Source organism: Chenopodium quinoa, unplaced genomic scaffold (genome assembly GCF_001683475.1).
Source record: "Chenopodium quinoa cultivar QQ74 unplaced genomic scaffold, ASM168347v1, whole genome shotgun sequence".
NCBI lineage: Eukaryota > Viridiplantae > Streptophyta > Magnoliopsida > Caryophyllales > Amaranthaceae > Chenopodium > Chenopodium quinoa.
This window is the reverse complement of record NW_018743574.1, coordinates 1,633,522-1,686,935: the sequence shown is the minus strand read 5'-3', so window position 1 is coordinate 1,686,935 and position 53,414 is coordinate 1,633,522. Positions and strand designations below refer to the sequence as shown.

Sequence of the window (53,414 nt, the reverse complement as noted above, 5' to 3'; positions counted from 1 at the left end):
TGTGTTTTTTTTCAAGGCTACTATATTTTGTTTTTCTTTTGCTTCATTTGATTAGTATTATTGTTTGGGTGTAATTGTTTCTACTTTTTTTTTTTTTTTTTTTTGAGGAAGTAATTGTTTCTACTTTAATCAAAGAATATGCATATTTTTAATTTTTTAAAAAAAACTTTTATACTTTTTGTTTGACTATTTTGTCTTTACTTCACAATTTATATACTAGCCTATTAATTTCTAAAAACAATTTCTTCATTTCATTTTTATGACTGTATATTTTTTTTCATTTTGATTTTTATTACATGTATTTAATAAATTCTTATGCAATGTTCTATAACTCCGAAAATCTGAACCCATAATGTATATTTTTTAATTCGTCGCCACTGCTTTTATCTATTTAATCCTAGCTATGTAGTCCATAATAGTAACCTACTCCGTATATTATACGAGTAATATCAATTAATCTCATTGAAATTGTAACTTGATTTTTAGAATGAAAGGAAAAATACATGTGATATATCAAGTTTTATTAGTCTTAAAATTTATCCTCTTCCTCCACAAAATCGCCCTTCATAAAATCCATTTTTTGGATCGATGGATAACAGTGACCTAGCACCCATAAAATCCTGGATCCGCCACTGATGACGAAAAAGGGGAAGTGCAGTGTGGGTTGGCTAATGGGCGGTGGAGATGGAGTGGTCGGGGAAGAAGAGGGTGGGGCTGGGTTGTCTGAATTTTTTTGTTTTTTTTTTTAATTTTTTTTTTGTTTTTTTAATAATTAAAAAAAATAATGGACCTATTAATAATAGACACGTGACGTATGACTTACAAAAACCGGTCAACAACATATAATGGATCTTTAGATGAAGGTGGAGTATAAAGGTTGGATTTTTGTGAGATTAATGGAATGTTGGATTTTTAATGTCAGACCGCCCAAAGGTTGGATTTGTAATTTTCATTTTTCCTATTAAAAAATTAAAGATTTAACAAAGCCACAACTCAAACACTAATAGGAAGAAAATCATCGTATGGAAAAAAGTCAACTGGACTGGCCTTCTATTAAAAGTAATGTTGAATTGGTGATAGAAGATAAATTCAGCAAGCCTATACGCATGAATGCAAAATTTTGCAGATATTAAAAGAAATTCCAGTAATTCAACCAAGGTCTTAAGAATTAAATGGTACTAATTTATGTCCCTTGATTTTGCACATACTAACTAATCGCTTCACAATCAATAATCCAAGCACTTAAACAAGGTCACATACACTACCTAATCCAAACCATCAAAGATTCTAGTCACGATACATGACATTGGGTTGAAATTTGTAACCTTAATTTGGGTTCAGGTTGGGTTACCTTTACAAGCCCTACTTTTACATAGAATCTTAAACAAGAAATCAAAGTTATTTTTCACCATCAAATATAATACAAAAAATAATTTCAATGAGCAAGATAAGAAAAATGTACCTTTGCAGAAACTTCCAAGGATTTCCTATACAAATCATTATTAGGATCCTAACAAAAAGAAAACATAATCTTTAGTGAAAGAATCTCACAACCAAAATCCAAATTCATAGAAACAAACCCATATCGAGTCAACGATAGTACAATGCTATACCTCATCAACAGCTTGTTGAAAGAAGTCAGCAGCCTTCTCAAAGTAAGGTCGAGCCTCATCAATGTCAGGAACCATAAAAGCATGTGTTGTATGAGCATTTGCCAAACACCACATTGTATCATGTTTTTTAGGATTAATCTCCAAAGCTTCCTCTAACCTCGACACCGCATCTACAATTCACCCAAAATCATCATAAAATTTTTACCCTTTTTTAGGAAAAGACAAAATTTAATCCTTCACAAGAGCTCAAAAAATAAAAATAAATACCAATTAATTCAATAAACTATACAATAAGTTAAAATTCATATTATTTCAAACTGAATTCATAGCTGCATCCTAAATACTCACGAAAAAAGCCCCCAAAATCCCTCAGAAATTAATGAAAAACTGAATTAATTATTTTTTATATATAAAAAAATTCTGAAGTTTAAAAATCAGAAAGAAAATCAAAAAACCTGAAAGCATCTGCTTGGAGTCATCGGGAGTTTGAAATTGAGACAACTCAATCAAAGCTCCACCCCATCTCGTCAAATTCTGTAACAAAAAAATCAAAAACAAAAAACATAAACAAATTCAGCAAAGAATAAAGATCTCAAAAATAAATTACTCGAATAAAATAAAATAAAATAAAAATAAATTGATTGAGATGGGAACAATTGAATACATCAGCATCGAGAGGATTTTTAGTGTAGGCGGCTTCAGCGGATTTGCGAGCATGCTCGAAGAAGAGAAGACGGTCGAAATCACTACCCATATCCATGATTTTGTCTGGTAATGGAGGTTTATTTTCTCTCTCCTGTTTTAGGGTTTGCGACTTTGAAGATTGGAATAAACGAGAAGAGAGAAGAAGAAAGAGGGAAAAACTTTAGGCGTAACTCGCAAAGGGTTTTGTTGAGGGTTTTGGGTTTGGGAATTGGGACTTTGCTTTTGTTTATTTGGACTTGGTTCGTTTGTTACGGTGTATAAAATTGCCTAAATTAGGTTAGTTCCCGTGTACGGTAATCTTTAATAATCTTTATTAAACCATCATTATAATTAGTTTTTATAAATATATATATATATATATATATATATATATATATATATATTTGTGTTAAAGATATGTCAAACCTTTTTTTTATTTTAAGTAATTAAATTTAATTACGAAATATAATTTTGGATAACGATTGGGAGTAGCTTGTATCAATACAACTCGATGCGATTATATTTATCTTTAAAAATATCTTATTAGAGTCATGGCATGCATGTCATACTCCAAATTATGTTCATGTCAATAGTAAAGATGTAATTTGCAATTGTATAAGCAAACATATTTCTCTACATGAGAGTCAACTCTTTTTCTCCTCGAGTCTTGGCATTTAGTCTTCGTTTGCTCAAGGTAGAAAATATTTACCTACAGAAGTGTTTTCTTGAATTTCCATTGTTTAGTTTGGTGTAGAGTAAGAACACAAACATCGGGTTGAAAATCACAATTTCCATATGTCAAAAAAATAATTTCCTTCGGTAAAAATTACCAAAACTACTTATTTATTCTACGCATACCCGAGTTTTAAGAGAGATACTTAACATAAGGATGGTGAGAAACAGAGAAAGATTCAAACAGTCATTACACAATGCAACCAATCATTTAAACAATAACTGATGTTCGACATACAACAATGAGTATGTATGTGACCGCATTTCCAACAACAGGACAGATCTGCATTTCTTCTATATGCATAATTTTCTGAAACTGAAGATAACATGAGTAAATAAGAACTTTTTTTATAACTTTGGGATTCGATTACAATCTGATACAAGACTATTTGTTGAGGCCAAACTGAACTACAGCTGAAACAAGATCAGTTTTAAAATACTTTAACTGTTAAATACAAGACTTGTAACAATGAACTATCTCATCTTTTAACAACTGTGCTAATAGTCAGGAGAATTTACATTCAACAAGTATAACTACTGCTGATGAAGGGTAGGTCTTTTCTCTATTAAGTCGTACTGAAGAACAAAGTTGTCCTGTAAATTGCAAGAAAACACATTAATACTCATTGTTATAACCAAAAATAGATTGTGATTATAAGACAGTACCTTTTTCTTTGTTTCCCATGTACTTGGATCGAAGGAGAGGTAAGACCCTCTCTCGTATGTAGGTGTCTTGACAAGAGGTTCCACACTGGAAAACCTTGATAACCACATCCGGAGCTCTTTATGATAGAACCATCCTCTTCTGCAACTGCAAACACAAGTAGAATTACCTTTCAGCAAAATCAGAAATTCAGGAAACATTGGATGAAAATTTGAAAAGGATACATAGCTTAAAACATGGAAGGGCTAAAGATTAAATGATGTGACACAAGGTCAGTCATTCGGTCAAAGAGCTTACAGTTCATTCGCTGCATATAACTGTGCTTCATCCTTCGGCATGCTGTGAAAAAAAATTGGAAGAAAAAAAAAAAGGCACCATGGAGCAATGAGTTCAAGATGTAAAATCATAACAAAGGCATGACAAAAATAAGACAGCTCCACCTGTAAAAGATGTAGAACAAAGTCTCCATCTGAAACTTCATGAAGTAGAGATGCTGCACCAAAGCAAAAACTCACAATAAGTGAGTAAGTGACATGAGAAGTAGCAGGAATTACGTAATCATAGATTAAAAAATTAAAACCACATATACAACAACAAAAAATAATTTTTTTTGAAAAATCTAAAATATATTTATCAGACGAAACAGATTAATTCATCAGTAAACAAGAATAGCCCATCTCAAATAGCAGCTCACATTTAGGGATGGAGTGGATTCCACATTATAACAATCAGGAGTAACAAACTCTGGATCTCCCTTTACAGGTTTGTCAGACCAAGGGGAGCCAAACGTTTTGTGAAGGTCTTCAGAAGAGTTCAGATTCAAACCCAGCATTGTCAGGTCCATTCCCAGAGCAAGGGACGACAGATCAAGATCAGTCATCCTTACGATTTTCAACAAACCCAGCAATCCATATTTATCAGCCGCAGCTTGTGTAGCCTGATTAGACTTGATTCCCTGATCTCGAAACGTCGTGTCTGTCGTTGACATCTGCCGTAGATGGAACTGGGATGGACTTTGCTGTTGATATTGCTGCATTTTTTGGTCATATGAAGGCACACCGGACATTGCAGCTAAGTTGTTCATAGATCTCATACTATTATCTGGAGGCCCGTTGCCCTGACAGAAATATTGAGACAAAGCACATTTGTCACTTTGTCAGATTGGGTGGAAAATCTCATCTGCAAAATCATTGAGTAAATTCTTTTCCCACTAGAACTTTTCCTTACAAAAATAAAATCATTGAGTGTATTCTTTTCCCACTAGATCTTTTCCTTACCCAAAAAAAAAAAAAAAAAAAAAAAAAAAAACTATTCCCTCCGTTTTGAAAATCTTGCTCCACTTTCCTTTTTCGTCCGTTTTTAAATACTTGCTTCATTTCCTTATTTGAAAAGTTTTTACAATATTAACTAATTTCTATTACTTAATAGACCCACCATGATAATTTTTTTATTATTTTCATATTTTATCTCCTCTAATTCTCTCCACTACTTTAGCTTTTTACAATTTTTTATTCTTTCACCTAACCTACTACCTTCATATTTTATTACTTTCTCCAATTTCTCCTAAAACTCCGCGCATGGAGAAATGGAGCAAGTATTTTAAAAACGGAGGGAGTAATACGTATTATAACATTTATACAAGTTTCTCCTACACCCTTTGTACCCCTCAAATAAAGCAATCCTCTAAAACAAACACGCCCATAGTTTTAAAAAGGAAATCATCAAGACTTATTTTCCATGATACTACTAGGTGAATCAACAATAACATCCCACGTTTTGCTTCAAATCATTGACTATCCCATCTACTATTCTAGTGTTCTTATGGTACCAACCTATAAATCTGTAACCATAACCACTATTGGCAATATGTTATCTACCTCATTAAATTTCACTAATATTTCTTTTTTTTTTTTGAGGGAAAAAATTTAGCAATAATTAACAATACGTGTCTTGATCAGAGAAGATAAATGTTCCCTCCATTATTATTATTATTAATTTTCCATAATGATTTTCTCGTCTCGCATAATTTGACTATCAATATCTCTAAGTAAAAATTATAAAAAGTTGACATAAAAATTATATATTGACATTTGAGACAAATCACATAACAACATTTGAATTAGTAAGACTGTAAGAGAGTATGGTTAAAGTGAGAACTGTAAGTAGTACAGAAGTCTGTGGAAATACTAAGGGAAAACATTTGAGGGAATACAAATCTTAAAATCATTAAATCTGCAATCTGAATTAACTTATGAAATCTAAGCAAGTGCCTTCAAGTACCTTCCAAGACACTTTAATGAGGTACAAGATGAAACAATAAGAACAGTAAGGAAATAATTTAGTATCTGACAACTTTGTGAGCAAGATACAGATTCTAGGGTGAAAACTAGTCTAGCAATGAAGTCTTTAATGCAACCAACAAGCAAACCTGTATATGATATGTCGAATTTGAAGATGAAAACATATCTGATCCGTGCAAATGCTGAAGGCCTTGATTATTTACAGTCACAAAAGAGTCGCTGCCACCACTGACTGACGGCATATGTTGTTGATGCTGCTGTGGGCGAGGTGATGGGTATGAACCACCCACGGTGAACCCAGAAGATCTTCCCATCTGGATATTACACCTTATGAGTGCAAGAAAAACTTATTAGGCAAAAAAAAGAGCCATTAAATCGTTCACAAGATACATACTGAGAAATGCTGATTTTGCATCATAGACACACTGCTATCACGAAGTTGATCTTTTTGATGAAAGTCCATGCCGTACTCAGAATTTTTTCCTGAAAAGAGTATTACCTTAATAAGATGTACAAAAAAGAGGTAATAATAATAATAATAATATTGGATTACAGACAACAGTTGCCAACACAATCACAGTTTCTGATAGCCTATAAACAAGCTTATCCTTTTTTTTTTTTTTCTTTGAGGAAAAGCTTATCTTTAGCTTCCAGGTAATAATAATAGTATTGGACTCGTTTCTTTGAATAAGGCATGATTCAACTTTGACTTTTGGAGGACTGGGTGCGGTGGCAGTGACATTATTCAACAAGGAACTAAAAATTTACACCAAATAAATGATTTTTAACTTCTATAGTTCGACGCTTTGTTTGTTTCAAAACCCAATACAACAAATTAACTTTTTGTACAAAACTGGCATTCCAAGAAACGAGTCCAATACTACTAATTGCATTCTCCAGCTCTAGGCTATGTCAACTCTTTAAAATGACAAAGATGCTAAAGAACACTTTTTAAGTGGACAAGGAAAAGAAACGGACAAAGGATACAATCCTTTTCAGTCCTTTCAGCACAAATAAAATTAAATACTAACCTTTTTGTCCCGGTAAAGCAGGAAAATCTTCACTCTGGATGCTAAATTCATGGTTCTGTTGACTTGCCGGACCACCAATACCTTGTTTTCTAATCGATCCTGTAATTATTTCTTGCAAGTCAAGCCAAATACCAAGCAAGAGCCAGAAATAACTTTCAAGACTCTCAGATTACCTATTTGTCCATGAGCCCCTCCAGCAGAATTAGGTCGACTTGTTAGCAGAGGAAAATCTTCCACGCCAAAAGGCGAGTTACTATTGTTGTTCACTTCATTCAGCATTCCCATCGAGCTCAAATTATTAACAGCTTGGGCATGATTTTGAGATAAAGGACCTCCACCAGAAGCATAGGAGTTTCCAAGCATGGACATTACATGTGGCGATGCTGAAAGCAGATATGACTATTTTAATACCAATGCCAAATATACACAGCACTTAATGTAGATCCATTAACTATGATCCCCTAACTAAAGGAAAAATATTAGGGCTTGGAAGTGTTCGTGTTGATCTTATACTGCATTATATTGCATTAGAGTTTTGGACCCAAAATAATTGAGGCTCTAATGAGACTCCATCACAAAACCAATGTCAAAGAATATAGTATATAATAACTCACCAGCTTCAGCAAGTGTCAGCTAGAGGCCATCTATAACATCTATACCAGACATTCTTGTTTATATTACAAATGTATACAGCCAACAGAGCTCATCAATGTGTTTGCTTTTGTGACAACAAAAATATCATTAATACATTGGTAAGATCAATGCCCTCGATTTTTCATTAGTTCAAAAGGTATTTAAATTATCTCAATGGTTCAAAAACCAAAACTTTCCTCGAGCCTCTAAAAACCATGCAAATATTTGTTCAATCGTTTCAAAAAGGTACTATAGTTTGCCTCTATGATCAAAACGTAGATCTAATGGTGAAGCACATTATCATAAACAACTTTACAAAAATATCATCAGTAAGGACAAAACTTATTAACTAATAGAACTGAGAGCCCTTTTTCAAGAGATGTCACTGTCACCAAAGTAACCTATATTCCAATGATACTAAGGATACATGACAGAATGTGACCAAGAAGACTAAAGCAAAAAGTGAGCTTGACTAAATATCAACTGGCAGTGTTGTGAATGCTTTCTTGATAAATCAGAACTTTAAATATTTATTATACCTTGTTGTTGAAGTCCACTATTCATTAATCTATTTGATCCTTGTAAACCTAAACTTCCAGAGCCGCTATTGGAACTCAAATTTAGACGAGATGCAAGACCAGGCATAGATAAAGTCCCACCAGAACTCCTACCAATGTAGCCAGATCCAGAGCCAGCCACATTTCCCATTGAAGTTGTTATTTGAGAACCTGCATTTCCCAGAAAAGGTGATACCCCAATGCCTGGAACACCACCACGGTTACCAATGGAAGCAGATGTTGGAAGTACCCCAGGAATCGAACCACCAACAGCATTTGTGCTACTATTATACACAGGACTTCCGATAACATTCATACCTCCTCTATTTGTAACTCCAGAATGGCCATGTGAGCTAACATGAGGAATCTGCATTGAGTAGTGACCATTACATTTCAAAACTCTCACTTCTAAGTTAAAGCAATCTTTTAGTTGGTTCGAATAACAGATGGTTCAGCTTTAAAAAAAATATAAGAATACCTGAGAAAGACCCATAGGTAGATTATTAGACCCAAACCGTCCAGTAAGGAGGTTTCCAGTAGATTGTTGCATACTGCCTGGAGGTACATTTATTGTTTGATTCCTTGATGGAAGCGTACCAGCCATGTTAGGAACATTGTAGCTACCATGCATGTTGTGAAGCCCTTGAAGTGTTCCTGCAAGAAAAAACAATCCAATTGAACACATGAAGGCATGAACTGGGAAGAAACTCAAAAGCAAGAAACTCGAAAGCTTTATTTACCAGTGTGATGAAAACCAGGGGAGCCAGCACCAGACTGGACAGAATAAGGTGAAGGAAAAGATCTTCCAGTGATATCTGGAATGTTTGAAGGTGATCCGTTCATAGATGACTGCAAATAGAACAATGCTACATTTTAACACCCCCGTAAATCAGGAAGAAGCTCACCAGGATAAGCAACAATACCAATCACCCAAATAACAAACTTCCTTGCCCACTGAGTGGGGTTGGACACAATCTACAGGGATTTATCGGCATTATTGCCATAAAAAGGGATTCAACAGAGAATGCTCCACTTAATCACAAACTCAAATTTCATGCTGGAAATAGACATCCTAAAACATAAACATCTTAAAATAAACCTACTAAGGACGGGTATATCTATGTTATGATAAACATAATCTACATGAAATTAATTAAATCATGAGATGCCCTTCTTGTACAAAAAAAGGAAATACAAAATGCATGCGACCCCATTGTCTAATTACTCTCGTGCATCATTCATCTCCCTTTCCCTTAATCAAAAATTTTAAGTTTCTTATAGCTCAGTACCTATGATGCCAGGTCCCAGGGCCTACAATCAAACTAAGCAATTCCAGTGCAAAGAAAAATTAAAGACAATCTACATACAATTTAAGAGGCAAGTCACCATAACCTAAATTTTTTTAAGCACAGCACAATGTCAAACAATAAATTTTATTTAATACATACATTCAGCAAACCTGACACTGTGAAATTTTATGTCATACAGGAAGCATTCCCAGCCTAGCAGCAATATCTCCTCGTTCAGTCTATTGCCAGTGAGAAAAAACTGGTTTCCACTTTCCAGATGCCTTTTCCCACAGTAAGATCTATGATGTCATAAAGGAAATAAACTAATGTATAATAGCCCATAGATCAGAGAAAGATAGATTAAAACAAAAGAGCAACCATGTTTAAGCAATCACATATTTTACAACATCAGAATCTTATTGCGCAGATGGTCTCAAGACTCTCAACAGTTTAAAATGTCTATAACTCTAAACCAGAAAACTTGAACATTCCAAAAAAAAAAAAAAAAAAAAATCACAACAACCCAACATGAATCCCATTGCGCAGATGGTCTCAAAATCTTAGTATGTCCACAACCCAGCTCCCAATCACTTGTATCGAATAATACATTGATAAGTGACATAGAAAAGAAAGACAGCAGCAACAACAACAATCACAACAACCCAACATGAATCCTAATGTAACTTTGCAAGTAGTCTCAAATGTTCAAATACTCCACAACTGTACCTCTTAAAATTTCAACAATAAGCAAACCAAACAACCATGTATCAATGAAGTTACATTGGTATTAAAACATTACATCTAGACTATAAAAAAAACTAATAAAATTCAACATTCTAGCGCAAATGTGAGCAAAATTCTAGATAGAAAACACAGTCCCATACTACATAACCACATCTGTAGCCCAACTATTACAAAACAAAAAACTAGTTGAGGAAAAAATTCCCATTTCTAGTGCTTCATGATCCATAAATAACATTAAGTTTGAAATTCCACAACCCCATTAATATTCATATCATAAAATTCTTATAAAATACTAAAAGATCATTTAGCTACCAACGAATTGTATGATAAAGAACGAATAATCGAACCAAAAAAAAAACCCAGTTGAAGAATAACGACCTAAAATTTAAGAACAAAGGGAAAATCGAAAATTTTCAAAAACCCAGAAATCAAAACACCAAAACAACAAGTATAAATGCAATAAAACCCCAGAAAATCCAATACAAATTACAGAACAAAAATACAAGAATTATGCAAAATTTAGGTAAATAAACAAAGAATTAGAGCGTTGATGTAAACCTGGAAATCGGAGGAGAGAGAATCGAAAAATGGTGGAGGAGTTGGGAGAGTTGCGAGAGAAGCAGAAGGGTGGTTTTGGGAGGGAGGGTCAAAGAACATTTGACTAGAACAGTTTGTGAATGTATGAAGAAGGTGTGGGCCTATTGGTATAATTGTGTAGATAGTGATGACCGGTAGATGGAACTTGGAATATGAACCTACTCTCTATATCAAGGTTTCTATGAGAGATGCATTGAGGTGGGATGGGGTTGGTTTTTTGGACGCATTCACGGCTCGATAAGAATGGAGGGATCGAGTATCAACTGGTTTTGTGTGCGACATGTCACATGATATTTAGATGTGGTCACTTTTGAATAACTTTATATTTGCTCATTTGAATAAGATAACTCCATTTGTTTCAAGTAACCTCAATTTTATAATTCCGTACATTATATAGAATTAATCCTCCGTTCAAGTAACTCTATTTGAACGTAAGCTTAGTCTACATTGGCCATTAATCAATTGATTGTCTTATATGTGAAGTGATCACACCGTCAACTAATGATGTGGTTGACCACATATAAGAATTTGTGATCGTTTGTCTATAGTGATTGAGTACATTGAATTCCTAAATTAAAGATTTTTGGTATGTTGTTGATGAATCTTAAATGTGTTGGTTGTTTAAGACCATTATATTAAAGAATAATGGGTATTTAAGAATTTTAAATGGTTTGAAGTTGGGCAACATAGATCAAAATGACAAATATATGCGTATAAATCAAGAACTTTGGGGTTTGGACTCAGAGAGTTATTGCGTGATAAGAATGTGCCGTTATCACGTATTGTTGTGTCATTTCGATTACACTTTTTTTTGTAAGAATTTTGGTGTGAAATTCATGTTTTATGTGGATGTCAATATTTGACTTTTGTGTCGTTGTAAGAATGTAAGTATAACTATGACTTTTACTATAACTTTTAAAAGAAAATAGATAATTCATATTTTCATAGATTGAAGAGGCACAAAGATAAGGCAAAATAATCACAACTGATTTATAAAGTTCAATGTATGATTCTACTAAAAATGATAGTGTACGAATTGATGGTAACACCTTCACCTCCTAATTAAAGGTGCAAGGTATTGTTATCATTAGGGGTCAAGGGGTAATATTGATGATACCTTGTAGCTAGACTTTTGTAGGTTGAGCCTTGAGAGCGGACGACCAAGAGAACCTTGGTTTCTCATTCAACCATCTGATTAAAATAATAAAAAAAAATGCACCCTATAAGAAAGAAATGAGCAAGCTCTCGAAAACAAGATAAGTGTGCAGATATATCCATTTGTTCAAGCACTAAGATTAAAATATCAAAGATGGGTGGACTAATAGAACTTGTTCATTTCTTCCATGGATTACACCATATATATACCCTTTTTTTTAACATAACTAGTAGATATATAGATTAAAAGGCTATAGCCTTAATATTTACAATGAACATCCCATAATAAGTACAATGAAGATCGATATTGCAGCAAAAAAACGCCTATGCAACAGGCTATAATTACATCCGAGTTAAAGCTAAAACAAGGAGCTATATGTACAACAGTAGTGAACCCAAAAACATCCAGCCACCAAGAAATTAAACTAACAGTTATTTTCAACCATACTTCCAACCCAAAAGCTATAGACATCCAAGACTAAGAGAAGAACACCCACATGACTAGTGATCAGCTGCTGCCTTTGCAACACGCTCCTTTTCTGATTCATACAATTCAGAAACGCAATCAGGAACCAAGTAGTGAGTTTTGTATCCAACCGCCATCTCTCTTCCAAAAACAGCAAGGCGATGAGCTAATTCATTAGCCTCTCTTGGGATATGAGTCACCACAGCCACTTTAAACTTGGAAAGAACAGTAGCAACATCACATATTGCTGCAGCTAACTCGTGGTGAGGATTAGGTCCTGCTGACATGAGCATATCCCTAAGCACCTTGGTGTCAGTTTCCACGATCACTTTCTTAACCCTTAGATCTTCAGCAATCGAGAGACTGTCATTCAAGGCATACAACTCAGTAAGAAGGGGACAGATAGCATCGTATTTGCAGGAAAAGCCCACATACCAAGAACCATCAGACCTTCTAATGACACCCCCTCCAGAAGAGACAACTGAGTTGAGCCAAGAACCATCAGTATTTATTTTAAAATAGCCATCCCTAGGCGCTTCCCAAATTATGGCAGAGGAACTTGACTCATTGTTTTTCCTTTTGCTATTCACCTGTAACAAGGAGCTAGAAATCTTATAATCAAAATAGAACATAGTAAAAAGAGAAATCGGACCAATTTGTTTATTCTCAAAAATGGTATTGTTTCTATGTAACCAAAGGTGCCACAAAGCAGTACCAAAAATCAGTTTCCATTTCCTATCCAAACTTAGATTATAATTAATCCAAATCTTCCAAGTCGAATTTTTAAAAATATTAAAATCAAAATTTTTTGGAAGATAAACTTTTCCAAAGATATCATTCCATAAGATAGAAGAAGCAAAACAATCTCTACAGATATGCATGTGAGATTCTGAGAAAAGATTGCATCTTAAACATATAGGAGAAATTAGAGGCATATAACTCGCCAAAGTTTCAGCCACTGGCAAAATCGAATGAGCACAATTCCACAAAAACATTCTATATTTAAAAGGAATCTGAATTTTCCATAAACTTTCCCAGTAATTTAAATTAGAAGAAGCTAAACACTTCCCTTTTAGAAGAAAATGGTAAGTTGATCTAATATTAAAAATATCATCCTTGCTCAAATCCCATGTGATGAAATCCTCTAGGTTTGCAAACCTTGATAAAGGAGTGGCCTTGATCATATTGAGAATATGTTGTGGAAGAAGATGTTCTATATCATTCAAGTACCAAGCTTTATCCCTGATTATATTAGACACCTTCCAATTGATCATGTGAGGAGGGATATCACAAATCATGATATCTTTCAAGGGAGCATTACCTAACCAATGATGGTGCCATAGAGAGGTAGAAGACCCATTACCAATCCCCACCCTTAAACCCGAAGCAAGTAATTCCTTCCCTTTCAAAATGTCTTTCCAAATTTGAGAATTAGAAGAACTAACATGACAATCAAATAAACCTGCTTTCTTGAGATATTTTTCATTGAAAATCCTAACCCAAAGTTTTTCAGGTTTTGTAAGTATAGTCCATCCTAATTTAGCCATAAAAGCTATATTCCACAATTTTAATCTCCTCATCCCTAAACCCCCTATTTCCATAGGCTTAGTAACATGATTCCAGGCTATTCTTGTTGAATATCTAGTTTTATCAACCTTATTTCACAAAAATTTTCGACAATTCCTTTCAATATCATCACAAATAGCAATCGGAAGAATACTAGTTTGCATTAAATAGATAGGAAAAGAGGAGAGAACAGATTTAACCAAGGTACATCTCCCTGCCATATTCAATAATCTGGATTGCCATCCTTTAATCTGATTAAAAGTTTTATCAAGCAAACCAAAATAATCACTTTTTTTTTTTAATTTGTTAGGGTGAATTTCAACTCCTAAATATTTACCAAAAGAAGTAGTGGAGGTGAAACTAAATTCAGTGATCAAATCCTTTCTTATATTATGATTCATTTTCCTTGGAAATATAACAGTTGATTTATTCTGATTAACTCTTAAACCAGATATATCTCTAAAATCCTGCAAAACTTGCATAATTAGTTGAATATTACTTTTTGAGGCTTGTCCAAAAAGGAAAACATCATCCGCATAAAAAATATGAGACAAAGAAATTGATTTTGTAACCTTTAATGGCTTCAAAAGTTTCTGTTTAACTTTGTTTTCTATCATCAAAGAAATCCTTTCAAGGCATAAAACAAAAATGTAAGAAGACATGGGATCACCTTGTCTAATACCTCGCGAAGGAGTAAACTCCCTAGTTATTTCTCCATTCCAAAGGACTGAAATTTGAAGAGAAGTGATACAGTACATGATCAAATTGACAAAATTCATGGGAAAATTAAAACCAATTAGGGTTTCTTCAATAAAATTCCATTCCAAGCTATCATAAGCCTTTGTTAGGTCAAGCTTAAGAGCCATAATATTTTTCCCAATTTTAGCCTTATGAAAAATATGAGACATTTCTTTAATTATGATCACATTATCCTCATTTCCCCTACCTTGAATGAAACTGGATTGTAAGGGACTAATCAAATTATCCAAAAAAGATCGAAGTTTACAAGAAATTAACTTAGTTATCAACTTATAAACTGTATTACACAATCATATTGGTCTAAATTGAGTCAAATTAATCGGATTATCAGTCTTAGGGATTAAAGAAATATAATATTTATTGATATCCGGATTAAAAGAACCCTTAGTAAAACTATCAACACATAATTTGTGAAGAATATGACTCAAAGAATCCCAATTTGCTTGAAAAAATCTCGGTTGAACTCCATCAGGACCCGGACATTTCATGGGTTCCATGCTAAATAAACAATTTTTAACCTCAACCATACATGGGATATAATTAGCTAAAGACCTATTATCATCAACAGATATACGATTAGAGGGATGAAAAGAACCAGAACCACCTCTATTCCTAATTTTAGATTGAAAAATATTTTTATAAAAGTCAGTAGCCATATCTTTTAAAATTGAATCATTAGTGATCCAATTATCATTCGAATCCTTAAGACACAAAATCTTTCCTCTACTTTTTTTAATTTTGGCCAAAATATGGAAGTATTTAGTATTTAAATCACCATGTTTTCGCCAATTAATCCCTGCTTTTTGAGCCCATATTATTCTCTCTTTATCATATATATCTTTTAATTCCTTTAATAAATCTTTCTCCAAATTCATAAAAAAAACCGAGTTTTTAGTTGCCAAAAATTTCTGGATACCTCCTATTCTAGCCAAAAGTCTATCTTTTTTGTATTTAAGATTTCCAAAAAATATTATGATTCCAATTTTTTATCTTACTGTGAAAATTCGACATACCTAAAACATAATCATCACAAGGTTCCATCCAATTACTAATAATCATCACAAGGTTCCATCCATATATATACCTTTGAACACAAAATATATTACTTTTTACATAATGAATTTGTTTTGTTGTTCACTGTTGGAAATAAAGAAAGGGAATTCAAAGGTTAGATATGAGTGGCATTGCCCAACTCGCCCGACTGGGCGCGAGAAGATTCGTAAAGTCCGGAGTTCTGCTGCTCAACCGGGCGCGAGAAGATGCCTGCAAAAAGGGAGTGTCTACCCGACCGGGCGCAAGAGCAACCTAAGTTATAGCTGGGTGCTCGTCCGATCAGGTGAGCTCCGCCCGATCGGGCGCGAATTTGTCGGTTGGACTCCAACGGTTCCCTTGGATTCCTTTTCTTGATTAATTTCTTGTAACCCCCCATTTAAGAGGTTGATTATAGTGTTTTAATCACCATGATTATTCTGATATTATTTTCCTATTGATTAAAAAGATTCCTCCTTGGTCTTCCATGTTCTTCAATCCTCATAATAAATTGGAGGTCAATTTTCTGATTATACAAACAAGAAATGCATATCGAACACAAGCTAACGCACATACTCAATATTGGACATAAGTTACTTGACTCTAACCTTCCACCCAAAAGTGCCTTTGAGTAGAAGTGGTGTGTAAAGTTTAGGGATCGTGTCGACGAATACATGCAATTGAGCACCCCGGCTGCGTCAGAATTTCGTTTTTAAGCCAGTGAAATTGCTTCACAACACAACCTACTCTTCCTATTTTGTAGGATCATCTTTTCGATTTTACGTGTTACTTTTTATACTACTTGCTCTAGATTTCTCATTTATTTACAACATCCATGATAGATTCGTCTGAATCATGCAAATTTATGTACTTTTAGTTCTTGTTTCTTTGTATATAGCAATGTTTATGAAAATATTAAAAAGTAGATTACACTATATCAGCAAGATTGATGCAATTTTAGGGTCTGTTCTTTTCAGCTTACTTTCAGTTCACTCAACTCCAATCAGTTTAGTTCAATTTCTAATTTTCTTCTCTCATAAATAATTCACTTCACTTTAGTTCATTTCAGTTCCAATTAGTTCAGTTCAGTGAATCACAACAGGCCCTTAGTAAGTTCTTCAAACATATTCAATTTACATGATGTGTGACAATGTGAGTATAATAGTTTATACACTAGATCTCCAAGATTGATGCCATCTTAGTAAGTTAATATAAGACCATTTTTTAAATGGATATTAATAAAATTGTATAATAGCTAGACACCAAAAATTTCGGCTAAGGGCCTGTTATGATTATTTAATTGAATTGTTTATGAGAGAAGAAAATTAAAAACTGAATTGAAATTAAGCTAAAAAGAACAGGCCCTAAGTTGTTTAAAAAAAAAATGCTAATAGAATAAATTTTTCCCTTTGAAGATAATGAATTTGTACTTTGTACAACATTTACAAAAAGAATTTATTCGTGATAGGTCGTGATCTATTTTTATGTGAGATCATCTAACCGAACACTTGTATTGTTCGTTGACAAGGGTTAAATCGGTCGCTACAATCTAACTCTCAATCAAACAATACTTATACGAACACCCTATAACCAAGTACAATGGCAAATAAAGGTTCGGTCCACGAGGAACGAGAGTAATTGCAAATCAATCTTAAACCTAAGCTAGTTCGAAATCAAAAATGGTGTTCTAAAATAATACTAATAAGACGGAATAAATCAATAAACTAAGACACTAGGGAGAACGGGAATCCGCCTAACCATTGGCAACTAAGCAACAAGGAATCACAAAGACAAACGGGATATGCAAAGACTATAAGTCTGATCAATATCATGTGATAGGAAGACAACGAGCAATACTAAGCTTGGATTTCTCATGCACTTAACATTACTCGACACATAATCAAACCACATTCAATAATGAAATACTCAATTCACAATCTCTTGTTCAAATCAAGAATATCATGCAATCAAATTCAAGATTCTAGGTTAGCTACTCCTATTATAATGAATTAACATGCAATCGCATATAATCAATTTAATCACAATCCGTTTATCAAAATCAATCCTCAATTACATAGATTACCTAGGCCGGGTTTCATCCCGAAACCCTAGCTAGGAGACTACTCACACATATTCATAATCAAAGCAATAATGAATTCCAAAAGCATAATAGATATAAACATGAATTCTGATTAAGGAATAATAAAGCTTGATTAATAAACAAGAATGAATAATACCAATTGTATTGATGCGAATCAATGGAAAAGTTCAGAACTTTGATATCCGTCGTCAATGAATAATACAAAGAATCTTCGCAAATCTTGCTTCAAATCAATCCAAGAAAACTAAAATCTCTAGAACTTGGTAGGCCGGATCGGTCGGTGGGATAATCCTACAAATTTGTCCAAAAAGGACGGGTTATTAAAAACAATACCCATGGTGTCCACCGTGGGTGGAACCATGGATGAGGATGCATCGTCCCGACCCGGTCTCCTAGTCGATGTCTTTGTTCTAGGCATGTTTGATTCAAGAAATTAAGCACAATATACCAATTAACAAGCAAGAAACTATCCTAGCATGCAATGTACTACCCTAACACTACTAGTTCACCCAAACTTGCAACAATAAAGCACAATTCAACAACAAATATTCAATAAAACGAATGAAATTGGACAAAAATTGCGAAAATTAATGAGTTTAAGAACGAATTCACCGAGGACTCCATGAAGTGGAGTTGTGGCGAGCTCAAAGAGGGCCGAATTTTGCGTCCAATCACTTGAAAAATGCTCCAATGCAAGGAGGGTGCCGAGATCTTGAAAGAAGAATATGGGGAATTAGGGTTTGATTTGAGGAATTGAGGGAGGAGGTTGGGGGTTTGGGTTAGTTTAGAGAGAAAAAGGGTAGGAAAGAGTGTTAGAGAGTTGGGGAATAATGAGAGAGTTTGAGTGAAATCGTGTTTAAAAAAATACGAAAAACTATCCGGAACCCGCGCTGCACGGCCGTGCTATAACTGGCACGGCCGTGCTGAGGTTTGGCACGACCGTGCCGAATTTGGCACGGCCGTGTTGGCTTGGCAGGCTTTTTGCGAAATTGAATTTCAGATGGCACGGCCGTGCTAAAATTAGCACGGCCGTGCTAGTACTTGACACGGTCGTGCTGAAAATGGCACGACCGTGCTAGAATGTCAGTGGGCTTTTGAGGTTTGGCACGGCCGTGCAGATTTTGGCACGGTCGTGCTGGATTCTGGCACGGCCGTGCTGTCTGCTGCAGTCTGCAGGTTTTCTTTTCCTTCAAGGCACGCATCACTCTCTTCATTCCAACTTCTAACCAATCTTCTACCTGCACAAAAACACACAAGAGCACACAAAACTCACACAAATTAGGAGCTAAACCAACTACAAAACAAAAGAAACTACTCTAGTAAAAACAAGAAAATCGGGTTGCCTCCCGGAAGCGCTAAGTTTAACGTCGATAGCTTGACGTGGTCACATTCAACTCTTGTGACCGCATTCGAACACATCTATCACACCAACATGGGCTCCCTCATAGTATGTCTTCAACCTTTGCCCATTAACCACGAAGGATTGCAACCCACTAGAATCATAAAGCTCAACCGCACCGGAAGGGAAAACATCTTTGACAGTGAATGGACCCCTCCATCTTGACATCAACTTACCGGGGAAGAGCTTCATCCTAGAGTTATATAAGAGGACTTTGTCACCAACATTGAACACCTTCCGCTCTATCTTCCGGTCATGGAACTCCTTAGATCGGGACTTGTATAGGTTCGCACTGTCATATGCGTCCATCCGAAGCTCCTCCAATTCATGAAGGTCCAACATCCGTTGCTCTCCCGCGCTTGCTAGATCAAAATTTATCTTCTTGATAGCCCATTGAGCGCGGTGCTTTAGTTCGACCGGGAGGTGACATGCTTTCCCGTAGATCAAGCGGTATGGGGTGGTGCCTATTGGGGTCTTGAAAGCAGTCCGGTATGCCCAAAGTGCATCATCAAGCTTATCGGACCAATCTTTCCTATTCTTCGCCACTGTCTTCTCAAGGATGGACTTTATCTGTCGATTGGAGACTTCCGCTTGCCCACTAGATTGAGGGTGATAGGTTTTCCCGAACCTTTGATGTACTCCATTCTTTTGAAGCATCCTTTGAAAGGCCCCATGCACAAAGTGTGACCCGTTGTCACTTATAACCGCCCTAGGAACCCCGAACCTTGGAAATATAATCTTCTTGAAGAGTTTCACCACCACCCTAGGCAATTGCTTCCACCCACTTAGACACGTAATCCACAGCCACAAGTATGTATTGGTTCCCACGGGAGGAAGGGAAGGGTCCCATAAAGTCAATGCCCCACACATCAAAGATCTCAAGTTCAAGTATGGGTTTTTGAGGCATTTCATTCTTCTTGGAAATGTTTCCACTCCGTTGGCAAGCATCGCAAGTCTTCACAAATGCCCACGCGTCCCTAAAGATATGGGGCCACCATAGCCCACATTGCAAAACCTTTTGGGTTGTCTTATTAGCCCCCATGTGACCTCCGCAAGGGTCGGAGTGGCACATTTTCAGCACACTATGAACTTCTTCCTCCGGAACGCACCTTCTTAGGAGACCATCTACACCTCTCTTGAACAAAATTGGATCATCCCATATGTAATGCCTTGCATCTCTCCTAATCTTCTTCCGTTGGTTCTTGGAGTAATCGGGGGGAAACTCCTCACAAGCCAAGTAGTTTACCAAATCCGCAAACCATGGTAGAATCTTCTCCTTGAGGAGGTATAAAACATCATCCTTCAACTCATCACAAATGGGCAGCCCATCATCTTCTTGTTGCTCCCTCTCCATGCGCGAAAGGTGATCCGCAACCACATTCTCGGCTCCCTTCTTGTCCCGGATCTCCACATGAAATTGTTGTAAAGAGAGGACCCATCGGAGGAGGCGTGGTTTGGATTCCTTCTTCGAAATTAGGTACTTGATGTCAGCATGGTCGGTATAAACAATCGTTTTGGAACCAATGAGGTAGTCCCAAAATTTCTCAAATGCATGAACAATGGCTAGGAACTCTTTCTCTGTAGTGGTGTAGTTCCTTTGTGCTTCATTTAAGGTCTTGGACATGTAATAGATCACGTGAACCCTCTTCTCAACTCGTTGCCCAAGAACACCTCCAATTAGCCGTATCACTAGCATCGCACATCAACTCAAAAGGTAGATCCCACCGTGGTCCTTGCACAATCGGTGCCGAAATCAAAGCTTTCTTAAGTGTGTTAAAAGCTTGTAGGCACTCTTTGTCGAACTTGAAGTCGACTTCCTTTTGCAATAAGGAAGTCAAAGGCTTGGCTATAAGAGAGAAATCTTTTATGAATCGCCGGTAGAACCCCGCATGCCCTAGGAATTGTCTTACCCCTTTTGCATTGACCGGTGGTGGTAGCTTTGCTATAACTTCAACCTTTGCTTTGTCCACCTCTATGCCTGCATTTGAGATATTGTGACCGAGGACAATACCTTCTTCAACCATGAAGTGACACTTCTCCCAGTTCAGGACTAAATTCACTCTCTCACACCGTTGTAGGCACTTCCCCAAGTTCACTAGGCAATCATCAAAGGAGGCTCCCCCAACAGAAAAATCGTCCATGAAAACCTCCATCTCGGCCTCCAACATGTCCCCAAAAATGCTCATCATACACCGTTGAAAGGTGCCCGGTGCATTGCAAAGTCCAAAAGGCATTCTCCTGTAGGCAAAAGTACCATATGGACAAGTAAAAGTCGTCTTCTCTTGGTCATCCGGGTTTATAGGTATTTGGAAAAACCCCGAATAACCGTCAAGAAAGCAATAATACTTGTGCCTAGTTAGTCTTTCGAGCATTTGATCAATAAAAGGGAGGGGAAAATGGTCCTTTTTGGTAGATGCGTTTAGACGTCTATAGTCTATGCACATCCGCCAGCCGGTCACCGTTCTAGTTGAGATGAGCTCATCATTCTCATTCTCAACTACAGTCATTCCCCCCCTTCTTAGGGATAACATGCACAGGGGAAACCCATCTAGAGCTTGAAATGGGGAAGATGATACCTGCATCAAGAAGTTTGGTGATCTCTTTCTTCACCACCTCCCCCATTTGAGGATTGAGTTTCCTCTGCCTCTCAATAGAAGGCCTCGCACCATCCTCGAGAGTTATGTGATGCATACATATAGCGGGGCTAATACCCTTGAGGTTATCAATGGTATAGCCTATGGCACTTTGATGCTCTCTCAATACATCACACAACTTCCGAGTTTGATCCGCATCTAAAGAAGAATTCACAATGACAGGATAAGTTGAATCAGGGCCAAGAAATTCGTACCTTAGATGTGATGGTAGAGGTTTCAATTCTACCTTAGGGGCCTCGTTTACCTCTTTTGTGGTGGCCTTAGCAAGTGCATACATGGGTGTAATTTCCTTGAAACCGTTATCACCATCATCTTCCTCTAGCATTTGCTCCTCTATGTACCTGCTCTCATCGGTATCACTTGGCTCAAGATCATGGTTAGTAGAAAGCAATAGTGTATGCATACTAGAGACAATCGAATCAATAGTGTCAATCATCATGCAGTTTTCGGAAGTAGACAAAGGATATTGCATGCTTTTGTTCAGATCAAATTCAAGGACCTCCTCTCCTACCTTTAAAGAAATCTTGGCACTCTTCACATCAATGAGAGCACCAGAGGTAGCTAGGAAAGGTCGCCCAAGAATAATAGGTATATGATTATCTTCATCCATTTCCAAAACTACAAAATCCACAGGTATCACAAATTTCCCAACTCGTAGGGGAACATCTTCTACCTTACCCTTAGGAAATTTGATCGAACAATCAGCTAACTGTAGGGTAATGTTGGTAGGAAGAAGTTCTCCTACCCCTAATCTTTGATATACAGAATATGGCATAAGACTAACACTAGCCCCAAGATCACATAATGCATTATCAATTTTCATTTTATTAATAGCACAAGGGATTGAGAAATTACCTGGGTCTCCCAATTTGGGAGGCATCTTGTTCATGATGATTGCACTACAATTCGCGGTGAGGTTAACAGTTTCCACCCCATCACAATTCCTCCTGCCACTCAAAATATCTTTCAAAAACCTAGCATAGTTAGGCATTTGTTTTATAGCGTCGGTGAATGGTATGGAAAGGTGAATTTGCTTCAAAGTATCTAAAAACTTACCGAATTGAACATCCAACTTATGTCTCACAAACTTATGGGGGTAAGGAAGTTTTTGCAATAGATTGGGTTCTTTGACTTGTGTTACTTCCTTTTCATTTAAGACCTCTACAGTTTTATCATTCTCTCCGGTCCTCTCCTCCTCACTCTCTATAACAGTATCAGTGGTAGGTGTAGTCACAGATTGACTCCTAGGGGGTACTACTTCATCGCTCCCCCTCAATGTCTTTCCACTCCTAGTGGTGATAGCATTTACAGAGTTTTTAGGGTCAAAACCTTGAGGTGGGAGTTTTGACACTCCAACCACATCCTTTATAGCACTATCCAACTGAGAAATCTGGGTTTCAAGCATTTTATTATGTGTCATCACTTCATTAAACTTTTTGTCACTGGTGGCCATGAAAGTGTTGAACATTTTGGTCTGTGCTTCCATCATCTCCTCCAAACTAGTCCTTTGCGATGGTCCTTGAGCATTGTAGTTGTCATTAGAGGCTCGGGAGCCACGCGCATTAGACTGTTGGGGATTTTGATTTTGGAAGTTGTTCCTGTTACCATTGTTATTCCAATTTCCCCTGTTATTGGCATTCATGTTCTGATTGTATTGCCCTTGATTACCTGCATTTTGTTGGTAATTATTCTGATTACCAAAATTACCATGTTGATTATAAGACCCTTGGGGATTTTGGTCCCTTTGGTTCCTGTTTCCCCACTGGTTTTGCTGTTGGTAGTCAGAATTATTACCCTGTTGATTATAATTGTTCCCTCTTTGATTAGGTGGTAAATATCTGTTATTGTCATTCCTAGGTCTATTATCATAAGACAAGGCATTGACTTGTTCATTATCACACTCATTACCATCATTATAGTTGGATTGAAATTGGGAATCTACGTTACAGGCAGAGGTATCATGGTCATAAGACCTACAGTTTTCACAGAATATACATCCAGCAGGCATATTATTAGAGTTAGAGTGCATACCTGCTCCCTTAGAATAGGATGGAAGATTTTGATGCGGTGGAGCGTTGAGCTTCTCTTTGATAATTGACATTTCCTTACCTAGATTTACAATTTGCGATGTCAAATTCCCGATTACATTAAGATGGTCTACCGAATAGACCGCTCCTCCACTCTTGCTCATGGCCTCTCGCTCTCCATCTTGCCAATCCATGTGGTGTCGTACCACATCTTCTATGATATCAATGACTTCTTCTTCGGTTTTGTTCATAATGGGGCCACCTGCTCCCGCATCCAAACTGGTCTTCCCTTGAGGACTCAATCCTCCATAGAAAATCTGTAAAACTTGATATGTTGGGATTCCGTGGTGTGGGAACTCTCTTTGATACTCCTTGTACCTTTCCCATGCTTCGTAGATTGACTCCCCACTCCTTTGCCGAAATCCCTGGATCAAAGCTCTAGCATCGGTCGTCTTCTTTTGGGAATAAAATCTTCCCAAGAATGTTGTCGTGACATCATCCCAAGTGTGTAGAGAGTTCGGCTTCACCTCCTTCTCTAACCATTCGAGAGCTCTCCCAATAAGTGAAAAGGGGAAAAGCTTCAATCTCACGAACTCTTGATTCACCCCATTAACCTTGATGGTATTGCAGTACTTCTCAAATTCGTTCAAATGAGCCAAAGGGCTCTCATGCTTGGCACCACTAAACTGCCTTCTCTCGATGAGGGTGATCATAGCCGGCCGGATCTCGAAATCATTGGCCTCAGTAGTGGGTGGAGCAATCCCACTTGAAGCTCTATACGCCCCAGGAGTTCCCAACTCCTTAAGGGGTCGTGGTGCTGGCCGATTGGGTTGGCGCGGTATGTCTGCCATTGGAACCTGTTGTGTGTTGTGTTCCTTTCCTTGAGAGTTTGATGACGTCAATCGAGATTTACGATTGCTCTTCAAAGTTCTTTCGATTTCTGGATCGAAGGGTATTAATTCTCTCTGTTTAGACCTGCGCATACACACTAACCAAACCAATTAAATAGCAGGGCTACAAGTGTAGCCAAAAGGGAAAAATCTTTTTTGTGCTTTTTTATGATGTACTAGACTCAAGAAATCAAAAAGCAATTAACAAACACCGTTCCCCGGCAACGGCGCCATTTTTGACAAGGGTTAAATCGGTCGCTACAATCTAACTCTCAATCAAACAATACTTATACGAACACCCTATAACCAAGTACAATGGCAAATAAAGGTTCGGTCCACGAGGAACAAGAGTAATTGCAAATCAATCTTAAACCTAAGCTAGTTCGAAATCAATGGAAAATGGTGTTCTAAAATAATACTAATAAGATGGAATAAATCAATAAACTAAGACACTAGGGAGAACGGGAATCCGCCTAACCATTGGCAACTAAGCAACAAGGAATCACAGAGACAAACGGGATATGCAAAGACTATAAGTCTGATCAATATCATGTGATAGGAAGACAACGAGCAATACTAAGCTTGGATTTCTCATGCACTTAACATTACTCGACACATAATCAAACCACATTCAATAATGAAATACTCAATTCACAATCTCTTGTTCAAATCAAGAATATCATGCAATCAAATTCAAGATTCTAGGTTAGCTACTCCTATTATAATGAATTAACATGCAATCGCATTTAATCAATTTAATCACAATCCGTTTATCAAAATCAATCCTCAATTACATAGATTACCTAGGCCGGGTTTCATCCCGAAACCCTAGCTAGGAGACTACTCACACATATTCATAATCAAAGCAATAATGAATTCCAAAAGCATAATAGATATAAACATGAATTCTGATTAAGGAATAATAAAGCTTGATTAATAAACAAGAATGAATAATACCAATTGTATTGATGCGAATCAATGGAAAAGTTCAGAACTTTGATATCCGTCGTCAATGAATAATACAAAGAATCTTCGCAAATCTTGCTTCAAATCAATCCAAGAAAACTAAAATCTCTAGAAATATCTCTAAGAAAACTAATGAATCTCTAATACTAAGAACGTTCTCCAATAACTCTCTACAAAGGCTCTCAAAACTATCTCTAAAACTGTCTGAGGAATCCTCTTAAAGTTGGGTCTTATATACGTCTTCTAATGCGAAGAAGTCAAGCGCGCAGTTAACCCTGGATCAGCACGGCCGTGCTGTATTTGGCACGACCGTGCTAGCTTGTCAGTAAGTAAACCGGATTTCTTCTTCAAATTGGCACGGCCGTGCTATATATGGCACGGCCGTGCAGCTTCCTGGCACGACCGTGCTAAAAATGGCACGACCGTGCTGAATATGCTCTAGCACGGGGCTCATACTGAAGCTGACACGGGCACGTGCAACATCTGGCACGGCCGTGCTAATGGCCTGCACGGCCGTGCGGGTGCGTGGATACTGACACGGCCGTGCTATTGGCTTGCACGGCCGTGCTGCCTTGCCTGGGGTTGCTTGCTTATAGGCCAGCACGGGTGTGCCTATGGTAACACGGTCGTGCTGCCTGTGCTATGTAATCAATGCACGGCACTTGAACTTCCTTAACTCCTCGGACTCCGGTCAAGGCTAGCTCGGTTACGCATCAAGGGCTCGGGATCCGATTAAACTCGGTTGATATTACCTGAAAACACATCAAAAACAAACCGAAAATCCGTGAAGCACGTAATATGGGGAACGTAAGCATAACAAGGTAATAATCGGCCAAAGCGGCCCCAAATACATCCAAAATCATCCTAAAATATGCTCTAAAGCGCGCCCTAAAATGCGCTTGTCATTCGTCATACTAATTAATTTTTTTTACCTAAATCTCTAAACTCTCTAATTAATTGACCTGTAACCATCAAATTAAAACTCTTTAATTTGTTTCAGATTAATTTCCCCTTACATTATTAACATCGACACCTTAATTCAAGACTTACTTATACGGGGTACTTTCTAACAACACCTAATGTTGCTAGCTATGAATGCAAATACATAAGAACCTTTAAGCTTTAATTTAATTATGAAGAATACGCTGTAAAAAAAATTTCATACATATTACATACGAGTACTAGTTTGTCAATTTATATTTTTCTGGTACATAATATGGTAAAATAAAATTTGTCTGACAAACGTTTATCAAAATTAGTCGTAACCATAGTTGTTGAGACCAAAATTTATCACCACCAAAGATCTAAATGACCACCTCTATTTTGTTTTCTTGTTAGTTCATTAATATGAAACAAGCATTTAATGTAATTTGTACCCTTTGATTTCAATTGTCTTAACTTGTCATGGAGTGTTTCACGACATGGGCGTGAGAGCAATCCAAGTATCCAACAATAAGCTTACATGTATGCTTTTTTTTGGAGAAACATTTTTTGTTGCTTTGAATTAATTTCCACCACCTATCATGCACTTAACTTATCGATTTTCACGTGTATTCAAAACATTGCAATTACTTTCACCATTTAAGCAGTGAATCTACTTGGAGGTGAAAGGTATTGCACATCCCTTTTTAACCGTATACCCATGTTGACCATGAATTATCTCCATTGACCATTGTAATAGGAAGACTGTGGATATGTGAGATATTGCTATATACTCCGTATAATATATATCTCATTAGTTTGTATCAAGCCAACTTTGGTCTAGTGAAAAAAAGAGTACCTTTCCATTATGAGGTTAGGGGTTCAATCTCTACTAGTGATAATTTGGAGGGAGTGAGATTCCCTTATCTTTCCCCAGTTCTTCCTAATTGTCTAGTTCGCTAACCCGGGCTGGGAGGACCCGTGAGTCGTTTCGCAATATTATCACATCGAAAAATTCATGTAGACATAATATTTAGGGCGTATTTGTAGCTTTTAGGACAATCACCTCTATAGTTACATTTTGTCGAACACGCCCTAAACCAAACATATACATATGAATCTAATCTAATCTAATCATGACCAAACATATACATATGAATCTAATCTATTCCATGATTAGATCTAAGTTGTAGTACATCTATTACATTATATAAAGATCACTTGATCAAATTATCATATCTGAACACAAAGGTCAAAATCAGAGGTAATTAATAACATCATTCAAAATGTAGAGAGGGTTTAAAGGACAATAATGTGGATAAGATTCGACTCATATTATTGCTTGTACAAATATACCAACATTCTAGATGATGAGAGATTCAAAAACATTAATGTGGATAAAGTTCAACCCAATCCCATATTTTGAATATTACCCAAAAAAATCAACCAATTAAACCACATTTTAATAAAGTTTTTTTTTTTTTTTTTTTTTTTTTTTTTTTTTTTTTTTTAAGTGAAAAAAAAAAGTAAAAGTAGTGGGGTTTGGGTAATAAAAATTCGATTAGTAACACTCTGTCACGTCTTCCGATTTCAGCTGCGGAGAAAGAGGGATAAAGCTTCACAGGTACTCTCTTTCTCTTCTCTCTCCTCTTCCTATTCATCCTTTTCTCCCCTTTCCCTCTCAATTTCGGGGATCCCAATTATCTAGGGCTCTTTTGATTTTCTGGGTATGTTCTATTTTCTCCCGATCTATTTAATCATTCCTTCATTTTCACTCTTTTTTTTTTGAATTTTTACTTCTTCTGTTTGATGCTTATTTTAGCTTATGTTCAGTTATGATTAAACTTCTGTTAACTACTATATTAGGGTTTAATTTATGTTTTCTTAGGTTATGATTGTTTAATTTGTTCTGGGGTTTGTTTAATTTTTGGTTTGATGTTGATATTATTTGATTGTCGGTGTGTTTGAATTATTTGGTCAATGAGATTTTTTTTGTTAGTTTGAAATATGTATGAAATAATTTCTGGGTTCTACTGTATTGTAAATGGGTAATGCTGGGTTGGGGTGTTTTTGTTGCGTGATTGTGAAAATTGAAGAGTAATTAATTAATTATACATTCAGTATTCGTCTCGTTCGGATTTAATTGTCACGTTGCTAGTTCGAATTACACTATCCGCTTGAATTATTACTTTCGGATGGAGAAAGGGAGTATAATCAATATGTAGGAGATAATATATACAACTATACAAGTAGAAGATATTGTTGAAAATATTGATTGTTGTAGTACTTTTTTCTTTATGTATTGTTGTTTGGGTTCAAATCTTTAAAATAATAGCAACGATTAAAGTATGAAGTAGGTCTAGCTAAGCTTTTGTCATAGCATTAGTAGATACAAAAGTTATGCTGGTAGGATTTTTTCCTGCTTATTTTACAACATAGTGCTCCGCAAGGAAGATTTCGAGTCTGTAAATTAGATTAAGAAAGATAACAGCATTTTATAGGTTTTTAGTATGATCTATTAACTTAAAATCGGGTTGATTTGTATGTTCTTTCTGATCATAAATGTTTGACTTGAAGATTGTAATTAATCAACATTGATTTGGTTAGTCGTGTATTTTGACATAGAGAGTAAACATAATAGTAGAATTACTCGAGCATTTGCTATCAATCTTTGTTGCAATGCTTGTTCTTTTAGTAGGTAATCACGTGCTATTTGAACACTTAAACCACGTTATTGGAAAAGTGTTATAACCTTCTCATCACATATTTACAGCTTTAACTGTACACAAATTTCACTTCCTCAGTCTTCTCCTATATTCTTTGTTGGCTTTTAGATTCGCTGTAAGTTGTTAAGCTTCCGAAATTTAGGGTTTTCTTTTATTAGGTTTCTATGTGATAGATTTTCACTTGATAGATCTCTTTATCACCATCTCATTTGCTGAGAAGTTACATATCAAAAGTCATAACACTAAGCTGTATAATGTGTTAACAGGATTGCAGGATGGACGGTTTGAACAGCTTTTGGCAACTAGGTGATGAGCTTCGTGGACAATCAAGAGTGTCAGAAGATCACAAATGGCTGATGGCAGCTTCAAAGTTAGCTGAGAAGACAAGATCCAAGGGGGAGCGCATGAATAATATTGATTTTTCCAAGGGAGCGGCGGATGTGAGGCCAAGGGGATTTGGGTTCCAAGAAGATAACAAATTTGAAAGTCTCAACTTTAACATGTTGAGCCTAGACTCTAAGGGGCCTGAAAATTTGAGCAAAAGCTCCTTTAGGAACAATGTTTACAATATGAATGCTGTTTATCAGAAGAGCAACACTAACATTGTTGAAAACATACCCATTAACAAGTCTATCATCAACAATAACAGCAACAAGGAGCCCAGCAACAACAACAATAACAACAACAACAATGAAAGTGCAAACGATAAAAGGTTCAAGACCTTGCCTGCTGCAGAGACACTTCCTAGGAACGAGGTGCTTGGTGGATACATCTTTGTGTGTAACAATGATACCATGCAAGAGAATCTCAAGCGACAGCTATTTGGTATGATTTCTTTTTAACTCATGCTTGTGAATTTAGGATTTCAATTTAATCCTGGAATTTCAGTCAACTAGAAGTAGATATGGCTGGAAATAGTATGTCTACCTGCATTCAAATTTCATCATGACCAGTTGATTTCAATTTACAGTGATGAATGATTGCTGATTGTAGCTCCTTCATTCAGGTTTACCCCCAAGATACAGGGACTCTGTTCGCGCAATAACACCTGGTTTACCTCTATTTCTGTACAACTATACAACTCACCAGCTTCATGGCATATTTGAGGTTTATATTAAACCTTACTCTACTTCCTTTATTGTCCTTGACCTATATGAGCCACTAGATTTTAAAATTCGAGTTCTTTTCCCCCTGATAACAGTTAATTAAAATTATTAACAGACTACCTATGAGTTTGATATGGTAATTTGTGCAAAAACCATAGTTCCTTAATTGTGCAATGAATTTACAGGCATCTACTTTCGGGGGCTCAAATATAGATCCAACTGCATGGGAGGATAAGAAATGCAAAGGTGAATCAAGGTTTCCTGCGCAGGTAAAATGAAGATCATAATGCTTAGATTTCTCTTTCGTTTTTTTTTTTTTTTTTTGAAGTGCATAATGTTTCCTAACATTTGCATTAACATTTGCATTATGGTTACCTGTTCCCTCCAAATTTCAGGTGAGGATTCGTATTAGAAAGCTTTGCACAGCCCTGGAGGAAGATTCCTTTAGGCCTGTCCTGCACCACTATGATGGTCCCAAGTTCCGCCTCGAACTTTCAGTGTCAGAGGTAACATTACTCATTACTCATTTCATTGAGACATTATCCTAAAATTATTGGCTCTTAATTTCTTATCCTCTGTGTGGTTACTTATTCTTGCCATTTTGCAAGTCAAAATAAATTCACTTTATCACCTTTTTATAGGTGATAAATCAAAGTATTTTAAAGGCTTGACACCTTAGCACATCAACCTTGTCAGAAAGTTCCTGATCTCTTAATCCCTCTAAGTAAAAGGCATGTGTCAGTATTAATTCAATAAGGTAGTTTTACAGTATCAAGTGAAATGGGTGCTGTATTGTTAAGTTGTTTAGAAGTTATGTTTGTGGCCCAGGTGGTGGTTGTCTGAACACTGAAATAAACAGCATGTAAAATCGTTGGTGGTTGGTTGTTTAGACGACCCGTTTTTTTGACCCTTATATCTATTTGTCATTGTCTTGCAGACCCTGGAGCTGCTCGACCTTTGTGAACAAGCCGGAATGTAATCTGCTTTCTGCATGAACTGTTGTCTGTAGATTGCGCCAGCATATTGTAGATTTCACGTTGTATCTGTAATATGGTGAGCCAAATTTTCCGCAAAGCGCAAGCTTGGAAGATGTGTTCTGGCTTGGGTTTATTTATCAAAATGTAGGGAAGGTGTTTGAGTAAAATAAATGTATTTTAAGAGTTCGTGATCATATATTGTATGTTATTGCAGAGGAGTGATTCTTGCTTGTATGATCTGATGGCTGAATTTCAATGAAAATGAAAAATGAGACGAGAAAATCCATGTATCTGTATTTTGTGACTATAAATACTTAATCTACTATTCAGTGTGTTAAATGGAATATTGCAATGGGTGACTGACTGGCTGATGTCTTTTTCCATTTCTTCCTTCGGATCAACATATCCAAGCAAATTGGGAAGTACTATGTTTGTTCGGGTTGATTTGAAGATTATGTATGTAATATCATGTTATATTCTCAATAATAAGAACAAAATAAACTAGTAATTGTCTAGCTTTCACTTGCAAAATAAATCTTTGTAAAACAAGCAAACTTTTGAGACTTCTAAAATTAGCTATTGTCTAGTTCTCATTTAGGTAAAAGTAGGATTTTTTTGTAGCAAACAAAATTTGAGACTTCTATAATTAGCTCTCTCTAAAATAAGTAATTTTGTGATTTCTTGGTTGACAAAACTTTTGGACTTTGCAATATTTGGATTGGTAACTTTCTAATCCAATTGAAGGATCATGGCATGTTTGCTAATTAGGTAAATGTCATGACAAATTAGAAGTGCGGGTTCTTAAGAAATGCATACATGACAAATTGTTTGATTGCCATAAAATAAACGTAATGGGTGAGTGGAAATTCCTCATGAAAAATGGTTCAGTTATTCATCCCTTGGCAGTTCATAATTCTCAAGAAATACTTCAAAGTAATGCTAAGTGCCATCCAAACATTATCAAGCTATATCCTAGAATGTTGACGAGGAAATAGCCTCCCTTAAAATGATTAATACCCATGTGAATTAGTGGTTTCTCCCTAATTTCACTTCCCTAATAATGCAAAATTGTGAATTAGTGGTTTCTCCCTAATTTCCACTCCCAAATAATGCAAAATATTGTTTGATTGAACATTAGAAATTTTGAATTTTACTTGTTTCCAAAAAAAAAAATAAAAAAATAAAAAAATAAAATTAAATTTACAGATAGTTTCCCTACATAGAGTGATAGAGCAACTGATTTCCTCTAATTAGTGGTAAGTTAAAAATTTCATCTCCCTACATAGAAAAACCTAACTAATTTCCTCTAATTAGTGTTAAGTTAAAAGGTTCATTTTTTGCCAACCCAAACAAATCCGCTTATTTCTCTTTTCAAATGATTTTCAATTGCCATGTTTTTTTTTATGTCAACACAAGCATCAAGTATGGTTCTCAAATATTACAGAGACAATGGACGTTCATTGCAGTTGGTAAGACTTACGAACGCCCTTTTTCATTACACCAAGCATGTAGATTATCCCTTGCAAAACTTGGTAGGCAGAGAGCAAAAGGAGCACAAATTCTTTAATTCACAAGATATAACTATATAAGTTCTACAATTACAAGCATATAGATTGTCCCTTGCAAAATCTAACCCCTGATACAAATTCCGCGCATGTCCTTGCCCACATGAGGTAAGTACAGTCAGACAGGTAGCAATGCATTACTAACCTAGGTAGGTTGAAGCATTATAAAACACAGGAGTGACTCTCCCACCAAACTCTGTAGCTTTTGCTACACTAAGACTTGGTCAAGCAACATATTCTGAACCTCTTCTTTATCCTGATGGTAACAATCCCTCGCATCAAAGTGAAGCTGCATTTAGAAAAGCCCAAATTCGCTGCAACAACTCAGCTTTCACGGGATCAGGAATAGATGCTGCATGACAAGATCACAACACATTAAGTAAAAATGTTAGCAACTATGAGTAATGATTACAAACAAAATGCAGGTGTTGAACTACAGCAAATAAAATCGCTACAGGTGGAGAATCCGTCTGTTTAAAATTTCCAATCACTTTCTCAGATGTAAAAATACAAAATGTCAGATTGTCAGAAATATTAAATCACTACACATCATGATTACAGGTTCTGCAACACAAAGACCAAAGAACAGTTCAAGTATTTAGGCTCTAATTGCTAATCATTCATCAATATGATGCACATGACTTGTCATTTATTAAGACCAAAAACAAAGTTAAGGTGGTGAACATCCTAGTATTACATAATATACACAGCTAAATATCATTTTCGCTGATTCTAGTTTAGGTTAGTGACAAAACAGAACTGTTACTTAAGTTATACTTCTGTTCCATAAACTTCATAGCACAGCTCATTTTGATTCTCCCTTTCAAAAAACATATAAATAAATCGTTGTTCCCCCTGACAGCCTTGGAGTTGGAGGCACTCCTTCATTGTCTGATCTACTCCCCATTTTGTACAATAAAGATTTCTAAGTAGCAGGGCTTGAAAAAGGGAATCACCTTGTTTTCTTGTTCCCTTTATAGTTACTCTGTAGATCACTTATCAACACCAATTTTCCCAACAACTCCCCACCACCCCAAACCCTTCCAAATAAAAAGAGACGAGAGATTAGTGTGAAGATGATGCAATTCATTAAATTGCCAAAAGCTTCTTACTTGTTCTGATTTGAAAACATCTCATTTGTAATTAGATTGATAACAACCTCTATCTTAACAAAGTGCTGCTGCACATATCTGTCCCTCATCTACCCCACTCAATTTGCAAGTCTCTTTGGAGGCATTGGGGTAATGTTCATCTATGTAGAGAATAACTGCAAGCTAGAAATCCTCTACGGCTCTAACCCTGGCTCCACATACTACCAGTAGCTAAAAACCCATTAACACATTAGAGCTAAAACACCACATGCCTCACAACCCGCAAGACAGCCATGCTAATCATTTACCAATTCAAACCATTCTACAACATGCTGTCAACTAAAATTCTTCCAACAGTAGCAGGACTATGGAGTTTATTTAGTAGTATTACATGTCAAGAGTTAGCTTTGACATAAGAAAACACATACACAGCAAGAGAAGCAACACATGAAGCAAGATATGAGTGATATAATCATCAATACCTCTTCCTTTTGGAGTTATTAAATGTACTAGATCATCAACAGTTACATTATTCCTCCCTTTCTTCTTATAAATGCCCTGAAAATAGAAGCAAATCTTAGAAACTCAAGCATGGCAAATCACAAGATTACAAGACATTTGAATCAAAAGCTTCATAGTCAAACTGTACTATAAAGAACAACCTTGATCAAAACAAGATAGCTATAATTTTTGTCTCTCAACTTCAATTTTGGAAATAACACATAATTTCCTAACAAAAATACTACAATATGTCAATATTGACATGAATACACATAATATCCTCTTTCCCTTACAAAAAACTACAATATTGACAGAATTAAAGTATTCCCTCCGCCCAAAATTTAGTTGTCATGTTGCGGGTTCAAATTACACTATCAACGTGACTAATAATCCCGAAAACAGGAGTAGAGGATATGAACATCTATACTATAGAGGGTTCAAAGTCTTCAAACCTGCAGTTCGATTTCATTTCATCCTTCCATCCACACTCAATGAGCCTTTGTTGAATTGACTACCTTAATATTTTGATGATTGACTTACATAAAACAAACTCTGACTAATGATGTTTATGAGTCTTGGTTGAACAGAAAGATTCAGGTACACAAATACATGTTCCGGAGTAGGAACAACAGAGTTTGGAAGACTTGATGATGAATGCAAGCTTTCAAGATGTCCTCACAACTCTATATACTTAGTTACTCAGTGTACGAGCTTAAGAAACAAAAGTGTTGGAAGGAATGGAAGGAATTAAGAAGAAACTCGAAGTTCTTGAAGGAACCTGTAGTTCCCGAAGGAACTTGACGATTGACTCAGAAAGTTTTAAACGAAAGTTTTAAAACAGTTTTCATATCCCTTAATTTAAGGAAGTGATAAAAATCAGTTTTGAAAAAGATTTAAAAAGATTTTATAAATAAATAAATAATTCATTAATTTAAAAAGATAAGTTTTAAATTAATTAATTATTTATCTTTTCATTAATAAATAAATAATTATCTTTTTTATTAAATAATTATCTTTTTGAATAACTGATTTTTTTGACTTGGTAAATACTGGCTCCTAGTATTAAGGAGAACGTTGAACTTGGGAGTCAAGCTAAGGAAATCATGTTCCTAAATTTCCTCTGCCTACATCCCAACTTCTCAGCCAAAGAGAACGTGGGATTAAGGGGGAAGTGGGAATTTGATGGAAGCTTGAATATTCTCCTTATAAAAACAGATCAACGTTAAGTTTTGAAAGCGTGGAAAAACAATCTTAAGTATTCTGAGCATAGAGTTTCAAAGTGTTTAAAAGAGAAGTTCCTTCCATCCTTAGTCTCTTAAGTTCTTTAGGAAATACTTGTAATCATTGTGTAATTGGGTTTGGGTTGTGAGAGTTGTAAAGTGTGAGACTAGAGAAAGTTGTTTACACTGTACAAGTGATTCGGAGTAGAATCACAAAGTGTGAGAAATTGTGATTGAGGGATCACAGTTGGGTAACTTGAGTTCCTCACGGAACTTGAGTCTAGGCAACGTATTAGTGATTGTAAATCATTTTTACATAGTGAATTTATTCATTGCTTGTCGAGTCAAGGTGGAGGAACAATGTCGAAGGACGAGAGACTAGCTGAAGGTTATTCTACACAAAGACCTCCACTCTTCAATGGGAAGTACTACGCCTATTGGAAGACGAGGATGGAGATGTTCATACAGTCCGAGAATTATCAAGTCTGGCGAGCTATCGAGGTAGGAGATTACGAGGTAACAAAGACCAATGCAGAAAACGAGGTAATTCCTAAACTTATTTCTGAATACGATAGAAGCGACTTTGAGAAGAAAGAGATTAATGCTACTGCTAAAAAACTCCTAGTTTGGGGTTTAGGGCCAGATGAACACACTCGTGTTATGGGATGTAAAACAGCAAAAGAAATATGGGATTTACTAGAAATAACCCACGAAGGAACTCATGAAGTTAAACGTTCTAAAATTGATATACTGCTTTCTAAATATGAACGTTTTGAAATGGGTTCAAAAGAAACTATTCAAGAAATGTTTACTCGTTTTAAAAATATTACTAATGAATTAGTTTCTCTTGGTAGAGTTATTCCTATGGATGAACAGAATTCTAAGGAGTCTTCTTGAAGATGAACGGTGGAGATCCAAAGTGGCAGCTTTGCAGGAATCAAAGGACTTTACAACTTTCAACCTTGAACAACTTGCAGGTTCCTTAATAACTCATGAGCTTCACCTATCAAACAAAAGCCAAGAAAGTTCAAAGAGCCGAGGAATTGCTCTAAAGGAATTGCTCTAAAGGTTGTCCAACCAAGTGAAGAGGATTCCGAATCTGGAGAGGAAGAAGCTGCCATGCTAGTCAGGAAGCCAAAAAAGCTGTATCGCAACAAAAGGTTTGGTGACCAAAAGAAAAGGAACTTCAAGAAAAACCAATATTCCAAGGAAACTGGAGGATGCCACAAATGTGGGAACACAGATCACTTCATCATGCCCTCTCTGGGAATCAGAAAAAGGAAAAGGCGAAATGAAGGAACACGGAAAATCTAATACTCCAAACTTTTCAAAATCTGATTACAGGAAAGCCATGATAGCTGCGTGGGGAGACACAAGTTCCGAGGATGAAGAAGAATCCACGGAAGAAGAGACGACAAACCTGTGTTTGATGGCTAAACACAGTGAGTCTGCTAAAAAGTCAGAGGAGGTAAATCTCAAACCTAAATTTCTGAAATCCCTGTCAAAAGACAAATTAATTTCTTTGCTCATAGAAACTTTGGATGAATATAAAGAAATATGTCTTAAACTTGGACAAAATGAAAAAGCTCTAGAAATCTATAAGGATCATATGAAATATTTGAATAGTTCAAGAACAGATGTTCAGGGAAGATTCTTTGATTTGCTAGATAGAAACTCTATGCTAAAGGAAACATTGGAAAGAGTCAAAAATGAAAATATCATGTTAAATGTTGAATTGACTCAGTATAAATTGTTATGCACTAACATTGATTCTAATAATGCTCTTTAATTGCCTTTAGTAACCTTTAATGATGATCTTGAAAATTTGAAAAAAGAATTGCAGGTTAGTAGGTTACTAAAGACAAAAATGAATCCCTTGAAAAGGATTTAGAAAGAGCTAGAAACAACAAAAGTGCAATCCACATGGGAGTTCCAAAGTGGATATCTGAAGCTCAAACCAGAAGGACAGAGGGTTTGGGTTTCAACCACAAAAAGAAGAACAGTGGTAAAAAGAAAAAGTACGTGGAACTCCCTAGTGAGACTGTGTGTTCCTTCTGTGGCAAGTCAGGACACAAAGATACTGATTGCAAAAGAAAGGAACTTAAGTCCACTAAAAATATAGCTTATGTATGGCAAAAGAAAAATGAGTTTGCTGTATCAACAAAGGAACCTATGAAAGATGGGGTTCCTGAATTTAACCCTTAGTTTCTTTTGCAGGTCGAAGTGAGGGGGAACAACCAATGGTACCTCGATAGTGGTTGTTCTAAGCACATGACAGGAGACAAAACTAGATTTCTCTCACTGACGGCCTATACAGGAGGAACTGTGACCTTTGGTGATAACAAGAAAGGCAGCATTGTTGCCGTAGGAAAGGTTGGAAGGTCAAGTTCCCAAGCTATTGATAACGTTTTTTTAGTCGAGGGCCTCAAACACAGCTTATTAAGCATATCACAATTTTGTGATAAAGGAAACTCTGTAAGTTTTGATTCTGAAAAATGTAGCATCATTCAGAATGACACTGGGAAAGTTTTGCTGGAAGGAACTCGGAAAGGAAACACTTATACAGTGGATCTCAATACAGTTCCGAGGAACAACTTAACTTGCCTCAGTGTCATTGAGGATGATCCTTTACTGTGGCATAAACGTTTTGGTCATGCAAGTTTCTCTTTGATTGATAAGTTAAGAACAAGGAACTTGGTAGAGGGACTTCCTTCAATCAAGTTCCTATGTGACAAAATTTGTGACGCTTGTGTGAAAGGAAAGCAGGTGAGGACATCCTTTAAATCCAAGAAGATGGTGAGTTCCACGAAACCCTTAGAGTTAATTCATATGGATTTATGTGGTCCTATGAGAATTCAAAGTAGAAGTGGAAAGAAGTACGTCTTAGTAATTGTTGATGATTATTCTAGATTTACATGGGTTATTTTTATGTCTAGTAAGGATGAGACTTTTGATGAGTTTGTTACATTTTCCAGGAGAATTCAAAAGTCCACACCTTAGATCCGATCATGGCACTGAATTTGAGAATTTTAAATTTGATGATTTATGCAGGGAACAAGGCTTAAGTCATAATTTCTCAGCTCCAAGAACTCCACAGCAAAATGGAGTTGTGGAAAGGAAGAACAGAACCTTAGAAGACATGGCTCGAACCATGTTAATAGCCAGCGATCTTCCAAGGAACTTCTGGGCAGAAGCCTTGAATACAGCCTGTTATATTATAAATCGTGTCATGCTAAGCCCTATATTAAATAAGACACCCTATGAACTGATAAAAGGCAGAAAACCGAACATATCTCATCTTAGAGCATTCGGTTGTAAATGTTTTGTGCATAATAATGGTAAAAGAAACATAGGGAAAATTGATGAAAGAAGTGATGAAGCCGTATTTCTTGGATATGCTACTAACAGTAAAGCGTATAGAGTTTACAATGTGTTGAGGAAAGTGCGCATGTTATATTTGATGAAACTAATCCACTTCCATGTACACAGGAACATGAGGACTATGATTTTGAAATTGGTCTAGTACGTTCTCAAGAACAAGAAGAAGATGCAATAATTCCAAATAAGCAGCCAACTCGAGTAAATGAAAATCATGAAAATCCGGAGAAGGAACTCGACATACTAACTAAAGTTCCTTCGACAGAACAACCTCAGATTGAAGAACCTGTCGAGGAACCAATAACACAAGAGGAAATCACTGAAGAAGAAGCAACTGGCTCAGAAAATAAGAATAGTCGAGTTACTATCCAAACCTTCCAGCCCAAACCTTGGAAGCACCAAAAGTCACACCCACTAGAAAAAATTATTAGTGACTTATGCAAAGGAAGTCAGACTAGATCGCAAATGAGGAACTTCTGTGCCTTCAATGCTTTTCTATCTACTTTGGAACCTCGCAACCATAAAGAAGCCTTAGAAGACCCTGACTGGATTATAGCCATGCAAGAGGAACTTAATGAATTCAAAAGAAATCAGGTATGGCATCTTGAACCTAAGCCACTAGATAAAAAGGTCATAAGGTTTAAAATGGGTCTTTCGAAACAAACTTGATGAATATGGTACAATTGTAAGAAATAAGGCTAGGTTGGTTGTAAAGGGATATAACCAACAGAAAGGTATTGATTTTGAGGAAACATTTGCTCCTGTTGCTAGACTTGAGGCTATTAGAATTTTAATATCTTTTGCTGCTTTTATGGGTTTTAAACTGTATCAGATGGACGTAAAGTGTGCGTTTTTGAATGGTTTATTAAAAGAAACAGTTTACGTCGATCAACCCCCTGGATTCGAGAATCCAAACTTTCCAAACCATGTTTTTAAACTTGATAAGGCTCTCTACGGGCTAAAACAGGCTCCAAGAGCATGGTACGAAAGATTGTCCAAGTTCCTTTTGGAAAATGATTTTAAACGAGGAAAAATTGATAAAACTTTGTTTTTAAAATCTAAAGGAACTCATCTCTTAGTTGTGCAGATCTATGTTGATGATATTATATTTGGTGCAACTAACGAATCTTTGTGCAAGTACTTTGCTGACTTGATGTGCAGTGAGTTCCAAATGAGCATGATGGGGGAACTCAATTTCTTTTTAGGACTGCAGATCAAACAAACAGAATCAGGAATATTTATACATCAGCAAAAATATGTCAAGGAACTCCTGAAAAAGTATAACCTTGACAGCGCAAAGACTAACCACACTCCTATGGGAACTAACTCTAGGTTAGACGAAGATCTCTGAGGAACTTGTGTGGACCAGACAAAGTACAGAGGTATGATTGGTTCCTTACTATACTTAACTGCAAGTAGACCTGACATTTCTTTTAGTGTTGGTCTGTGTGCTAGGTTCCAATCAAACCCCAAAGAATCGCATCTAACAGCCGTCAAGAGAATACTGAGATATCTCAAAGGAACTAACGACTTGAGTTTATTCTACCCAAGAAGTGACACATATGATCTTACTGGATTTGCCGATGCCGACTATGTTGGGGATTTGGTGAATAGAAAATGTACATCAGGTATGGTCCAATTCCTAGGATCTTGTTTAGTTTCTTGGAGTTCCAAGAAACAGAATACAGTTGCTCTATCCACAGCAGAAGCAGAATACACAACTGTTGTGGATAAAACAACAATTACGTGATTTTGGCATAGTTCTTGAATGTGTTCTAATATACTGTGATAATACAAGTGCTATTTGCTATCAAAAGATCCAGTACATCATTCACGTGTAAAGCATATTCATGTTAGGCATCATTTTCTAAAAGACAATGTGGAAAAAGGTTCTATTAAACTAGAATTTGTACAAATTGAATATCAAATTGCTGACATTCTAACAAAGCCTTTGAGTAGAGAAAAATTCGAAAAGATGCGATTGGAACTCGGAATGATAAAGCTGAATTGAGCAGTTCTTCTTGGAACCCCAAGGTATGTCTTAGTGAAACGACTGAGCAATTGCTATATATAACCTTGGTGTGAAAAACATAATCTCGAATTTTGCAATGAAAGAGTGTGTAATTCTAATGAGTATGTGATCATGTGATTATGTTGATGAAGAAGACAAATTAAGCCATATTATTTTCCAAGTTCCTTTTTGTAAAGCTTTGTACATGTTAACCAGTATTTTACTTTGAAGTAACTTACTGGAAATTTTTTTTCTTTCGTAATTTTTATTTTTCTTTATTTTTCAATTTTTATTTTTATCTTTTTATTATTTTTGTTATCTTATAAATTTAAAAACAACAAAAAGATTTTTTTCTCAATTAGATTTTATCTTATGTTTTTTAATTTTTATCATTGTCAAAATAAATCACAACCTTTTCTCTATCCCACTAAACTCTCAACCGTCACCTATCTTCTCACCTCACTTACCACACGCACCCACTCACCTCAAAAAACCCCAAAACACCAACCGCCACTTCCAACCTTCAAAGTTCCTCTAACCAATGAAGAAACCCACCCCTTGAAACCAGAAAACATACTCCATGAAAAATCCCTCTCAAAATTAAGCCTTAAAGTTGTTCGTGGAAAAATTTGTTTTATTACCGATGTACACTCGGAATCTGAGGAAGAGGGAGATCAACGTGAGGGGGAACTGAATGAGAGGGAAAGCATTGATGAGGAGGAAGACAGTGAGAAGGAAGAAGTAAAAGAGGAAGACAGTGAGAAGGAAGAAGTAAAAGAGGAAGAAAACATTGAGAAAGAAAAAGAAAAGAAAGAGAAAGACAGTGAGAAAAATGATGAAAAAGAAGAGGAAACAGAGAGTGAAAAAGAAGAGGAAAAAGAGAGTGAAAAAGAGAGAAAAAGTGCAGTAGAGAGGGAAACAGAAGAAGAGAAAGAAATATAGAGTGAGAAGGAGGAAAAAGATGACAAAGAGGAGTTAGTGAAAGAGCTACTCAAGGAAATTGGAGGCTCTGTTAAACAAATTGTCCCTGTAACAGGTAGAAAAAGGAGAAGCGTTAGACTTGCTTCTTCTAAACCCAGAACACTGAGATCTCAGCCTGTTATTATTGTTGAATTGGATGATGATACATCTAAAGTTTATGAAGGAACTTCCACCCAACAAGTTCCTTAGGGTTCGTCTTCCCTTGTTTCTGAAGGAACTCCATCACCACCCCCCTATTCCTTCCTCTGTTCACCAAACCACACCTTCTCCACCTGCTTCACAGCCTCGTACTTCTGGTTTCGGCTTCAGTGCTTTTAGCTCTGGTCCAAGTTCCTTGCAAATCCAGGAGGAACTTCAGCTTTTGTCCACTACACTTACACAGAGTATAACTAACCTTTCTTCTAAAGTGGATAACCTGGCTACTAAAGTTGAGGGGCTGCAAACTCAGATGCTTTCTCTGGAAGATAAAGTAAATGCTCATATGGACTCCTCGGCTCACGAACTCAAAGCTAAAGTGAAGCAAAGTTGTTACAAGACCATTCTCGATGCGATCAAGGATGTTACCTTACCATGAAGCTGCTACCATTTCCTAGCCCTTTGCAAAACAAACCTACCCCACTCTTTCTTGTGATTTATTAAACAGTGATATTGTCCTTCAATTTTATTTTGTTTGGCTTGTTTTGAACACTTTATTTTGTTTTTATTTCGGTTTGTATTAAACTGGCTAAGTTTGTCTTTGAAATTGATGTTTTCATTTTGGTTGCATATGAACTGTGTGCGCATGCTTAATCGTTCATGAATTCAGATTTACTACTCCCTCCGTAGTTTAGTACTATATATAGCATGCTCTTTCTATCATTTTGATAATGTCAAAAGGGGGAAGAGAAGAACAAACTCAGAAAGCTGGACTCAAACCGATTCCCTTCAAGTCTTCATCATTTAAGTAAAGGTATAAATTTCACAATTTATTAATTTCATGAATGATGCAGACTTCTTTATCCTTAGTTTATTTTATTGCTTTAAATAATTTAATTGTTTTATTTAAGTAATGGTTACTCTGATTGCTTGGATGTTTGTTTCGTTTAACCAAGTTTGTTTTTGTTTGTCATCATCAAAAAGGGGGAATATTGTTGAATTGACTACCTTAATATTTTGATGATTGACTTACATAAAACAAAATCTGACTAATGATGTTTATGAGTCTTGGTTGAACAGAAAGATTCAGGTACACAAATACATGTTCCGGAGTAGGAACAACAGAGTTTGGAAGACTTGATGATGAATGCAAGCTTTCAAGATGTCCTCACAACTCTATATACTTAGTTACTCAGTGTACGAGCTTAAGAAACAAAAGTGTTAGAAGGAATGGAAGGAATTAAGAAGAAACTCGAAGTTCCTGAAGGAACCTGTAGTTCCCGAAGGAACTTGACGATTGACTCAGAAAGTTTTAAACGAAAGTTTTAAAACAGTTTTCATATCCCTTAATTTAAGGAAGTGATAAAAATCAGTTTTGAAAAAGATTTAAAAAGATTTTATAAATAAATAAATAATTCATTAATTTAAAAAGATAAGTTTTAAATTAATTAATTATTTATCTTTTAATTAATAAATAAATAATTATCTTTTTTATTAAATAATTATCTTTTTGAATAACTGATTTTTTTGACTTGGTAAATACTGGCTCCTAGTATTAAGGAGAACGTTGAACTTGGGAGTCAAGCTAAGGAAATCATGTTCCTAAATTTCCTCTGCCTACATCCCAACTTCTCAGCCGAGAGAACGTGGGATTAAGGGGGAAGTGGGAATTTGATGGAAGCTTGAATATTCTCCTTATAAAAACAGATCAACGTTAAGTTTTGAAAGCGTGGAAAAACAATCTTAAGTATTCTGAGCATAGAGTTTCAAAGTGTTTAAAAGAGAAGTTCCTTCCATCCTTAGTCTCTTAAGTTCTTTAGGAAATACTTGTAATCATTGTGTAATTGGGTTTGGGTTGTGAGAGTTGTAAAGTGTGAGACTAGAGAAAGATGTTTACACTGTACAAGTGATTCGGAGTAGAATCACAAAGTGTGAGAAACTGTGATTGAGTGATCACAGTTGGGTAACTTGAGTTCCTCACGGAACTTGAGTCTAGGCAACGTATTAGTGATTGTAAATAATTTTTATATAGTGAATTTATTCATTGCCTATCTTAGTGTCTTTTCTCTTAGTAGTAGATTTAATTCCGCAAAATTTACCATAGTCTACATACACTACAATTCACCCCCCCTCTTGTAGTATACATTGTTCTATCAGCCTTTCCCTCAACAAATCCATCAATCTCTCCTTTTCTCCACTCTCAATCAACTGTAAAGTCAATCAACCAAAAACCCATTTCAATAATCAACCAAATTAAAAATTATATTCAACAAAATCAAAATTCACAATTTTGGGGGTGCTCAAACAATGATTAAAATAAAAACCCCACAAATTTAACGATCTGCCAACAAACAATCAGCAAAAAAGTAAGATAATCTTTTCCAGAAACAGATTAGTGGGGTTGAAGAAATAGACCTTAATGTTGATTTTTTCTGAAAGGGAAAGTTCTTTTTCTTGTTCATCCCCTGCATCTGGTGTTGGTGGACGATTCACTGAATGCCTCCTAAATAATTTGAAAATAAATAAATTAAAACCCAGAAACTATAATACAAAAAGGGAATTATAACAGTGAAATACTAGGAGAAAAAGGTAAAGATGAGAGAGAAAATTGAACAAAGATTACATTGGTTAATCGAAATGAAGGAATTTGTTTGTTTTGTTAGCTCCAGTAATTTTCTAGAATTTTATTTTTAGTTAATTTGAAAACTAAATTTGAAGATTATACATATATATAGATAGATGAATAAGACGACAAGGTGATGAAGGAAATTGGTATGGTATGCCGCCTTTATTAGGGCTGATATTTCAATTTCTGAGCATTGAGTAAAAAATTGATATGGGATTTTTTTTTTTTGGTTTGAAATTATGTGTGGAATATTATGTGAGCCGTAATTAAGAATCCTAATTAGACATGTGGCGAGCGTGTTAAATACATACCCTTTTAAAAATCTTCTAAAGAAAGCTCATAACAAACGCTCTCTCTCTCCCCCAAAAAACCCAACCGTCTTCTCAAAATCGCTCCGACCATGAGGCTCGCCGGCGGGTGTGCGGCTCACCGCCCATGCCATTATGTCGGCGAGCCTCCGATCTACTTCCTTGAGGTGTTTTTTTTTTCTTTTTTCGCTTTGATTTTTTGTCCGGTCGACCTAGCTTTTTTCGCCGCTTCCCCTCTCCGGCCGCCGCTATTCCTCACCAGCCTTGTTGCCGGCTTGCCGCCGCTCTTATTCCCCGCTCCCCCGCCGTGTCTCTGCTCCACCGCCTTGGCCGTCGTCGTCGCGACGTTTTGCAGGAGAACGGGGAGGGAGAGTTATCTCCCTCTAAGTCCCTCGCGTAGGGCCGTTCTCAGTCTGGTGTTTCCAGCCATCGTTGCCGCGGTTCAGGGTTGTGTGGGGTTTGGGCTTCTCGGGCGGGTTCCTACGGGTCGGGCTTTCCTGTACGGTGGTTTGTGGGTTGGGTTGGTGAACCTCGGTGCTTGGATGGTGGTTCTCGGATTGGCTGCGGGGTCGTTTGCTAGGGTTTCGTTTGTAGTTCTCGTTTTTAATTTTCTGTCTGTTTCTTATTTTAGTCGTTGTGTGTGTTGTTCTTTAGGGTTTGTTATTTTTTCTTCTTGTGTGGTGCGTTTGTGTGCTATGGGGTGTGCAGATCGGTGTGTCGATCTTTTGGTGCATGTTTTGAACCGGGTTTTTTGGCTATGGGGCTTTGGTTTGATCTTCTGTTGGTTTGGGCTGAAGGGTTATCCTTCCGAGCTGGGGTCCGTGTTTGAATCAGAGATTGTATTGTCAATGGTGAAGTGTATGGCACCAAGTTTGATTTCTGGTCGAGGAGTATGGGATTCTGAGTCAATGAAGGTTCACGTCAGAAACTACAACATATTGCTAGACCCCCTTGCAAGAGGCTGCATAGGACAGCGTTATATGAGCCAAGGGTATTTCAGAAAGTCATTTTGCGCGTGCAATTGTAGTTTCCTTTATTTCGAACTTGTAATTGGTTCTTTTGTCTTTGTATTGTTCGATTACGATTTCTTATGTAAGTGCCGTAAGGCTTATTATTAATGAATTTTAATCTCCCCCTTCAAAAAAAAAAAAAAAAAAATACATACCCTTTTATATTTACAGTTTACACACTATCCTAATTCAACCCTCATATCATTTTGTTTAATTATATTATTAGAACCTCAAATTATCATTGACTCGTACCTTCTAATGTGAAATTTTGATCCTTTCACAACTCAATTTAGATAAAATAAATAAATAAATTGGATCATACAATATCATAATACATGAAATCCAATCAAACAGAAAAATGAGGGAGAAAAGTGATTTTTCCTTTACAAAAGTTTGATCGAAAATGCATCAAGGAAAACGGTTTTCATCCTCAAAAGCTAAGGTACGAGCTAACAATATGCTCCATATCTAGTCATGAATCACAGTGATTGTTACAAAATGAAGGTTAATGTTATAAACAAGATTTGATCCAAAAAGACACTAACTAAGCTGGTTAGCAAGGCAATAGGATGGAGGAAAAAGTATCCTACCAACCTACACTTGTAAACTTCCCTGTTTTACTTTGAATTGTGCTCTAGATGATCATGCTCACAATAGAGGAGCTACTGACTACTGTCAAAAATTTATCACACCAACATTTCACCATATGTTGGTATGGTATACAGATATGATCAGTGAATTTTAACTATACAAAAACAGCAGAAATTGCTCAACTTTGAGGGCAAAAAACTGCTTAATCAACTGATTCTCCTAGTGTTAATCACCACACTGGCACACAGCAGCAGGAATACCCTCAACCTTGGATTCCTTTTTCCATGAACTTGCCATTGCTATCTCCATGTCCATCTCAAAATCGATCTTCTCCATGGACTCTTTAAGCTGTCTGAGTTTATTCTCAAGCGCTTTCATCCTCTCCCCAGCTAAAGACCGATTAATTATTTTTTATTTCAACATGTTTGATACATTAACTGCTTCAGATTCCACAGAATGGCCAAGAAGTTTGTTGATCGAAGCAAGCAAGAACTCTACCTTCATGCCCAGCAACTCGAACCCTCTCAATGTTATCTCCCAACTCTGAAGATCTTCATGAGATGTAGGAGCTTCCTCATATGATCTGATGGCATCCGCTATGTTAACAGTCTCTAAAATAATCCCAACCACCAAATGGCAGTTCAGTCCCTTCAGAAAGTGCTCCTGCAGAAAAGATTTTTGGTTGCAACAGAGCTCATAGTACTTCTTTCGTGAACTGTCAGTGAATTTGGAGTCTAAGAGGAGGGCATCGACAATGATGCTAAAGTTCTTGAGGTCACTCACTCCTTCAAACTTGATGGAAGAATCTGATAAGCGGATCCCATCAAGCACTTCAGAGCCCAAATGAATGTCACTGCTGCTTAAATGGTCCACTGCAGTGTAGTTGTCTTCAGTTTGTACCATTTGACTATGGTCTTCTGCATTTAAATGGTTGTGAAGGTTTTGACTATTAATATTATAATTTTGACACAGAAGCGGTCACAAGAACAAGCTATTTACCTGATTTCCGCTCTCCTACCCCTGAATCCAAGGTTAGGAGCCCTAAAGCGCCATCAACTTCACCAAAACTTTGTTCTCTTATTATATAAATCTGTAGAAGCATTGCAATGCATGTGATGATATGTAATGTAGCAAAATTTTGCATAGGGAAATGGGAAGGAACCTGGCTTTGCAATGTATGCATAGTAGACAAGGAACATAGAAAAGGCTTAGTGATTGTTTGGTTATCATAGAAATTTTTAGGATTGCACAAATTGTAGAGAATTTTTAGAGATTACTTGGTTGGCAAAAGACACAAGGGGATGCTTAATTGCTTACTCAGTTTCCCCAATATAAGTGTGATATTGCAATTTGCAAATTCCTAAGATGTGTAACAACTTATGCGTAACCAGAGAATTAACAGTCTGTTGGGCATAGCTAGACCAATCAAAGGCAGGCATAAGTCGCATAACTAAGCCTAAAGAAAACCCAGAATCTGTACTTAGTAGTACAACAAAACTATGAAGGGCATGAACTTCAGGATTTTAATTACCATCAAATTACGCTCTTGTTTGTGTTCAGTTCATTTTTATAGTTGCCCATGTGCTTTCATGTCATAACCATATTAGATACCAGAAACAGAATGTTCTAGCATGAACTATGAGCGAAGACTCAGTGGATTCCCAGTTAATCTCCTAGATATGCACATCACTCTCACAAACTTTGGGATTTCTGCTGCCTAGGTGTAAATTTAGGAAATTTTGATAAAAATTAGTGAGAGTGACATGCACATGTAGGAGGTAAACCTGCATTTTCTTGTCAATGCTCAAGTATTTCTGTACTTTTTAGAGAGTATATGTCTGACAAACTTGCCTTAAATTTTGTACGTTCAATCAGATGAAAGACCAACACATCGCCCTCAAGCAATTCATGATAGATAGAAAATCCCCTCCATCCACCACTAAGACCTGCTTTCCCAGCTAGATAAACTGTGTCAAATCCCTTTCCAGCTTCATCCACCAACACTACGGTACAGTCACAAATTGGCAGATGCTCATCACAGAATTTCCTCGGAAGACCCTATCCATCACAAAGCCAAGTAACATCAGATGCATACACATAAATACCTAACTCCAGATCAAGCCACAAATCTGTGAGCTTTTAGAATGGGGGAAATTCATGTATTACAAATTTCACTGGCTTACCAACCAAAACCCCCCAGTAACATGTGATTTCAACATTGTTTTGAGAAAGCTAGGAGATTCAGCTGACAGATTTGCTTGGACCTCTTCTGCTCGCTTCATGGAAGAGGACTTGTCATCCATTGATAAAGGAACACTTAAGTCCATTCTTTGACTGTCCATATGCAGCTACATTAATTTGCATACATATCTAGACATGATAGGCCATGCAAGGCATAACAAATATAGATGCATAAACTTACCTCTTTTTCACTCTTGAATGGTAAGTAGCCTTGACATTCTCATTGATAGATAAATCATTGATTTTGATCCTCTTCTTCTTACTTCTTCAGTAACCCCAAATTGCAGCATCATTAATATGCATATATACTTTAGCATAAAAAAAGCTATAAAATTAGTTGATAAACTTACAATTTTGGCGTTCTTGGATTACCAATAGCCTTCACAATGCTTTTGATTCTCTTCCGCTTAGTACTTCAGAAACATCCATTTTGCGCAAATTTATCAGGGAAAAAATTTACAAATAAAATCGATAGGCTAATTGAGCATACCATCTCCACACTCCACAGTCACCAATTTTTTTTAGTTCAAATTGCCAAGTACGCATATAAAAGTTGGTTTTACATGAAGAGCGTCACCTTCCTTTCTTTAGCGGTGGAGTAGAAGTTATGAGTTCTTCATCTTCTGAGGACTCATCATCACTTACAATCCTCGCTTGCTTGTGCCTTTTGGGATATATAAGTCGAGCAAAAGATCACACATATCAATAAACATGACCAATATCCAAACAAGCATACACTATCCAATTTTGTTACACCCACTAGAAAAGTGATATAATGTAGCTATTGCTAAGTAAACATCAGCTGACCTTCCAAATTTTGTTCGATTTTTCGAAGACTTCAATACTACATTGTCTTCATAGAGTGAACAGTCGTTAATCATCATCAACGGCATGGGGCTTCAGCAATCATACATGACTTAATTAGCATTGTATAATTTAAACATGTCATCTAAGAATGTTTAAAAGTAATTAGCCTTAAACTTGATAAACATGAAACTTTGCAAATGCAATATGAAAACATTTTAACAAGTGCCTGTAAGGCTATAAAGCATTATTATACTTCCTCCATTCTATTTTACTTGTAATACAAAGAGTTTCACACTTACCAATACATTTTGATAAAAAAGTTATAAAAATAAGACTTTAACCGCACAAACTGAGACGAATCTTACAAGATTTCACATAACTATACTTTTTTTTTCTATATAAATCACAATATAACATAATAAGAAAGAGTAAGAATAGTGCCAAAATTCTATTGTTAAAGGTAAAAGGAGGTTAAAGAAGTATAATAATTAGGAAAATGATATGTATAAGGAGATAAAAAAAAGGAAATATTAAGAATAAATTTACATTAATCACACCAATTTGCGCGTCATTTTATCATGAATTCCCAACTTAATTCCATTTTAGGAAGTGAAATTTAAGTTCACCAATTCCTATGACTCTTTATTATAGGGTTTTCAATTTAATTTGATATTAGCCAAAAATAAATACTCCCTTCACTTTCTTTTGTTTTTTCAGCATTCCTGATTGGGAAATTTCAAAAAGTTCATCGAAATATTCCTATCAATATCATATTTTTTGTAAGACATAAGTTTTTTAATTAATTTTTTAATTCCAATTACTCCCTCCAATCCTTATTAATGGTCTCTTATGGCCAAATTTAAGTCCCAAAATAAAAGTCTCATTTGTTTTTTCCAACCACTATTAGTACTCCTTATTAATGTTTACCAAAATTCCATCCAATTTGCAACAATATTTGTGCAAATTTAGCTTCCCTATATAAACTTTGCATTTCCATATAATTTTCCATGTAATTTTATTACCTTTCCAATGTACTTTTAACTTTTACTATTTCTTATTTAAGTTTTTTAATTCCCGTGAAATTTATTATAAAGGACTATCAATAAGGGACAGAGGGAGTATTTATATAAAATGCACAAATAATAATGGTTTCCACTATTCAAAGTGTTTTAAATGCAATTAAGTGAAATCATGCGGAAAAATAAATTACTTGGGCCTTTTTATATATATAATACCTTTCACATGGTACTGGATTCACTATAGATAATACCTGCAAACAAACAAAATTTAATAAAATTTAACATCCATCTATATATTCAAACCCCTAATAGTTCAATCCTTGCAATTCTACATTTCTACCTAAACTCTTTAAATAAAATAAAAAACATGCATTGTCTAACATTACCATCCCTTGATTTCTTTGAAAATTTGATATATCTTGTGGATGCTAATGCATTACTTGGGATTGCATATATGTTGAGACACAATTTTAACTATCAATTAATAATAAAATTATACTCCGTATCACGAATTTACGATTACATAGTAATCTAACATTTATTAACAAATTTCTAAACGAAGGGTATTCACAATAACATTCTTTTTTTTTTTTTTTTTTTTGACAGCCATGAAAAGGGAATTACCCCCTACAAACAATAGTATTCACAATAACATTCTAGTTCATTGATTGTCATCAAAAAATAAAAACAACATTCTATGCCCCGCTTTTAATGCGGAAATGTGGCCCACTACCCTCCACTCTCCCTCACCGCTATGGATTAGTTTTCGTAGCATACTAGCATAGCAAAGCACGCTGTTAATATGTGATAGTGGGAAGTTGACGAGTGTTTATTTTGATTCTGATTAAATTCATTCTCATAATCAAACTCAATCATCAAAATAGTAATAAAATTCGGAGTACAAAATAATTAAAAATAGGAAAAAGTTCAGTTCTAGTGTAAAATTTTAAGAAAACGCTTCATCTTCAAAAAAAAATTATTTTTAAATATACATCTTTTCAATCCATAAATATAAGTTTTAATCGGATAAAATTTATAATATGTGACCAACAACACTATTTAATTGGTATAAATGATTACGGACTTGTTGTAATAATAAAAAATTAGGTGAATCGAACAAACACGTACTCGGGTTTTTATTACCATCTAAGAATATACGGAGACGCATAAACTTACCGGGGGAGTAAGTTGATCGTCTTCAAGCATAGCAAGTCTTTTCGCCACTAAGGCAGCCTTCGACTCCGTCTTTGACATTGCTGTTTTTTTCTGCTTAAATAAAAAAAATAATAAAAAAAAAGAAAAAAAAAGTAAAACAGATATTGCTAGCTACTTGAGTTTATCCAAACAAATGAAGGAAGAAAAAAATAATGTAGTTGAATAATCTTCAACCCAGAAAAAACCCAGAAATGAAGGGGAGAGAAAATTAAAAATCCATTGTGGGTAGTAAATGATCTTACAGAAGAATTCTCAGCACCCATTTTTTTTTTTTTTTTTTATCTTTGCTACTCTTCTTTTTTTTTTTTTTTTGGAAGTATTGAAGGTATAAGAACAGTGGAAATGGAGGAGAGAGAAACAGAGGGATCTGATCTATGAAAGGAGGGAAAATTTTTAAGGGTAATAAACTCTGTAAGAGGAAAATAGCCGTTTATAGTTTTGAATTCAAGCTACTGTGTTTGTGTCATTTCTGTGATGTGATTGACTCTGAAATCTTTTTTTACCATTCTGGAGAAGGAAGGAGATGAATGGATTTATATTTTTTTTAATAATTTTTTTAAATGTTTCTTAAATCCTTAGGGCAGCCTTAAGGGTGAACAAAAAAATAGTTCACAATGAGTGAACAAGTGAATGAGTGGCTTAATGGTGATCTCTATAATTGTTCATAGTGAATGGTTGTGGGATCGATTGCTGCTGCAAGCATTTGGACGAATTTATGGATTGTGGGCCCCACCCATTTTTATTTTTTTTTCAGGAAAAAAAAATAGAAAGCAGCGGCTGGGAGCGCGCCACTTGGCCCAGCCGCTGCTTGACACGTGTCACTGTTTTAAATAAATCCGTTGTAATTTTGCAACGGATATATTTTACAAAACACAAATCAAAAAAAAAAAAAATTACCAACGGCTCTATTTTTTTTCCCCTCTATAAATAGACACCCATATTGCTATACTTTCTTCAACTTTGAAAATCCATTTCTTTCTACTATATTTTTCTCTTCAAAAATCCCCTCTATAATTACCAATATTATTATTAATATTATTATTATTATTATCATCGTTATTATTATCATTTTTATTATTATTATCGTTATTATTATTATTTCTTTTATTATTATTATCATTATTATTAT

General features: G+C 35.9%; 4 protein-coding genes and 1 pseudogene across 8 annotated transcripts in view; 1 reads left to right on the top strand and 4 right to left on the bottom strand.

Annotated features, from left to right (window-relative positions):
• Positions 1 to 2,533, bottom strand: part of LOC110681928 (mitochondrial import receptor subunit TOM20-like) — a 4,955-nt gene extending 2,422 nt beyond the window's left edge. The window contains exons 1-4 of the mRNA XM_021858103.1: positions 2,278 to 2,533; positions 2,069 to 2,147; positions 1,614 to 1,783; positions 1,463 to 1,510 (exon numbers count right to left, since the gene is read on the bottom strand). Coding sequence (XP_021713795.1) covers positions 1,463 to 1,510; positions 1,614 to 1,783; positions 2,069 to 2,147; positions 2,278 to 2,373 — 393 coding nt within the window. The 5' untranslated portion in view covers positions 2,374 to 2,533. The remainder of the gene's footprint in view (positions 1 to 1,462; positions 1,511 to 1,613; positions 1,784 to 2,068; positions 2,148 to 2,277) is intronic.
• Positions 2,534 to 3,357: 824 nt separating this feature from the next.
• LOC110681926 (probable NOT transcription complex subunit VIP2) lies at positions 3,358 to 11,004 on the bottom strand. Of its 4 annotated transcripts, none has more exons than XM_021858101.1 (14): positions 10,806 to 10,926; positions 9,663 to 9,802; positions 8,955 to 9,063; positions 8,693 to 8,868; positions 8,197 to 8,581; positions 7,198 to 7,407; positions 7,025 to 7,123; positions 6,388 to 6,476; positions 6,122 to 6,307; positions 4,388 to 4,810; positions 4,134 to 4,186; positions 3,991 to 4,032; positions 3,696 to 3,840; positions 3,564 to 3,623 (listed from the first exon to the last, which is right to left on the bottom strand). In XM_021858101.1, exons 3-14 carry the CDS (start codon positions 9,055 to 9,057, stop codon positions 3,564 to 3,566), a joined length of 1,971 nt encoding a protein of 656 aa, XP_021713793.1. In that variant the 5' UTR covers positions 9,058 to 9,063; positions 9,663 to 9,802; positions 10,806 to 10,926. The 4 variants fall into 4 exon arrangements, with proteins under 4 accessions (XP_021713791.1, XP_021713793.1, XP_021713794.1 ...); XM_021858102.1 differs by having other exon boundaries at positions 9,674 to 9,802; XM_021858100.1 differs by having other exon boundaries at positions 9,701 to 9,802.
• Positions 11,005 to 28,293: 17,289 nt separating this feature from the next.
• On the top strand, positions 28,294 to 31,949 carry LOC110681924 (B2 protein-like). Of its 2 annotated transcripts, none has more exons than XM_021858097.1 (6): positions 28,294 to 28,401; positions 29,770 to 30,328; positions 30,510 to 30,610; positions 30,795 to 30,878; positions 31,005 to 31,115; positions 31,547 to 31,949. In XM_021858097.1, exons 2-6 carry the CDS (start codon positions 29,779 to 29,781, stop codon positions 31,586 to 31,588), a joined length of 888 nt encoding a protein of 295 aa, XP_021713789.1. In that variant the 5' UTR covers positions 28,294 to 28,401; positions 29,770 to 29,778; the 3' UTR covers positions 31,589 to 31,949. The 2 variants fall into 2 exon arrangements, with proteins under 2 accessions (XP_021713789.1, XP_021713788.1); XM_021858096.1 differs by having other exon boundaries at positions 28,351 to 28,504.
• Positions 31,950 to 33,095: 1,146 nt separating this feature from the next.
• LOC110681925 (transcription and mRNA export factor SUS1-like) lies at positions 33,096 to 45,393 on the bottom strand. Its single transcript, XM_021858098.1, has 4 exons — positions 45,092 to 45,393; positions 44,884 to 44,971; positions 34,725 to 34,800; positions 33,096 to 33,503 (listed from the first exon to the last, which is right to left on the bottom strand). Coding segments are annotated over exons 1-4 (240 nt in total). The 5' UTR covers positions 45,094 to 45,393; the 3' UTR covers positions 33,096 to 33,429.
• A 1,658-nt stretch (positions 45,394 to 47,051) lies between these two features.
• On the bottom strand, positions 47,052 to 53,198 carry LOC110681923 (annotated as a pseudogene).
• Between the last annotated feature and the right edge of the window lie 216 nt (positions 53,199 to 53,414).

Excerpts from the sequence above, each read along its gene's own strand:
- LOC110681926 (XM_021858099.1), bottom strand. The coding sequence starts at position 10,904 with ATGTTCTTTGACCCTCCCTCCCAAAACCACCCTTCTGCTTCTCTCGCA. Across the intron at positions 6,308-6,387 it reads TGCAAAATCAGCATTTCTCA|ATGGGAAGATCTTCTGGGTT; the intron begins GTATGTATCTTG and ends TGTAATATCCAG. Across the intron at positions 3,841-3,990 it reads TTATATGCAGCGAATGAACT|TTGCAGAAGAGGATGGTTCT; the intron begins GTAAGCTCTTTG and ends TTGTGTTTGCAG.
- LOC110681924 (XM_021858097.1), top strand. The coding sequence starts at position 29,779 with ATGGACGGTTTGAACAGCTTTTGGCAACTAGGTGATGAGCTTCGTGGA. Across the intron at positions 30,611-30,794 it reads AGCTTCATGGCATATTTGAG|GCATCTACTTTCGGGGGCTC; the intron begins GTTTATATTAAA and ends ATGAATTTACAG. Across the intron at positions 31,116-31,546 it reads TCGAACTTTCAGTGTCAGAG|ACCCTGGAGCTGCTCGACCT; the intron begins GTAACATTACTC and ends ATTGTCTTGCAG.
- LOC110681925 (XM_021858098.1), bottom strand. Across the intron at positions 34,801-44,883 it reads CAGAAAAAATCAACATTAAG|GGCATTTATAAGAAGAAAGG; the intron begins GTCTATTTCTTC and ends TTCTATTTTCAG. Across the intron at positions 33,504-34,724 it reads AATAACTCCAAAAGGAAGAG|CATCTATTCCTGATCCCGTG; the intron begins GTATTGATGATT and ends CTTGTCATGCAG.